The sequence below is a fragment of the Canis lupus genome, chromosome 11, assembly GCF_003254725.2.
Source record: "Canis lupus dingo isolate Sandy chromosome 11, ASM325472v2, whole genome shotgun sequence".
NCBI classification, from domain to species: domain Eukaryota; kingdom Metazoa; phylum Chordata; class Mammalia; order Carnivora; family Canidae; genus Canis; species Canis lupus.
The window spans coordinates 35,723,134-35,795,222 of record NC_064253.1 but is presented as its reverse complement, the minus strand read 5'-3'; the positions used below and the strand labels follow the sequence as shown (position 1 = coordinate 35,795,222).

Here is a 72,089-nt window from a genome sequence, read left to right as displayed (position 1 = left end):
TTATTCCATTTCATTCCCAAACTACAATAATTGTGATTGGGTCATGCAGCAATTAAAGAGAAAAGCTTAATTTTTGTGCTTTCAAAGATAGTGTTTTCATTTTCATAAGATAAGTCAAGCTCTTGGTCTGGAAAACCAGGTGAATACTGACAGAGGAAAATAAGTAGAACAAGAAACTTCTAATACTTCAGCTTCACACAATAGTCCAACGAGAGAGAAGTCCCATTTTATTTTCCAAGTGCTTAGAGAGAATCTGCTAGTTTCAGGGCTTCACCAAAGTAAATAATTCCTGGTCCTTGTTTCCCACAACGTCTCTACTTTTGAATACATTTCAAAATATGGTACCGGCTGGATCAGAAGAAAAGCCTTTCTGATGATTTGCACCAAGAAATAAAGCAGAAGCAATCAGACTTTGTTTAGGAATAGGGGATGTTCCCAGATGAACATTTTTCCCAACAAATGAAACCAGACAGCAGTACGGATGTTCAGGTGGAGCACTGTGTGGCCAGAAGTGGGACATGGCCTGCAAGAGGGCCTGCCCTGAGAGCCTTGCCCATCTTCACACACATCCTGTGATTTCAGGTAAGATATTTAGCTTCTCAGTCTCCTCTTCTGTAGAATAGGGTGAACAAGACCTCATGGAGCCATGGTAAGAATATGTAGGCTTCAAGTTTGGCTATTGGCAGGCACTCCACAGTGGCTTCTTTCCCCTTTTAATTGGAGAAATTGGAAAAAAAAAAAAAGGCAGTTAGATGATTAAACATTTAGTTTGCTTGTATTCTCCTCTTTTAAGAAGGGGGTAATACCAGCTTGACATTTTGGAATTGGTACCTTCGATCTGTCGCAGGCCTCCCTCCTAGGTGAGCACAGCTCTTATTTCATAGCATAATCCTCTGACTTCTCAGGTCCCATGGGCTTGAGGCAGAGCAGTCACAGGAAGATCTCAAGGACAGAACAGATACTGCCCCTGCTTGTACTGAAGGAAATACCCCCTTCTACGTCCCTCCAGACTCTGGTCTGGAGTTTGTAAGCTTCTAAGTTTGGCTATGACAATGTTCATGGAGTGTCTGCTGGGTGTCACCAAGGACACAGTGGTGAAACCCAGAGAGAATTGAGTAGCTGAGTCACCTGGTCACACAGATGCGTGTTTGTGATCCCTTGACTGCAACACCTTGCAACTGTGGCAAGTATTAAGAAGAGGTACAGTGGTGCTGCAGGAACCTGAAATAGAGAATCTGAAATTGGTTGGAGTTACCTTGAGAAAGTGATGCTCGGGCTGAATTGAAGGCCTGGACAGAGTGGCCAAGGTGCAGAGGGGAAGGCCAAGGTGCAGTCTGGGTGGAAGAAACAGAAGAGGCAAATGCCCCACACTGGAGTGAAAAGAGGGGCAAGCTTGTATCACGAAGGGCCTGGTGGCCATGGTGAGGTGTTTTGTGCTTAGCAGCACAGAGGTCTATGGAAGAGTTTCATGTAGGGAAGTCCTGTGATTCAATGAGTGTTTTGGAACAATCCCTGAAGTTGGAAACTGGAAGGAAAGTATGTTAAGTCTATCAGAGGGAATTGCAGGTATCTGGAAAAGAGTCGATGGTGGCCTGGACAGGGTGATAGTAGAAGTTGATGGGGGGGAGTTTTGTAGACTTTAGGTACATTCGTAAGGAAATAAAATCAATAGGAGCTTGAAGATGGCCTGTATGGCAGGGGTGGGTGGGGTGGGCAGAGCAAGAGGTAGGTTCAGAGGGAAGGACAGTTCTAGGGAGAGTCCTAGGATTCTACATTGTGAAGTGGTTGGGAGGGTGAAAGGGGTGAGATTCATTGAGTTGGGGAACACTGAAAGGCATCCAGGCTCGAGGACATGGGAAGACCATGAGATCTGGTTTGAGTATGTTGTTGACCTTGGGATGCCATTAAGACACTCAAGAGGAGTTAAGGAGATACTTAGATTTGTGGGTCTGGAGTTGAGTGAAGTCTGGCTGGAGATATATTACTGGAGGAGGTCCCTAGAAACAGACAGTGAGATGAGAGGTGGTGTGCAAGTTACTTGGTAAGTGCTCCTCAGGAATCTGCAAAGGGAAGGAGGGGGCAAGATACAAGCAGGGAAGGAGCAGCTGAGCAACAGTGTGATCTAGGGCCACACACTGCAGAGGACAGGATCAGCCTGACATCCAAGGGGAGCTCTGCGACAGTAAGTTATACCTCAACCCACAGAGAAAGAGCCTCACTGGTTGGGGGGGTACCCAAACCTCAGCTCTTTCCCCCTTTGACCTACAGGCAAAGCAGCTCTCATAGCCTGAGCGCTGCTCACTGAAGAACTGCAGGTGCACAGAGAGATAATACACATGAGCACAGGAAGCCTAAAATGGTACCCACGGCCCACTGAGCATAGTGCTGACATCATCAATGCTGGGGTGGATTAGCTTCCCTATGGGGGGGTGGGGGATGAAAGCAGAAGGTGGTCACAGCTCCTGTGCTTTGGAACTCTGACATTATTGACTCCTTAGAAGAGAAGCTTATGAATCCAGGAAGGATTATTGTTTCACAGTACCCTGCAAAGGAAGGAGCCAGTACAAGTACTATCCTCCCCACTTTAAAAATGAGAAAATCAAGGATTGGGAAGTTTTAAGTACCACCAATCAGGTTCATAGGAGAGTTAGGACTTGAACACGGGTCTCCAGACCCGAAGCTTAGGGTTCTTTCTTTTTTCTTTTTTTTAAAGATTTTATTTACTTATTTGAGAGAGAGTGGACAAGAGGGAGAGCATGAGGAGGGGGTGGGGATGGAGAGAAGCAGGGAGCCTGATGCATGGCTCAATCCCAAGACTCTATCCTCGGACTCTGGAACCATGACCTGAGCCAAAGGCAAATGCTTAACCGACTGAGTCACCCAGGTGCTCCACCTAATGGTCTTTCAAATGCATCAAGAGAAGTAAGGGCCCCAGGAGTTGAGGGAGCTGGTCTTTTTTTGAAGGTGTTTATAGAAGGTGCCCATGTTCACAGTTGAGCACATGCCTTTTTGGACTCAAAACCAGGGAGGTGAGAAGAGGAAGAGAAGCTACTTTTTCAGCAAAACTAAGAATCTCGTGTTTGGGGGATTATGTCTTCAGAGGCCCTAGGATTATGATTTTGCATGTGTGGTGGAGGGCTTTGAACACTCAGCCCAAGATCATGACTTTGAACAGCTAGCAGCCTGCTGGTGGTGGTGGTCGGCCAGTGGGGGGTGGTTGGGTTGTCTGGAGCCACCTCCATCCCCACCCCCACCCCAGGAGGGACAAGGTGGGTGTGAGGAGGAGGTAGTGGGGAAGTGTTAGCTGCCCGAGCACAGACCCAGCTGTGCTCAGTGTACCAAGGCCCTGACTTTATTTTCCGACCCTAGGGAGGCTCCTGTTGACTTTGTCCATTAAGCAGACTTGCCGGATGTCTGCTGACCCCAGGTTCTTTCTCCCATGAGGAAGCCCCACCGCCTCAGAGATCAGCGGGGGTGCACCAGTTCCCAGGGCTTCTCTCATCCGGAGGGAGGGCGTCTGGGGTGGAGTGGGCTCCGGGCTGGGACCCAGGGCCGTGCCTGCAGGACACAGAGCATGACCCTCTGTTTGCCGAAGTCTCTGGCATGAGGAGCAGTGAGGAAAATTGGAAGTAGTAACCTGCCCCCTGAATTGCCTGGGATTAATTAGGACACTGATAATACACAGTGTGTGCCTAGGATGAAAATGAGTTATAGTCTCCTTCTGAATGTAGCTGGAAGGATGATTAGTTTATACAAAGCAAGGCCACTTCTCCATTAGCAGGAGGTCTTTAGATGTCCTCACAGGGCGACTTAAGGGAGTGGCCTATGGGTGTATTTGCACGGGATTCCCACTCATTTACTGGCAGCGAGAGCCAGCAAATCAAAGCTGTTTTGCCCGGTTTGGTTAATAAAATGCAAAGATGGAGCATGATGCTCCTGTTTATGCTTTTCCTGGAGGAAAATATTTTCCATAGTGCTGGACCCTAACATTAAAAGTAAAAAGGGGGTGGGGAAGGAGAAACCTAAAACCGATATAAATTAGAAGCAAACTAGTGTTCATTTCCTGTGGAGGAATTTTATATTTTTTAATGGAGTTACTGTGGCTTTTTATTTCAGTATAAGGTGAAGAGTCAAAGCATGAGGATTTAAGGCTTCCAAGTGTGTGTTGTTATATGAACAGACCCTTAAATTTGCCAGCACGCCCCAGGCACTGCTCCTGCATAACTAATGTCTCCCTGCCAGGGCCAGGGCTGAGGGCCCTTTGACTCCCCTGGAAGTTATGCAGGGATAAGGGGAGTGTCAGGAATGCAGGATTAGGCCTCATAATTGAGGCTGTCATTAGCTGAAGAGGCAGGCGGGTTTGTGAGCCTTTCCAAGTTTGCATTTATTATGGCATGAAGATATGGCTCCTTCGGTATAAAGGGGGGGGGGGATTTCTGCAAGTCGGCAATATTTTCTTCTCTCTCTCTCTCTGTCTTTTTTTTTTTTTTTTAAGTTGGCTGGTTCTGTAACATTCATTATGCTCTTCTTAATAGATCCCAGAAATGCTGAAATAGTCCTTTAGAGGAAGCATTCACTTGAAACAACAAAAGATTAGAGAAACCTTAAAAATGTTGGATTTTCTTTACCTTTTGAGGAAGGCCAGCTGGAACCTTCCTAAGTGACTCCTATTCAATGTGCAGCCACAACCAGTACTGATGGTAAAGATAAACTATTATTTTTGTAAATCATATGTGGATACAGCGATGCCACTTAATCAGATTCTCCTTAGCGAGCAGTGGGAATGGAGGCTATGGCCAAGATCCTGCTCCGGCACAAACAGGCCAGGGATTAAGATTCAGAAGGGAAAAATTGGCCTGCGGTCACTCTTGCACATACACACAAGTGACATTCTAGGAACATCCTTTTTTAAAATTATTATTATTTTTTTTTACTGTAGTAAAATATAGGTAACATAAAATGTATCGTTTTAATCATTTTTAAGCGCACAATTCAGTGACATTCAGTACATTCACACTGTTGTGCACCATCACCACTGTCCACCTCCTGAACTTTTTTCCATCTTCTCCACCTGAAATTCCGGACTTACTAAACAGTAACTCCCCTCTTCCACCTCACCCAGGCCCTGGTAACCACCATTCTATTTTGTCTGCATGAATTTGACTGTTCCAGGTACCTCACAGAAATGGATCCACACAGTTTCGATCCTTTTGCTCCTGGCTTATTCCACTTAGCCTAATGTCTTCACGGCCTGTCCAGGTTATAGCTTGTATCAGAATGCCATTTCTTCTTGAGGCCGAATAATATTCCACTGTATGTATAAACATTTTGTTTATCTGGTCATTCATGGATACACATTTGGCTTGCCTCTACTTTTAGGCTATAATGCCGCTATGAACATGGGTTTACAAATATCTCTTTGAGACCCTAATTTCTATTTTGGGGGGTGCATATCCTGAAGTGTCATTTTTGGGTCATATGGCAATTCTATTTCTAATTTTTGGAGGAACTGATAGATCATTTTTGGATCCTATGGCAATTCTATTTCTAATTTTTGGAGGAACTGCCATGTGCTTTCAATAGTCACTTCTATTTTACATTCCCACCAACTGGGTACAAGGGTTGCAATTTCTCTACATCCTCACCAATGTGTGATTTTTCTCTTGTTGCTGTTGTTTTTAATAGTAGCTATCCTAACGGGTGTAAGGTGATGCTTTACTATGGTTTGACTTGCTTTTCCCTAATGATTAGGGAGGTTGAGCATCTTTTCCTGTGCTCGTGGACAAATATCTGTTGGGGTTCTTTCTTCCAGTTATTTGGGGATTTATACCAAAAAGTGAAAAATGCTACACTCAGACATTGAAGCAGGCCCCGTGGGGATTTGCTGGACGACACTGTGTCCTCTGGGCCATTTGCATTCCAGATCAAGTGGATTACTACAGATCCTCAAGAGTACAATAAAACTGCAATTAACCAAAATTCCTAGAGGTAGAGGATATTCTGATTAATGGAGGGTGGTTAGACTTCTCCATTTTGGTTCCGGTCACTGTTGCTGAAACTCTTCCCAAAATATTTTAGTCTTTTTTCAGATGAGTTACACGGCCTCTCCTAGAGGTTTTTTCTTTATTTTGGAGGAATACTACTAGATGACCACCTGGGAACTGGGTTCTTAGAGCAGTATCCTGGAGATTTACATTAGAAGGTATCAAATACGTCCGGCTATGTTATAAACCCAACTGTAACTGCTGCATAGGATAGTGAACTCTGGGTGAGTTAAGTGTTCAGAGACATGGTTTTGGAAAAGATGTTCTGTAGTTCTTTTTGGCAGTCACTGGAGAGCAGGGCCTGTTGTCTATTAAAGCCACTCCTAGTTCATGAAAATAAAACCATGTCAACTGCAAATAAAAGAATGTTTATCTTTCTATTCCCTATGGAGGGAGTTGGAGGGTCCAGGCTGGGAATGTGTCTTATCCAAATGTGATAGCATATCATAGATGTTTCAATGGAAAAGAGAAAAAAAATGTGTTTGAATTCATCTGTGTTTCACTTCATTGGAAATTGTGAGTTAGGCTAAATGCTGTGTTTATTCATTACAGTACCCCTGGCACTGGCCTGATGCCAGGCACCCAGTAAGTGATCAATAGCTATGTATTGAAGGGATCAGTGTGGCCTAATCCTTTAAAGGCCTGACCGACTACATCTCTCTGTCATGGAGTGTTAAGGTGACAGTTCTCTGACAGCACAGGGATAGAGCGTTTTGCTGGCCAAACTGGGTCCCAGCTGCTGCTGGTGCAGACAGGCCCACTCTTCACCCCCTACTCATGACCATTCCTCTAATTACATGGGGGAACTCTCTCTCTCTCTCTCTCTCTCTCTCTCTCTCTTTATTTCCTTTTTTTAGTAACAAATAGAGAAAGCAGACAGGAGGAAAGGGAACAGTTGGCTAGAATGGCAGGAACAACTATTTTTGAGTCTGGTCTGGTGGACAGGGTTTGAACCCATGACTAGAGGAATGAGAGCCAGAGCATGAGAGAATTGTTCTGCTGGGAAGGTCTGTGAGTCTCTGGGCACAGACCCACCGCTTGGAGCCTGGGTGGTGTTGTGGCTGGCGAGGTCTCTGTACCCCTGTTTTCTGGGTGGGTCTGCTATGCTGCATTAGAGCCAGCAGCTGGGTGGGAGGTGAGACCCTTGGAGATGCTCCTGGTCCCAGGAGTAGCAGGGCCCTTTGAGGCAGCCCTAGGGGAGCCAGGGCAGGAGAGGAGGGGAGTGTGGGCCCCTGGTGCCCATGGAAGTCAATTGACAGATTATAGGTTTAGGCAAATTTCTTGGACTCCCTGAAGAAAAAGGAGGCCCAATTTAAAGTTTCTTACCTGAATTTATGTGGGATTCACAATCAGAGCTCTGTGTGTGTGTGTGTGTGTGTGTGTGTGTGTGTGTAATCACCAGCTGGTGAGACATGGGCGATATTTATTTGTGCTCCAAATTTCTACTTTTGTATTTACAAGCCACTAAGCCTACAACAGATACCCATCTAGGTAGTATATGAATGAAGAAAGTCCAACAAAATCCATATGCAAAAACCATCTATTATTCAAACAGATTTACCACCTGATATACATAATGGTCTTTGGGTCAAAGAAGAAACTCAGGTTTGAATAATAATAATAATAATAATAATAATAATAATGAAAAAGAATAGCTATACCCCTCCAGAGTATTCCCTATGTATAAGGAATCATGCTGTATTTCAATTAATTTAGTCCTTCAAACAGTCCTAGGAGACAGGAGTCTTATTCTGTCCTTTACAGATGAGGAAACTGAGGCACAGGGAAGTTACCTAATTTGGCCAAAACCACACAAGCAGCCTGTGGCAGAGTTGGGATTCAAACCTAAGAAGTTGGGCATTGGAGTTGACATTTCATTGATCATCCTTCACGTAAAAGAAGAAGAAAAAGTGTAATCTTGAAACAAGTTTGGAATACATTTAGCTGCAAGTAACAGAACAATCTCACAGTGGCTTCAACGAAACAGGATTTAACAAGAAGTCTGCAATTTGCTTTGGTGGCCCAGTGATGTCAGGACTGATGTGTCTGTTTTTGTCTTGACCTTTTCTCTCGTGTTCCCAAGAAGATTGCCCAACCTGGGATATCACGTCTGTATTCAAAACAGAAATGGCAGTTTGGGTGGGGGCCGTGGCAGGAAAGCAGAAGCATTTCCAGAAACCCTTAAAGGACTTCATGCTTCTACCTCATCATCCAGAGGAACCAAATGACCACCCTTCCTCACAAGGCAGCTGGGAAAACTCAGAGTCAGCCTTTCCAGCTGCTACAGTGGAGCGATGTGAAAGAAAAAGAGTTGGAAATAGATGTTGAGTTATAAAAAAAAAAAAAAATTAGCCACACTCCTTGATGAGAGGAGGTGAGGAAATCTGGACAGACAGAAGGAAGAGGCAACAGCTCTGATAGCACGTCAGAGGCTGGCACGTCCCCAACCCTTCTCTAGTTGGCGTGTCCACTAGAGTTCTTCATTTGCCTTTTCTACACTCTGACTTGTGATTGTACTGGAACCACTCATCTCCCCACAGACACTGGTTTGGCTGCACAATGGTTGAACACATGTCGGGATGTTTTAGTGATGTGACCATAGTGCATTGTGACATGACGTGGTCTTGAGATGCTGTGACCAGAACCAGTCTGGCTGGCTGAGCTGTGTTGCAACCCCACAGAATTTGCCTGGGGTTCTGGCGCCAGCTTGGAGTGTCAGAAGGGTCCTGCAAAGAGCTTTCTGAATCTGTCCCTTTTCATCACAATTAAGATACTCAAGGACAGGGCATGGGTCTCACTGTTCTATTTGGTCTTCCTTTTTCTGCTCTTTTACCCTAGGTACTGGAACAGTCCTGAGCTTGTCGATGTGTCTCAGTAAATACTTGATGGGTAAACTCACATTCCTGGTGACTGGTCAAAGATGTGTCACTTGTTATGAAGTGTGCCAAGAAAGTCACTTACTCATTTGTCCAGTAAGCACTTTGGTGATTTAATCTGTGAACCAATTACTTCAATACAGCTCCCAGAAATAGAGTTCTCCATCCTTTGAAGCGAGTTAATTGTCAACTGTTATTTTATCTGTGTTCATTCATCTGACAGACAATTAGTGAGGGCTTCCAAAGTGTCAGGCACGGTGCTAGGCACAGAAGGACACAGAGAAAGATATAATGCTGCCCCTCCCCCCCTTCTCCCAGACTCAGAGGGGAGTGGGCTAGACAGGCCTGTCAGCAACTTGACCAGGGCTCTGAGAAGGGCTGCATCAAAGCATTGCGGGTTTGCAGGGGGAGGGTGACTCACGATGCAGAGGGGTTATGGGGTTGTGCAATTAGATTGGCTACTAGAGTCTCCCTCCTTAGACATTCCAAGCTGACTGCCAGCTTGATTCCACAAAGGGGGCTGGGGAGGGGGGCATGACCCTGTCTGGCTTCCTCCCTCATTGGGTTCACTAGTAAGCGCATGCTACTCCCTGGAGACCAGCTTCACACATGCTCTGCATTGGCTCTTTTAACAAACGGGACAAAGAAAAACATTAAGGAGAGTGAGGCTGAGGTCTGGGAAGCCAGAAGGCCAGGTGCCTTCTCTGAGTGAATGCTGTAGCTCAAACCTTTCTCATTCCTCAAAGACTAGAACATGCACTTTCTCGTTTTGGGGGGAGAAGACGAGATGAGGTATGGAGCATGTTTGGGAAGGGCTCTCTCTCTGTAAGATGGCTCACTGGATGAGGCAATCTGTGGGCAGGGCAAATGCTATACGATTTCCTTCACAAAAAGCTCAGTCGATGAACAAAACTACCAGTGTATTTTTAAAGGTCTCTTACTCCCCCTTTCAAAGGAGAAGAGCTGTATGGAATCTTCTGGGGAAACATGTGTATCCTTGCGACTTAGATGACCCACTTATTTGAATATTAGAATAGCAATGAAAAAAAGGCACTATTTTGTAGCCTCTAAAGGGTTGCTGTCGGGGTATATTTGAGACTTAGCAGCAAAAAGGCAGCTTTGTGATCTTTTATAATGAAATAGGATTAGAAGCCATAGCATGAACTGAGAGAGGAGGGGTGTGGTGTGGAAGTGGGTGACGCTAAGACTGCAGGCCCAGGGCATCTATCACACCCAGCAGTTCGTGCCAGAGTTCGAAAAGCAGGCTAGGGTGAAACCCAAAGCTCGGAGGGACTCTTCCAAACTGGCTATGTCTGAAGCACTCTTTGCAAAACAAAATTTGGATTTCTTGCTATCCTTCAATTTTTAGTGAACACTAACAGACCAGATCTGTTAAATCTGGAAGCGGGAAAGCAAGTATGTAATCCCTGGTAAATCTCTATCCAAGAATCTCACCGAATATTTCATATGCCACCTCATTAATGCCTGTTCCTGCCTATGAATCCCTGGCCATCCTAGATCCCAGTGACTCCTATTTAACAGATGCAGAAGTTGAGGGAGAGAAAACAAAGCGCCTTCATGGAGAATTAGTCATGCGACAGAACCAAGAGCTCCTAGTGTCCTGGCTTCCAGGTCTTGGCTGCAGCCAGCAGGACTGGGCTCTCTTTTCTTCTCGTGGGAATAATGGCTAACACTTGGGCTTTCCACTTTCACTTACAGGGCTGTTGAAAAAAATTACCATTTGCGGAGAAGGCAGCGAAATGCCGACTTCTCACCCTTTGGTCAAGGCAACTTCCTTGAAAGTGCTTTAAAGTAGATTGATGGAATCCAGATCCCCAGCCATTTTGTCTCCATTGCAATACTGGCTCATCCACAAATAACTCCTCATCCCAACCCCCCATAAGCAAAACCAATGGCTATACTGAATTCCCTGTTTCTTTGATTGAACTGATCCTTCTCTAAAAGGCTTATTGAATTTGTTGGCCAATTTCATTAAAAGAGTTAAAAGAGTTAAAAGAGTAAACTTCTCTGGTAGAAGAACTGTGCCCATGCCTTTCTTGTGATTGCTCTTAAGTGACATAAAAATGCATAGAGTTGGCTTGGGGGCCAGGGGAGTCCAAAAGAATTCTTTCCTGAAGCATGCATTTGTCCCCTAAGGCGACCCCTTAGGTACCTCAAAGTTCTCAGACAGTGGCTGCCAATAGAGAGTGAAGAGGTGAATTTGGAGACCTTTAGATGAAGCTGGGACACTGCCTGATTGATTTTAAACTATTCAGACCCAAAATGGGCATCATAAGCAACAACTAGAAATTGGCCTGGGAAACAAAGGGAATCAATTTGGGTCAATTAAATCTAGAAATAAGCAGAGATTAAAAAAAAAAAAAAAGGTCACAGAGTAAACTGTAAGAAGCTACCATCTTATTCCACGGAGTTTTTCCTTGTCTATCAAATACCACTTCATAATAGCTAATGTTGGGGCACGTGGGTAGCTCAGTGGTTGAGCGTCTGCCTTAGGCTCAGGTTGTGATCCTGGAAGGATCACAATCTTCCCCAGAAGATTCCATACAGCTCCTTCTCCTGGGATCAAGTCCCGCATCAGGCTCCTCAAAGGGAGCCTGTTTCTCCCTCTGCCTATGTCTCTGCCTCTCTCTCTGTGCCTCTCATGAATAAATAAATAAAATCTTAAAAAAAATAACAGCTAATGTTTTTGAACAGTATTTTATACCAGACTTGTGTCTTAACTTTCATACACATTATTCCCCTTGATCCTTACAACAAACACATGAGATAGGTGCTTTTGTTATACATTATCTTTTACAGAAGAAGAAATGAGGAGATTGTATGGAATCTAGGAAGGACTTGAACCCTCAACTGCTCAATTCCAGAAACCACACTCTGAACTGTATCTGCACTTCACCAATAGTTATTAAACACTTGCAATGACAAGGCATTTCTTGTGCGATTACTACAAGCCCTCGAAGACTGCTTCAAAGGGGACAGTCTTGGTTTTTGTCATGGGATGACGTCACAAAAAGGCAAGAATTTCATTAGCCAAAGTGTAAGAGACACAGATCCCGAATTACGACATTTCTGCTGAGGATGGAGGGGAAGAAGGAGTTTTTCGGGATCCTTTGGAAAAAAAGAAAAGAGAGTCTCCTTCAGAGAAACCATTAGAGTGCTAGGGGCTGGGAGAGTAGGAGTTGGGAATGAGAAAGGAAACACCCTTGGGCAAAGACAATGAAACTTGATTTTTAGTTCCAGGCGAGGTGGCAACTTGCCTTAAAAGAGAAAGGAGGGGCTGGGAGAGAGATGGTAGTGAATAGTTAGAGGGAAGAGAGGGAAGAGAGTGTGTTCAGGTGTTCTTTTTTTTTTTTTTTTTTTTTTATGACATTCCCTGGAGTCTGCTACAGTTAAAAGTGAAGGAATAGAGGAGGTCAGATAGAAACAAAGTGCAAAGGGAGAATTGAAGGGAGCTCAGAGAACAGAAGGTAAAAGATCACAGGAGAGGTAAGAAGAAAGCCAGAGGTAACACAAAGCCCCAGGGATGCAGCGTGGCAGTGGAGGAGGCGAGTTTAATCAGCTTCGCCTAAGGCAGCCACGGCTAAATAAAGAATGCCAGACGGGACACGGGAGACTGGCCATTCTGGAAAGGCAAGGGTCTACGGTGGTTTCAGTGACAGCTCCATGGCAGCACAGGGACAAAGCCCACAGGAGCCTGGCTTCTAAGAGGGAAGAAACCGAGACCCACCAGGAAAATGATGAGGGGACCGGGTGAGAGAAGTGCTGTGTCGCTAAGGGGTGCTCCTGGGCCAGAAGTAGCTGGCAGGAGGGGATGGTTAAGGCATAAATGACCATGAGCGGCAGAGGAAATCTGGGGGCAATCAAAAAGTGGATATTTAGATGCTTCTCTGAAAGCTTAAGTTCAACTGTGGCTATAAGTTGTGAACAGATCTGCCCCAGGCATGCACAGCTTTGCTCGGTCTGGGCCAGCTTAGTGCTGACCACAAAGAGATCCGGTTTGCTCTTTAAAGTGACTGCCACACCAGCCCAAATCTGCCACAAACTGTTTGTGAGTTGGCCCTCTGATGGAGGAGGCAGGGGCCTGGGAGGACATGTGTGGGTGAAAGAAAAAAATAAATACTGTAAGAGGTGGCCATCTTCAAAAAAAAGAAGAGTCCATTTTTCAAAGGTGGGAGCCCAGTGAACTTCACTTTGCAGCAGAGTGAAATCAGGTGGAGTGTGTGGGTTCTTGGTCAGGAGGGCCTGGGGCTGAAGCCTGGTCCTACCAGTTTGGAATTGAATGTGGGCACATTGTGCCCTTTCCTGGGCCTCATCTGCAGAAAGGCTACCCCTCCCAGGTTATTATGGATGGACACTGTGCAGAGAGAGTAAGCACCCAGAGACGGTCTGGCAAGTTGCTGGGGTCTTAGCTGCCGGAGTGATAGGGAGAAACGAGGGCAGAGCGTACAGTAGGACCCAGAGAGCGAGCTTCCTGGGGACAGAATTTATTATGTTGTTGAGTCATGAAAATTCTAATTCCAGAGCCTCCCTTCTTTGGATACAACCATGTCATGTTTCAAAATAACACATGCCAAATTTTAGGAAATCTGAGGGTAGGGGATTATGTGATAATAACATGTGGTCGACCTTAGAAAAAATAAGCTTATCATGGTATATTTATTAAATATTGCAATTATTCCTACCCACCCACCAACCTCCCTATCGATCTACCTACCTACCTGGTCATGCCTGGAGACACTCAGCAAACTGAGAAATCCCTATCGCTGCCTTTTAAATATGCAAGTTTGAGCTTATGCAGTGAGGAAAGTCAATTTTAGATCTGCCTTTAGTGCCACATTCAGACTGTGAAAGCGGCCGTTTAAAAAACCGTTAGGTAAATATTTGAAATATTCTAAAACTGACATTCTGAATGATATTCTGATGCCACTTCAATAATGTTTTATAAAATTCAGAGGAAAAATAGAATTAAGTAAATTTGAACTTTCCCTTTTCCGAGGCACTTAAAGGCCGTACTATTTGCATATTCTAATGAGGGATCACTGTAGCTCAAGGTACAAAGCTTCTAAAGAAACTGTCCCTAGCAGGCCAACGGTGCAGGAGCCATTAACCTTCGGCCTTCTATCTGCATAAGACAAAAATCAAAGTCTCTGCTTTTCAAAGTGGCTGCTGTGCAACCACTCCGCACAGCCCATGCTTTCCAGAACTGTCTTTGGAAGCACAATTAGAAGGTTTAAAAAGCAGAAACAAAAGCTCCATCCTATTTACACATTTAAAGTAAAGGTCATTCTCAGAAACTGGGCTTCCCAGATTTCTCCCCTTGAAATCCCTTAAGATATGTAATACCAACATAAAGGGAATCGCAAATCCAGTTTTCAGAAAATGGCATTAAATATAGATTTAAACTTTGACCTTTAGTCCCAAGTGAGAGGACAAAGAATTCTCTTTACAGTGAAGGGCATGTTGCTACTAAGCTTCAATGAGTAGGAGAGAACCTGCCTGGTAGTAGCCAGGATTAAGAAGCACCAATCGATTTACCTCCAATGCAGGTGTGCTGCAAATCCGCTGGGTCCCGATGTAGCGCGTGATTGGGCCAGGCTCATCTATATTCTAGAGTTTGTAGAAGTAGCTTCTGGGAAACGGGGGTCTTCTCGGCTTGGGGAATTGACGTTTCCACGGCAATATTTGAAATGCATTCAGAGTGAGCAGGAATAAGAGATGGAATACACAGGGTCTCCCACTCCACATTAGGGTCATGAGCAATAGTGGGAAATCCATGGGTAGCAGAGTGACGGATTGGGCAAACAGGGAAATCATGGAGACCCAGAGCATTCATATTTTTACATCCCTTATTACCCTGATTGCTCTGCAGGTGCTGACCAGGGCCCCAGGCTGATGACCCGCTCTGTAGCTCATCTCCCTGCTACATCATTGACAAGTTGATATTGGAGCCCAGGTGGGGGAGGGGGTAGATGACGAACAATGGGAAATGGAGCTTATTGGAGGTTCTGTGCACACCCAGAGGCAAAAGAAGATAATTTCCCCGACTGTGGAATTTGCTAGAACAGCTAAGGAAGTGACGAGAAAAACAGGGAAGAGTACTGAACTGGAGTCGGTTTGTTTTGCTCTTAACTAGCTAGGTGAGCTCATGATTACTACGTAGCATGGCTATTCATTTATTTGTCTCCATCACTAGACGGTAATCTTTAGTGCAAACCCCATCGTGCCAATTTTCTATCAGTGCCTTGCTCATACTGGGTGCTCAGCGAATGTTCGTTGATTGGAAAAGTGAGGGAAAGAAGAAAATTCTTTGTTGAGAGGGATCTAGTACTCATCCATTCTGACTCTTTCACTTTAAAGACAAAGCAATTGAAACCCAGAGAAGTGAAATTGAGGTTCCACTGCTTGTTGTTGGCAGAATTAACAAGGATGATGGCGATGATGATGATGACAGTTAACATAATTAAGTACCTGAATTGCGCTAACTGCTCGTGTTGGTGATTTCTTAGTTGGTTCTTAGCTCCATACTCACCCTGCTTTTCTCCTCTGTATCCAGGGTTCAGAAGCCTGAAGACTATATTTCCCAGACCTCCTTGTCAGCTTCGGGTAGGTTCTATTGCTGACAAGCACTCACAGAATCTTGGGACATGGGAACAAGGGAGAAGTCATTATGTTAATATTTTAACTAATTAATTGTCTGTGGCAGCAGGTGGCAGCAGCAGCAGGCGATGGAAGGTGACCATAGGCCGCTGTAACACGGTTAGTGAGTGGCAGCACCTGTGGGTTTGTTGGGTTCCTGCAGCAGCCCCCACAAGGGCACGGTCTTCTGGCTTCCTCAGCATGGCAGTGGTGGTGGCCCGAGCGGCCTCAGGAGACAGAGTTTGTGAGCTGTGGGTAACCCCCCCGTCCCATTCAGTGCCTCCTGTCCCAGAGGGTAGTGTCTTCCTGCAGTTTCTGATCTCTCTCTGGGTAACACTGCCTTCCTGGTTTGGCTCCAACAGCCCTTCCAAAATATTAGTACCAATTTCTGGTATTAAGTCTCCCCTGCTGAAACGCCCTTAGTGTTTTATGCAGATTCTCTTGTTGTATTCCCACAGAAATGTAGGAGACGTGAGCCAATGGAACTGTATCTCTATTTTACAGATGAGGAGACTGAGGCTAATGGACACAGAGTGACTTGTCCAAGATCACAAAGTGAGGTGGTGGTAAAGTAGGGACATGAACCACATTTTTCTGATGCCTCAATCCACACGTTTAACTCTACCCCTCAAGGACTATCCTGCTACCCCCATTGGATTATTTTATTGAGGTTATTTGGGTGCCTAGCAATGAGGTCTTCCTCCTCTGTGCTGTGTAAGACTAATTTCACCAGGCCCTCTTCCTTAGGACACTCTTTCTCCAGGACCCTTGTTTCCTTGCCTCTTGATCTGAGTCTCATGATGAAGTCATTTCCTTTATTAAAAAATTTATAGCAAGGTGTCTGGGTGGCTCAGTTGGTTAAGTGTCGGACTCTTGATTTTGGCTCAGGTCATAATCTCAGGGTCTTGGGATCCAGCCCGATGTGGGGTTCCATGCTCAATGAGGCATGTGCTTGAGATTCTCTCTCTCCATCTGCTCACACTCTCCCTGTTTCTCTTTCAAATAAATAAATAAGCCTTAAAAAAAAAAGCACTTTATAGGGAGGGACTGGTGTATCTTTTTTTTTTTAATTTTTTTTTAATTTTTATTTATTTATGATAGTCACAGAGAGAGAGAGAGAGAGAGAGAGGCAGAGACATAGGCCGAGGGAGAAGCAGGCTCCATGCACCGGGAGCCTGATGTGGGATTCGATCCCGGGTCTCCAGGATCGCGCCCTGGGCCAAAGGCAGGCGCCAAACCGCTGCGCCACCCAGGGATCCCTGGTGTATCTTTTAACAGCAGAAATAGCTAAGGGCATGACACTGTTGGTAGCAGAAGCCAGGAGGTTATCCAGAGTGAGGGTTTGAGGGAAGAAAAGAGGGTAGAGTGAATGGGCCCAGCATTATTACATAGCAGAATGGGGCCCTTATTCTGTTAGGACAACACTGGCCCCTCACTTGGGTGAAGACAAGGCCAGAAGACTGAGGATCGAAGGAACTGGTTCTTAGAGTGGTACCTGGCTTGTTGTGAGCACTCAACTAATGTTAGCTTTAAAGTAGGCCACTACCAGGGATTTATCCCGAAGATAAAAATGTGGTGATCCAAAGGGGCACATGCATCCAATGTTTATAGCAGCTATGCCCACAATAGCCAAAATAGGGAAAAAGTCCAGATGTCCATCGACAGATGAAAGATAAAGAAGATGTGGTGTATATATAAGCCATCAAAAAAAGAAATCTTGCCATTTGCAACCACGTGGGTGGAACTAGAGGATATTATCCTCAGTGAAATAAGTCAATCAGAGAAAAACTATTATCATATCATCATATGCGGAATTTAAGAAACAAAACAGGATCACGGGTGAAGAGAAGAAAAAATAAGACAAAATCAGAGAGGGAGACAAACCATAAGAGACTCTTAACCACAGGAAACACACTGAGGGTTGCTGGAGGGGGGTGAGGGATGGGATACCTGGGTGATGGACATTAAGAAGGGCATGTGATGTAATGAGCACTGAGTATTAAATAAGACTAATCACTGATCTCTACCTCTGAAATTAATAATACACTATATGTTATTTGAATTTAAATTTTAAAAATATGTAAAAAAAAATAGAAGAGGAGGGAATTCTTTTAAATTCATTTTATGAGGCCAGCATTACCTGAATACCAAAAGCAAACAAGGATGACATAAGAAAAGAAAATTGCAGATCAATATCTCTGATGAACATAGATGCAAAATCCCCAACAAAATATTAGCAAATTGAAGTCAGCAATATATTAAAAGGATCATACACTGTGATCAGGTGAGATTTATTCCAGGGATCCAAAGATGGTTTAACATAAAATGAAGGATAAAAGTCACATGATCATGTCAATAGACACATAAAAGACATCTGACAAAGTTCAACATCCACTTATGATAAAACTCAATGAAGTAGATATAGAGGGAACATACCTCAACATGATAAAGGACATATCTAACAAGCCTTCAACTAATATAGTCAACAGTGAAAAGCTGAAAACTTTTCCTCTAAAATCAGAAGGAAGACAAGGATGCCCACTCTTGCCACCTTTATTCAATATGGTATTGGAAGTCCTAGTCAGAGCAATTAGGCAAGAAAAAAAAAATGAAATGCATCCAAATTGTAAAGAAAGAGGGATGCCTGGGTAGTCCTGCCTCAGTTGGCTAAGTGTTAGACTCTTGATTTTAGCTCGGGTCACAATATCAGAATTGTGAAATCAAGCCCTACATTGGGCTTTATACAGAGCATAGAGCCTGCTTAAGATTTTCTCTTTCCCTCTTTCTCTGCCCCTCCAGTACTTACTCTCTTTTTGCCAAAAGAAAGAGAAAGAAAGAAAGAAAAAAGAAAGAAAGAAGAAAGAAAGAAAGAAAGAAAGAAAGAAAGAAAGAAAGAAAGGAGAAATAAAAGCCTTCACTGTTGCAGATGATCTAATAATATATACAGAAAACCTTTAAGATCCCATAAAAAATTGTTAAAGCTAATAAACAAATTCAGTAAAGTTGCAGGATACAAAATCAATACACAAAAATCTGTTGTGTTTCTATACACTAATAATGAACTATCAGAAAGAGAAATTAAGAAAACAATTCTATTTACAATTGCATCAAAAAGAATAAAATGCCTAGGAATAAAGTTACCCAAGGATGTAAAAGATCTGTATATTAAAAACCGTAAGACATTAATGAGAGAATTTGAATATGACATAAATAAATGGAAAGATATCTCAGGCTCATGGATTAGAAGAATTATTGTTGATAAAATGTCCATACCACCCGAAGCAATCTACAGATTCAATGCAGTTCCTATCAAAATGCCAATGGCATTTTTCACAGAAATAGAACTAACAACCCTAAATTTTGTATCAAGCCACAAAAGACCCTGAATAGCCAATGCAAACTTGAGAAAGGCAAAACTGTGCGATTATTTTAAAAGAAACTATTTATTATTTAAAATGAGTGTTTCTCAAGCATATTGTACTTTCATTGCTTTCCTCTGAAACCCAGCCATTCATCTTTTTAAAAAACAGTTTTATTGAGATATAATTTTCATACCATAAGATTTATGCATTTAAAGTATGCAATTCAGAAGACACAGAGATGGCCAACAGACACATGAAAAGATGTTCAACATCACTCACCATCAGGGAACTGCAAATCAAAACCACAGTGAGATCTCACCTCCCACTACCAGAATGGCTAGTATCAAAAACACAGGAAATAACAAGCACTGGCAAGGGTGCAGAGAAAAGGGAACCCTCGTGCACTGTTAGTGGGAGTGTAAATTGGTGTAAACATTGTGGAAAACAGTATGGAGGTTTCTCAAAAAATTAAAAATAGGAATACCATATGAGTCAATAGTTTCACTGTTGGGTATTTCCCCAAGGAAAACAAAAATGTTCATTGGAAAAGATATACGCAGCCCTATGTTTATTGCAGCCTTATTTACAACAGCCAAGATATGGAAGCAGTCCAAGTGTCCACTGACAGGTGAATGGAAAAAGAAGATATGAGATATATATAAACACACACACATACACACACGAATATTATTCAGCCCTAAAAAAGAACGAGATCTTACCATTTGCAACAACTTGGATGGACTTAGAAGGTATTATGCTAAGTGAAAATAAGTCAGATGGAGAGTGCCATATGATTTCATTCTCATGTGGAATCTAGAAAACAAAACAAATGAACAAAAAAACAAAAGTAGCAACAGCCTCACAAATACAGAGAACAAACTAATGGTTGCCACAGGGGAGAAGGGAGACGGGAGTGGGCAAAATGGGTTAAGGGGGAATGGGAAATACAGTTTTCCAGTTTGGAATGAATAAGTCACAGGGATGAAAAGCACAGCATAGGGAATATAGTCGATGGCACTGTAATAGCATTGTATGGTGACAGATGGTTGCTACGCTTGTGGTATACAATGTATACAGTTGTTGAATCACTATGTGGTCCACCTGACATTACTGCAACGTTATGCGTCAACTACACTACAATAAAAAGTGTATAATTCAATGTCCCCCCCGCCCCCCAAAAAAGTAGGCCATAGGACCTGAGGTCCTGCAGGAGATACCAAAGCAAATCAGAGCCAGATCAGTCCTGGGGGATAGTCAACCAGGAGGGGCTGAGGCTTGTGCCCATCTGAACTGGGAGGGAAGAGCTGGAAGCCAGCACAGCACGCTGAGAGGGTCCTGGGGAGCCGGAGGGGTGGATGCAGGCTCTGGGCTTTGAGTGGGCTCTTAAAGCAGGGTGAGATGTAAAGCAGAGGCCGTGGGGGAGGGAAGCACACTTTGCAGGCAAAGAAACTGTGAGCAGATGTATCTTTGAATTGAAGTCAAAACTTCCAGGTGATTTTTATAAAGCTCTCCCACCTTCCTTCTAAATGTCTGAGAGCAGTTTCTGTGAACCCCCCGGGCCTTCAGGTGCTGCTCAGAGTTGAAGCGTCCTCTACAAGAGACAAGTTCAAGGACGAATTTGGCCTTTTCCACATCCTTTCTAACTGTGCTCTATCGGTCCTCAAGCATTGCTCGCCTCTCGCAGCCCTGGGCCCCAGAACTCAGTCCCCAGAGGGACTCAGCTGGAGGCTTCATTGCACCCTCCCTACATCCAGACCCTTTGTCCCCTGGCCTGCCCTTGCTATTGGACCAGACAGCTATTTTGATGAACTCACTTGAAGTAAGATGTCAATGGCTTGTTGTAACTTAAAAATGTTCCCTTTCAGAGCATCTGTATTTTAACACTGGCCTTCAGCACTTCATTCAAAGGAGTAATGTGGAATTTCAAATGACATGACATAGAGCTTATATCAGTTAAAAATGTGTCTGGCTGTAACAGAAAGCCATCCTGCCATGGTTTAAACAAGTAAAGATGTTTATTTGTTCCAGGAGAACATACACACACACACACACACAAGCATGCACATGTGCATGTATACACACTTGCGGGTACACATACGTGCACATGCACACACAGATGCTACTGATTTGTCTGTCCGAGGAGACCAGAATATGCCACCCCAAAATATCCCACTGGGGCATAGGATTATTTTGAATTGAAGGCAATCAAGACCCAGCTGACTCAGAAGAAACTTCTGCCTCTCCCTTAAATGAAAAAAAAAAAAAAATTAGGTAGGGAGTCTGGCCCATCTAGAGAGCTATCACCAGAGAAATTTTTATCTGAAAGACCTATCTGTATGGTAGGACAGACATCTAATTACTAAACATCTGTTCTTTTTATCCTCCTGTGAATCACTCTCCTCCCCTTTGAAGGCCTAGGTTTCTAACCCATTCCTCAGCTAGGGATGGCATAGTAGCCTCAACTGCCCATGAGTCTCATATCTTTGTGGTTCCCGAATGGACAAAATTAAACTTGTTTTTCTCTGTTAATCTGTCTTACATCAATTTAATTATTAGACCAGCTAACAAAGCCTAGAAGGGTAGAAGGGACAATTTTCTGCCCCTGCAAGGGCTTGTACGACAGCTCTGTAATGTCACTGTTGGCCAAGCCTCCTCCTCTCTTCTGCCTTCCTCCCCAGGGTGGCACGAGGGCTCCTGAAGCATGGCAAACAGGAAGGAGCAAAGGAAGAAGGCAGAAGGGGAAGAGGCAAAGGGGCTACCTCCCCAGGATCATCAGTCAGAACAACGAAGTCACATGCTGCAAGGGAGGCAGGGGAGTGATCTTAGAGTTGTTGTTTTAAATAATTGGGCAGAGTGGACACTCAAAACCAAAATGCAGGTTCTGTTAGTTGGTAGGGAAGGAGACTAGATGGGGAGTTGGCAACAGCAGTGTCTTCTGGGGCTGGAATGGCTCCCAAAGGCATGTTGTCCCGCCCTCTTTGTCTCTGGAGGGCATGTAGAGTGCAATGCAGAGAAGTGCAGGTTGGAGCTGAGCAAAGCCATACCAACCCCCAGGTCTCTAACTCCCTGCCTGCTGTGCACTTTGGTGTTCCATTCCTCATCACCCAGAGTTAGGGTGTGTGCTCTAAAGCAAGGCTGAAGATGCCAGCCTTTCCAGCACTGCCAACCACTCATCCCGTTGCATAAAGGAGCTCCCCGCTTCCTCCTCCTACAGTTAGAAAGGCTTCATTTTTAGACTTAAAAAAAAATTTGAACCATTTTGAAGTGTACAGTTCAGTGCTATTAAGTGCCTTGACGATGTAGTACAACCATCACCATGATCCCATTGTTTACTTTTCATTGCTAATCCGATGCTGGTTTTCTCAGGTGTGGGGTTCAAAGGTGGGGATTTGCAATAAGGGTAATGAAATTTTAATTCATTCAAAAATATGAAATATTTTTACTTTTCAAAGTGCTAACAGCTTAAAAGCACATGTATTTTCTGGCCTGGAAACATGTGGTTTCTTATCTGGATTATTTATCCCCCTCCAATAAATGTTGCTCCATGTTACTGTCTTGCACAGAGAGCCGGCATTAGGGCTATGAGCTGCTCCATCTTTTATTCAAAGGGCATCAGTATCAATCCCTTTGGTTTGTCAGATTCTACAAATAAATTATTTCCTTTGAATATTCCCGGGGCCATTTTGTGATTTGGGACAGATGAACATTCCTCTGGATTTCTAATCCCTATGGATTGGGCCAAAACCAGAAATCCGGAGGAGCCATTTGGGGGAGGCAAGGCAGCCCCCAACCCACAAACAGCCTTCCACTCCTGGAAAAAACCCCACATTCACAAGTAGAATATGGAGTCCCGTAACTTCAGTAGACCACGGAATTCTGGAGGGAGACAACTGGTGCAATTTTCATCTCTTGAAACATTTAAAATGTATCTGATCAAAGGAGGAGAAAATTAACCACAGTGTAGGAAGCTGGCAGGGGGACGGACAAGATGACCTAATTTGCCTTTCCCATTACTAATTTCAGTAGGAGTCTTCTCTGGGACTTCCACACTGAGATTCCAAGGCAAAGAGCACCTCAATGGGATTCTCGTGGCTGCGAGAATGACAGTTAGGACTTGTGATTTCTGAAGCGTCTGCTGTTGTATCCTTGGGGGTTTAGCATGGAACTAAATTCTCCTCAGATAGATACATTGGGCCCCATTCTTATCTACATAATAACTATGGAGAAATTTTCCCTTTGGGTTTCAAAGGATGTGAGTTTGGTCTATCAAAGTTGGGGCTATGCAATGAATTCATTACTTGCTGAAATAAAAATCAACACAAATATATCTTTGCCTTAAGAAAAAAAGAAAAAACCACACCACTTAGTTACTTTACCAACCTCTGGATTCAATTAATTTTTAACATGGAAGTAAAGTTCCCTTTTATTTTTTTCTTCCTTTCAAGCCAGACATTTATTTTTAACAAGGGATGAAATCATCTGAGAACAAAACGGGACATCTGTTACTTTATATCTGTTTATTTTAAGTACTTAAATCTGAGTTTGATTTCACACAATTTTGACATTGTTGCTTCATTAATAATCCTTACGTAATTGCGACCTCAGAGGGCGCCCTGTGATTGCAGCATTCACTTCTCATTAGTGTGGAGTCTGATAGGAAAGCCAGAGTCGCCCTGGGATGGGAGAGGCTTCCATGTTCAAAGCTGGTCTCAGTGCTGACCTCGGCAACAGCAGGAAACCACCTCAGAAAGCACAGGGAGAAGGCCTCGCATGGGGCCCAACTTCAATAAGGAGTGGTCTGTAGTCCGTTGTTAACATTTGCACGGTCCCATTTCTCGGGAGTTGTCGGATGGGCAACCTAGGGGCAGCAGTTGTTGCAAGAGAAATACAAGATTGCATATTGCATACACTTGCACGCAATTGACACATACACATGTGTACTCAAGTGTGTTGGAGCAAAGAGAACTTTTCATCCACCTTTGAAGAGCAGCACAGTCCTAGGAGGCAGATACAGAGGAACCTACTGAGATAGGAAGTGTGAGGCTCTGCAGAGAGGGGCCTCTGTGGCCACAGTGGGCCTGGCCAAAGGGGTGGCCTGATACCTGTGGCTGAGGATCAAGGTGTGGGATGCAGAGCTGAGGGATTTGAAATGAGAGTAGTGGATTTTTTTTTGGGGGGGGGGTAGTGGAATTTTTAATTGTTTCATTCATTTATAGACCAAATATTCAATGAGCTCTACGTGAGGCATTGGGTATATTTTGGTAAATAGATTACCCTTCTTCTTCCGAAGGAGCACACTATCAGATCAGTGTGCTATGAGAAAGAATGGCCGAGGGTCCTAACTGGGATTAAGAGGGTCACAGAAGGATACTCAGAGGTAAAATGTAGGTTGAGACCTGAAGGATGAGAAGGAGCTGGATATGGGAAGAAGGAGGGAGAGAGAACTCAAGCTTACAGAAGGAAAGGAGATTGGCTTGTTGCAGGAATGAAGAGGAGGCCAGTGTGGCTGGAGTGCAGTGAGAAAGAGAGGAGTGAAAGGGAGGAGAAGGGAGAAGGTGGAAAAGAAAATGGGAATCATGCCTGGTGTCCCAGGCCGAGGGGAGGTGCTTGGATTTCACCGTATGCATAAGGGAAGTTATGCATGCATAGTTTTAAGCAGGTGAGTGACAAAGCTTCTGTGAGCTGAAGGGGAGAGATTAATTTCATAGGCTGTTGTCATGGTCCAGAAAGGTGGCAGTGGAGAGGGTGGGAAGCGGGTGGATTAGGGAACACTGATGGACTGGATGTGAGGGATGAAAAAGGAAGAGGGGTCAGAACTATCCTGAGGATTCCTGGCCCAAGTATCTGGGTGAATGGTGGTGCTATTTACTGAGATGGGAAAGGTTGGCTGGGGCTAGGGCAGGGAACCAGCTAGTTGGGATAGGGTTGGGATGGGAATCAACCATTCCATTTGGGACATCTAGCTTTGAGATGTCAAGTTGGCAGTTAAGTATTTGAATCGGAAGTTCTCCTAGGAGAGGTCTGGCTTGGAGGTATAAATATAGAGTTGTTGACAAGTAGAAAGTTTTTAAACCAAGACAATGACTGATGTTAACAAGATTTTGAATAAAAGTGGGTAAGTGTTGTGCTGGCTAGAAGTTCTCCATGGTGGAGGGAAAGATGCTTATATTTACTTATATTTAATATTTAATATTTTAATATTTAGTATTTGGGGGAATATTTTAAAGTAAGTTATAGACATGATATTTTACCCCTAAGTTCTTTAGTCTTCAAAAAAATCGAGACATCATTCTACTTAAGCACAATCTCAGGAAATGACATTTGGTCATCATCTCAGTGCCAGGCTCTTACCTTATGCCCAGCACTATCCACTTAATATTTTTCTTTTAATCCTCACAACAAATTTTTGAATAAGATATGCTTGGTGCATCCTACCAACGAAGACATTGCAGCTTAGCAAGGCTTACTAAATCCCCCCAAACCAGGTATCTAGAAACTTGTGAAGCCAGGACCCAAACCCAAGTATGACCAACTCTAAGACTTTCCCCCATTCTTTCTTAGTTGCATACAGATACCTAGAAACTCATCTTTATGGAAGGCATATGATTCTCGTACCCTTTGCTTAGCATCTGTTTCTTAGAGTGCTGTCCTGTCTTTGAAAATTTGGCCCCATGATCCCCATTCTTTGCTGAGGTCAGAGGACTATGTTCTCCTTTGGCCAGGCTGCAGTGGACCATTCCCTGAAGATGCATTAGGATGGAGAAGGAATCTGGCTGCAGCCTATCAGCTCAATTATCATAGATTTGAAAAGCCAGCATTCATTCTGTCCTTGGCTTCCCACAGCATGCATTGGATGGGGGTTATGCGTATCTCCTGGGATTTAGTAAACCAGTGGTGGTAGCGTGAAGGGCTATGGTAGTGATCTTTTTGCTTTCTGTGGTCACATCAGTGCCTTATGCTCCCAGGGCGCTCTTCAGAGGCCTGGGGGTCCTGCCCCATCTTCCAAGCCATGACCAGGAAGGCTATGAGGTGGGGACAGTTGACTCAGATACATGCCATTTCTACTTTCCCCAGGATGGGTGTGTCCTTAGCCCATTCCTACCATCATCCTTATTGTAGATGATGTAGAATTTAGAGGTAGAGAGGCCTCTATCATTCAAACAAGGTATATGTATACCAGAGCACTCATGGTGGCATCCAGTTACTCTTTAATCCCTAACCCTGCTTTATTTTTATTTATACCATTTATGATCATCTGCTCTAAATGCATTTGCTTATTCTCTCTCTCTCTCTCTCTCTACTAAATTTTAAGCTTCATGAAAGAAGAACCATTACCAGTTGGGCTCATAATTCATCCCCAAGCACTACGAGAATGCCTGGCACACAGTAGGCACCTGATACACATTTGTTGAATTAATGATTGAATCAATCAATCATATAGAGTCCCAGACATCTAAATATTAACCCAGTGCATTCTAACTAGTCCATAACAGACTTCTGTGCACTCTCCTCAACAAAACTGTGAAACACTTTCTTGTCCCACAAATCTCAACAAACAAAAAGAAGAGAATGATGAAGGAAAAAACAAGAAGGAAGAAAGAAGAGAAAGGAAGGAGGGAGGAGAGAGGGAGTACAGAGAACATGGAAGCACACTAGAGGGAGCCATGCTCAGAGCACAATGGAGGCCCCAGGCTGGTTTCTAAGACCTCCAGGTGGGGCACAGGAAGGTTGCATTCCTCTGAAGCCAGAAACCTCAAGGAACCATAGCTTTCCATCATCAAGTTATTCCAGGCTGGCTTAGAGGTCTGGGGAGGACATTCAGGCGCTCTGAAATACAGCGATAATCAAGAGAAAGAGGGAGTCTTAAATTGAGGATGGAGAGCAATATACTCAGGTTAATGGAAGCACTAGCAATATTAAATGAAATTGCTCTACCACTTCTTCATAAGACGACACTGGGGAGCCTGCTCTTTGCATAAGCAGGGAGGGTCCTGGGATTTAGTGGGAGGGCGGAGGAGTTGGGGAGTCAGTCATGCAGCAACCATTACAGTTCATGGGAGCCCGGCTCACAACCCCTCGGCGCACCTGCTGCATATTTACTCAGGCCCACGTAGGAGCCAGGCAAATTTGGGCAGGATTTCAAGGGAGCCTGGAGCCAGGGGAGCCTGCTTTAGTCCAATTAAATGAAGCAGTATCAGGTGGAAAGTAATTCTGAGTATTCACCATTATAGGGAGTTTTGTGTTTAAGCCCCTCTGTGGACCTTCTTTTAATGAAGAACTAAACTGCGGGGTCTGGGGGTGGGCAGAAAGAACTGCTCCAACTCGCAGAGCTGAATCTGGCTCCCAAGAAGACAGACAAGGGCCTGCAGAATCTCCTAAGGGTGGCGTCTTGCAACCCCCCTGGCCCTTCCACCCGGGCCCTGGGACGCCTCTGTGGGTATGGCATTTCTGCTCTGTAAAGATGATGGGAGACCTCACGAGGCCCTGGGGGTACAAAGAACCTGTATCGGAATGATCACAGGTGGATCCAGTGCACTGAAATCTTTGGGGGATCTTCTCTCTGCTTCCTGCCTGCTTGCCTTCCTTCCTTCCCCTGTGTTGGTCTTCTGAGGTAGCAGAAGCTGAAAGAGTGAAGATGAGATACTAGGGTTGCAGGGAATCAAGAGTCTTATGTAACAGTGTTAGAGAAAAGCAAGTCCACTGGGGTAGGTAATGAACAGAAGAGGAGGGTATGATTCATGAGTTCAAACAGCACAGAGAGGATGTCGATTGGAGAAATCCCTCTATCAGTAGATGTTTACGGAAGACTCGAAGTGAACCAAACACTGTGCTGTATGAAGAGGGCCAGGCCGAGGACTGGGACCATTCAGAGAAGCACAAAATGGGGTGGGAGGCCTTCAAGCGACTCTTGATGGCAGTGCCCTGAAGATACTAGTCAGGTCAAGGAGACAAAGCATACGTACGTGAAATGAAACAACCAGGCATAATCTGACACCGCCAACAACACAGACCCTTATCTTAGACCCCAATTCCTCCTTGCCCAAGCAGCCCTCTGGCCATATTTGAGCGAGCTGCCCTGCTTGCCACCCTCGTGACTGTCCAGCAGTGGTAGTGAGAGCGTAGCAAGAGCTGAACCCTCTAGGGACAGGTGTGGTATTGGCCAGCCTTTTCTCTTCAACATGCACCAGTGAGTCTAAGAAATACCAGTGATAAAAATGGTCTTCCCCTCTACCCCTCGCAAAATCTTTTGCTGGTCTAAGGCAAAGAATTGCTGCAGTCACCGTTGAGTTTTGATTATATGTTTATATTCTGTGTATGATACATAAACACACACATACATTAGCACATTTTCATTGCTTATCATTGAATAAATACTGTATTTTATGTGGGAGCTAATTCAGAAATCCTCAGCCATCCAAGTAGACACACATTCATGCTCCTTTTGGGAGTGAATTCTTGCAAGTAGTGAATCCTTTGAGTTCACACTGTGTACAGGTGACGTCTTCAGCTCCTGTGATAAAACATATGCCTGCACTTCAACACTAGATGAAAAACATCAGTCTCGGTACGAGATTGTAAGGATAGAACAATGAAGGGTGGGTCCAATCGATTGTTATTTTCTATGACCTCTTAGAATTTCTGTTTTAAAAATCCAAGACAGTGAAGCAGGGGTGCAGACTGTGAGGTAGTGTATTTTTGTTTAATATGTTGTAAATTCTAGTGCATGCCTGAAATATTTTGCTGACTTTGAGTATCTTTAAAACTGAGATTTCTTCCTTTGAAATTGCTAATTTCTAGTCTTAAAACTAAATAGCAAAGAGAGATAACTGTTATTGAATACGACAACTGATACCTAAAAATAAATGTCGAGGCACAGAGGAGGGGTTCCTAACTAATGCCCCTGCTCCTCATGCCCAATACACCAGGGATGCCACTGCTTTCCAGAGATTCCAGAACTTGTCCTGAAAGGATTAGGGCCTCGACTCGTTACCTAGATGTTGCTTGGGTTGGTAGCGTTACCTTGTTCTCATACCAAGGCAATTCGGGTCCTTCCCTGATCCTATTCTATCTCTACCTTTCTTCTTCCTGTTCCCAGACATGCTCCACTCTGAACACCTTTCTGGTTCCCTTCTCCCACATTCTCACAAAAAGAATTTGGGAAAACAGTTGACTATCCCCGACCCCCACCTTTAAACCTGCTACTTGTTTTACCCTATTTCTGTTTACAGATTTCTTTCTGGCTCTGCCTTCGTTCTGTGATATCTACAAAGGAAGCCAACCCAGGGAAAAGTGCCCTTGGAAAGAATACGGATCAGTAGATTTGAAGGAGTAGCCCTCCCCATGCCCCAATTAGAAAACTGATCAGAACAATTGCTTAAGAAGTCCACTTATTAAAGGACTGAAAAATATGAATCATGATCAGGGGATTTATCAGAAATATTAAAAGAAGACATATGGGACCGATTTCCAAAATAGGAAAGCATTATTTCCCTGGAAATAATCCAGGGAAAACATACAACTGGGAATTTCAACATTTTGCAAGAAAATGGAGCAAATCTTACGAGAGAAAGGCTCGGTGAGCAATACAACAGGACTTTGAGAAGCTAATGTAGCATGTTTGTGAAAAACTGAACTTGCCAAATAAATTGGGTATCTTCTAACATTTTAGCTTCGGGATTAGCAAAGGAGGTAGCTTCAGGGCAGTTGACTTTTATCTTTGTTTTTGTGATGGATTTGATTTGAAAACTAGACATTGATTTTCAATAATGGGAATGGGAAAGTGACCAAAAGACCCATAAGTGGGTGACACTGCGTCTGACCTGGATAGGAAGTTTCTAGCAAAGTGTCAAAAGGATCTCTCTCTGGCCCAGCTTGTCTCACTGATGCTCTGGAAAGGCAATCAAGTATTCTATCACGGGATGGAGGGGGCCAGGTTTCAGAGCAGCCCATGTGATAGAGACCAGGGAAGATTAGCAGGATCTGCCATCAACAGAACCCATGCTCTGCACGCCTAGGCAGCCCAGAGTGCGAACTCGATCAGCACTCACATGGGGAAGTAGGTGCAGGCTGAAGAAGCAACAGCTCGGAGCCCAGCTGGCAGGGTGCCACCCTTTCAGGCACCGACAAAGAGTGTGTTCAGAAGAGACTCCCAGGACAGAAGAGGCTGGCAAAAAGCTGGAGATTGTTAAAGCAGGCAAAGGGAAACCTCCGGATAACACAAGTGCCTTCATATATCTACAGGGCTCATCTGCGGAAGAGGGGCTGTTATGAACCCATAACAGCCATTCATATACCGAAATCCAAGTTCCCTATTACCTGGGAATATGACCTTATCTGGAAATGGTGCTGTTGAGATGTTATTAGCTATGATGAGCTGAAGAAGGGTGGACCTTCTTATCTCCAATACGACCCACCAAAGTCCTTATAACACAAATTTTGGAGACAGGCATGCACACAGGTAGAGAACACCAGGTGACTGTGAAGGCAAAGATTTATAAGCCAAGGGACGCCAGTGATTGCCAGTGAATCACTAAAAGCTTAGAGGAAGGGATGGAACTGATTCTCTCTCCCAGCTTCAAAAGGAATCCATGCTGCTGACACTTGGATTTCAGACTTCTTGTCTCCAGAACAGTGAGATATAAATTTCTGGGGCGCCTGAGTGGTTCAGTGGTTGAGCGTCTGTCTTCGGCTCAGAGCATGATCCCAGGATCCAGGATCAAGTCCCACATCGGGCTCCTTGCAGGAAGCCTGCTTCTCCCTCTGCCTAGGTCTCTGCCTCTCTCTCTGTGTGGCTTTCATGAATAAATAAATAAAACTCTAAAAAAAAAAAAAAAAAAAAAGAGATATAAATTTCTGTTATTTACACCACTCCATTTGTGGCAACCCCAGGAAACTAACACAGGGGCTGAAGTCATTCAGGGACAGACGTGACTCTTGCTGGCAAGCGGCTCAGCATATCAGGTGGGCAGACTCAACAAAAGGCCCTGGAAGGCAGACCTTTGTGACAATTGAGATTGCCCAAGAGTGGCTGAGGTGCCTTTTGGGGGAGTGAGCTTTCTGGCACTGAGGATGTTTTAAGTGGAGATTGGATGACCACTTGCTTGGGCTATTGTAGGGCCAATTCCTGCCTTGGAAGCAAGGTGGGGATAGGCCATCTCCAAGGTCTTCTCCAATTATAAACCTCTAACTCTAACTCTAGAAGTATTCAATAACAACAGAAAATTAACTTATGAGTTAAAAGTGGGAATTATTCTGTCCTGAAAAAGGACAGATTCTAAAGAATCATAAAATAAGAATAGAACCAATAAAGGGGCACTTGGGTAGCACAGTCAGTTAAGCATCTGACTATCGGTTTTAGCTCAGGTGGTGATCTTGGGGACGTGATATCGAGCCTCAGGTGCTCTGTGCTCAGGGTAGAGTCTGCTTGAGATTCTCTCTCTCCCTCTGCCTCTGCCCCTCCTGCTTCTAACCTCTTTCTCTCTCTCTCTAAAATAAATAAATCTTAAAAAAATAGAGCCAGTAAAATATAAATGCAGAAACTAACAAGGGAGATATTTCAAGATATTTTCAGTGGGCAGGAAGTACATGAATAATGATGATGCAGAAAATAAAGGGACATCGAGTCATATTAAAGACATGCTTATATGATGTGGCTGCAGACCAAGGTGGTTTAATATGAGCATTACCTTTACGGGGTAGAAGCATGGAGTTTCAAGTCATTTAGGTTCCTGCCCCGTCACTCAAGAGCTTTGTGGCCTTGGTCTGTTGCTTAGCTTCTCTGAGCAAGAGCTTCCTCATCTGCAGAGTGGGAGAGTATCACCTGCTTCCAGTGTCAGAAGGATGACATGAGATAATGAACGAAAAGTGTGGGGTGCACAGTAAGAACGCAATAAAGGATGGCTTTCTTATTATGAAATTATTGCCCCCTGTGCCAAAAGAGAAGGCTGATTACACACACACACACACACACACACACACACAGAACGATGACAGAAATAAAAGTTTTTGTGTATTTTTTTAAAGATTTATTTATTTTGAGGGATCCCTGGGTGGCGCAGCGGTTTGGCACCTGCCTTTGGCCCAGGGCGCGATCCTGGAGACCCGGGATCGAATCCCACATCGGGCTCCCGGTGCATGGAGCCTGCTTCTCCCTCTGCCTGTGTCTCTGCCTCTCTCTCTCTCTGTGACTATCATAAATAAATAAAAATTAAAAAAAATTTAAAAAAAGATTTATTTATTTTGAGAGAGAGAGAGGGAGAAAGCATGAGTGGGGGGAGGGGCAGAGAGAGAGAATCACAAGCAGACTCCCCACTGAGCGTGGAGCCCAATGTGGGGCTTGATCCCAGGACCCTGATATCATGGGTCGAAATCAAAAGTTGGATGCTTAACCACCTGAGCCACCCAGGCACCCCCAGAAACCAAAGTTTGAAAGGAAGAACTTTTTGTTAGATTTCATGACCTAACTATTGATCTTCTCTATGAAATGTGAAAATTACCCTTACTAACATTAAATCTAAACTCAATCACTGGGAATCGTGGTATGCTACCTCATTCCATGTACTCTTGAGTGGAATGGTAGGCATGTTGTTGTGGGTGACCGGCTCGTCTGAAAGCACAGAGGACTGGCCAGGGTTGGAGACACTGGTCTGTTGTGTGGCCTTGGGTGTGTCAAATGGAGCTAGCCTCACCTACCTTGTCGGTTCAGTGGGATGACCAGACGAGGCCAGGCTTGGGAAAAGCGTCAGGTAGAGGGCAGGATCAATGGGTCGCATGTCAGCATCACTCCCACCGGGCCTTGGGAGGATGACAATAGGCGCTTACTCTGCCTCCAGCTCTAAGTGGCTGAATGCCAGGGGAAGTGAGTGTCTCTTGGTCCTGATAGGGCCAGCCAAAATGAGGAGCAATGTGTGAAATCAAGGGAGGTGAGGCTCTCGGGACAGGAAAAGCTTCTGTTCGGCAGGATCTCTTAGATAATGAGGCGGTCTCTAGGAAGAGGAGGAAGCGGCCCTCCTCGGGTACTGATGCTGAAACAGGCCGCCGCCCTGCCTGCCGGAGGGGGAGCGAGTCCGAGCTGCAACCCCTCCCGCTCTCCACGGCTTCTCCTTCCTATTTCAACTTCAGGCTTTTCCCAAGGACGTTTCTGGATCTGAATTGCTCCTTCACTCGGGCTCGATCCATTGCTGGTATTAGGATCCGCTGAGGTGTGTCGGATCTGGGGACAGGCAAATCGTAAAAAGCACCCCCTGGCTGTCTCCTTGGCCCAGCCGCCCGCCTCCCTGTCACCCACCGGGTGCAGCAGGCCCTGGCAGCCCACTGACTCCTGCGCCCAGTGCCAGCCTCCTCATTAGGCATGCTCTGGAGCTGTCTGGTGTCAGAGCTGGCCGATGCATCAGAATGCAGGGCATGCCTCAGGCTCCTGGGAAGCTGCACATTCCGCATGAAATATGAAGGCAACAGCCCGCCCAGGGGAGACCCAGGGTGAATTCAGTGGAAGAGCGGCAAAGGTGGCTGGCGGGGGAGGGGAGGTTCTGCGGGATCAGGGAGAAGACGTGGGCACCCATTACGTATTTTAAAGGCACCCTTTGGGGAGGGGGAGGTGCAGGAAGGGAAGTACATGGTTTATGTATCCTCTCGGCTGTTCCTGACGTACACTGCCCACCCCCCCTACATCCTTTCTGCATATGCTCACGGTATATCTGTGATTATGGTGATGTGCCCTTTTGAGATAGGCAGGCGGCTCCCTCTCCTGCTCTGCTCATCACCGATTCTTGAGTTTCTCTTTGGGGACAACCTGAAATCATAAGAGCAGTCCATGTGGATTTCAGAGTACCTGACAGTAAAGAAGCATAATAAAAGTAATGATTGTCCAGCAGGCCCTGGGGATGCTTGTCGCACACCACCTTGGGCCTGCAGAGGTTAAGCGTGCTTAGCAAGTTGTGGCCTCAGCTGGCTGAAAGGCCCCCTATAAAAGCCTGTGCTCACCTTTCTCCCAAACCCCTCAGCTTCCAGCCAAGGCTCCCGCTGGAGTTCTAGGCAACCAGTCTGAGATGAGGTGAAACCAGTTCTTCCCCACGTTCAGTACAAACAGCTTGCCACGCGTCTTGGACGCCTTATAATGCAATGCACTTGGATATCTCCCTTAGAACACTTACCCGGTGTAGCATGCTCAGTTTGCACGCAGGTCCCTGCCCTGGATAGTCTATCCATGAAGCAGAGATGCTGCACTACTTGTTATTGTATATCTGGGGATAGGCCTGGGTAGGTATTCGATAAGTACTATACTAGATAAGCTATATTTGGTGAGATTTCCCTCCTATCCCATCACACATCTGAGTTATCAAGGAACACAAATCTACTGCTCTCTCCAAATACAGAAAATTTGAGTAGGTGTTTATTCTCCTGTAACTTAAAACCACAGTGCCCATTATAGTGCAGAGAGGGTACAGAATTGATTCCATATCATACCATTGATTATAGGATTATAGAACATCCCACCTTCTTTCGATCAAGAAGAAATATATATATATATTTCTATATATATATAGATTTCTATATATATACACATACATATGGATTTACCTGTGCCTATATATACATATATGTGAGTGTGTTTTCCCCTTAAAAATAATTTCTTGGGTTTGTAAGGTCTCCATGGGTTTCTCAGGAGTAACTGACAATTCAGTAGGAGCTCCAGAGTTCTTATCTCTAGAAACTTCCCAAAACCAGGAGGAGAAGGGCAGATGCCAAGAGCTGCAGGGTTAGTCCCACTCTCTGCTGCATCCCTGGGAGCTAGAACAGTACCTACCCAGAGTGAATCCTTCACAAACATTTCGGTCAACCACCACAAAGGGAGGATGGCACCTTCTTCTCTAGCCAGTGGCAGGTTCGGGGCTGAGTCTTCCCTGGCTTTGACTTACAGATGCTGAGAGAGTTTCTCTCTGCTGGGTTGCTAAACCAGGAGCAGGAAGTTAGTCACAAAGAGGAGAGAATTCGGCTATCTGACAAAATGAGGAGATGGAGAGAAAGAGAGAGAGAGAGAGAGAGAGAAGGAAGGAGAGAGAGAGAAAGAACAAGCTAGCTCTCAGGCCCAGCTGAGAACCTAACCCAGAATGCCTTAGTTATATGACCCAGTGAATTCCTTGTTAATTTATTTGCTTCAGGTAATATTAGAAGAGGGTTTCTGGCACCTAAAACCAAAAGCAATCTGACTGACACACTTGTTCATATCATCTCTATCTTCTTTCAAAGCTATTCATGTACGCCAGGTTAGCAGCCGACTCTACATTTTTCACATGTGGATCTTTGAAATGTCTATTTTCATAATAGCACTCCTCTCGTCTATCACTTTTGCTCATTTTAAGCCACACACTCAGGGCAGCTGTATCTTTCCCATACGAAGAATCTAGACAGAGGGAATTCTTCAAATTTGCTGGACTGAACAGTTCCTACTGGTGACAGATCCTTGGGTCCCTAGAACACACAGGGCCCTGTTGACTTCTCACCCTAACTCCACAGCGGGACTCGTGGCTCAGCTCTGCTGGGACAGCACTCAACAGTTTGTATCTGGTCTCCCAGGGATTTGTCTCCCGAGGTAGATAAGAAATGGGCAGCTTTTTTTCTTTCTTTCTTTCTTTCTTTCTTTCTTTCTTTCTTTCTTTCTTTCTTTCTTCTTCTTTCTTTCAAGATTTTATTTATTTATTCACGAGAGATACAGAGAGGCAGAGACACAGGCAGAGGGAGAAGCAGGCTCGATCCTGCTATGTGGGACTCGATCCCAGGACCCCAGGACCACAGAGATGGGCAATTTTCAGAGAACAGAGAAGGGAAGAAAGATGCTCCGTGGACATCCGCAGTGTGGCGAACATCGTCCGTGGCACCGGCCATCCCCGTGGGACACATAACTTCCCCGTCGGCAGCCGCAGACACAGAATCAGCTTGCCCACGGGCTGAGCTGTCAGGTGACGGAGCAGGTCCATCTGATCCGGGCGTCTACATTTTTCTTCCTTCCATGATGTTGCCTCTGGGGCCACGTTTTGATTCCCTTGGTACAGTCCTGACCACTCAGCACCACGCCGGCCACGCTGTAAGTCCAACGATGACAGTGCAGCATTTACTACCATTTCCTACTAACCTAATGAGAAGGGAATGTTAGACCACCCCCTCCATGGTGTGAGAGAAGGGCTTGACATGGGGGTGCATGGAAACAAGAGAAGCTCGGAGTCTAATTTCCTCCCTCCGCGGCCCACCCAGCCTCTGGGATTCAGAGCGCGGCCCGGGGAAGGCATCCCGTTCCCGAGCAGGCAGCAGTGCCTCTGGCTGGGTGTCAGCCACTGACCCACCTCGTTTCTGTTCTGCAGGTGCTGGAAGGGGGTGCAGCCATCCCCAGCCCCCAGCAGGGAAGGGTGGGAAGCCTTGCACTGTGCATGGACGAGTGTGCGTGCGTGTGTATGTGTGGTCCTTGGAGTGAGGGCCGGGCGGGGGCCAATCTGCAAAACAACATTAAGAAACCGAAACATTTTCCACTGAGAAACAGAATTACTGCCCGTGGAATTCTTACCCAGCCCGAGAAGTGAGGGCAGCCCCTCCTTTTCATTAGTTAAACAAAGAAGGTTATTTTTCAAATGAAAACTTTCAGTGTGGAAAACAATCTAATTCCCGGAGCTTTTCAAGAAGTGAGATTCTCAGTGCTCGAATAAACACGTCCATGTGGACAGGCAGCTGCAAAGGGTGGTGCAGGTACCTGATGAAATGAAGCGGCAGGCCTGGCCAGTGGGGAACCCAGGACTCAGCTTCAGGCTTCTTGAAACAATCCCAGGTAGGAAGGGCAACAGAGGAAAGGACCCATGGCCTCAGATTCGACCGTTGCACTAGGGGGGGTAGAAAAAGCTGAAAATAAAAACATTTTCTGTATGTTCACTAAACGATCCTCTTTCCGCCTCCAAGTCAATGAGCTCCCTCTGGTTGGAAAATCATCTGCAAACTCAAGCCTTGCCTGGTTCAATGGGGTGTGTTCAGCTTTATTGAACTCCTAGCCTTCAGTTTTCTTTCAAGCACAAACTGGCTTCCACTCATAGACCGTTGGTGTAACATCATGACTTTCTCTTGAGGTGCTCTCTTTGTGGAAGCTCCTGAGTACTTGCATTTGTTTTAGGGCAGGTGAGAATACAGAAGCAGGCTGCCAGGGTTCAAACTCTAGCTGCATCGCTCAACAGCAGAGTGTGTGAGTTCTCTGGGCCTCAGCTTGCCATCTGCAAAGGGGGACGGTTGATGGTGCCTATGCCGTGGAGTTAGCAGGAAGATTAGGTGGGAACATGCTTACTGGGTGCCTCAGCACAGTTTCTGGAAAAAGAATTGCTCACTAAAATTCTGGCCATTCTTAGGAAGTTAAAGGGACATGGCATATGATCACAGGTCTCAGCTTTTTAAATTAACAAATATCGTTCTTTGAGGTTTCTACTTTTCCCATCTCACTTGAGGAGAGCGTGTTGTTTAAAAAAATATAAGCAGGCACAAAATAGCCGCTCTTCAGATCGGAGCTTCCTTCTCAAATCAGCCCGTGAACGTTTTGGGGAGCGTTCTATTTAACTTGGCTGGCCCCTGGTTTTGCCGTGAGTAATATGTTGGGCTTCATTTCAAACTCCACACAGCCAAGATCACTGGATACTTGAGCTTCCCTAAGCTGAGTTGATACAGCTGCTCTGCCCCTGGTCACTGGTGAGTTATCCCTGTGGATTCCAAGAGGTCTTAACACGGACAGTTCAAGGTGCAGGGGTCAACCGAGATGCTCAGGGACCAGGGTTCCCACGGAGAAGGTGCCTAAGTGAGACAAGACCCAAGACACCTGGGGAGACTACCGGGGACTGAGAGAAAGGCTGGAACAGGAGGATGACCAGAAATGGCTCATTGAGGGTGGATGAGAGTAGAGCTGCATGGAGCATCCTTGCTTGTATGAAGGGGTCACCAGAGGTGAGAAGAAACCAATTGGATATGAAGTTGCCCCCATGATAAAAGAAGGGAGCAAACACTCCCTACACCGGAGTTCTGAGACCAGTTAGAGCAAATAATGGATACTTGCTTTAAATGTATTGAGTGGGGCTTTCTTTTAAACGCACTCTTCATATCAAATGGAACTGAATACACTAAATTTTAAAATTTAGACTTTTTTTTTCTCCAGGAACATAGCTTTGGCATGAGACAAGGTTTGCCCATGGCCACTTGAGAACACGCTCTGTGAGACAACAATGCTGATGGACAAATAGGGCAGAGTGTTAATTTTGAGGCCAGTCTAACCTCAGCAACAGGAGGGCTGGTAAACAGATTGAAGGAGCTAATGACTATTTAGTGCTTTCTTCCCAGGCTCACAAATGTCTCTTTGGCTTCTGGAGTAGCAACACCCTTACCTTAAAAGGTCTGGATTGATGATCTGGGCCTAATAAAAGCCCCTTTCCAAGTCTGTAGGGAAACCCAAGCATTTCAAAAGTGAAAGATAATGACAATATTCTAGAAGCAATATGATTATGAGTCCCCATTATAAATGTTAAAATGATAATTACAATTAATCAGACTAGCCTTCATAGTCTCTCAACCTGATAACTTAACACTGGTAGATTCATCTTCCCCATGTGCTTTTGAAGAAAAATGCGTCAAACTACAAATTTCCCCCTTCAACTTCTATCTCCTGAAGATAGGCATGTTATGGGAACCAGGTTTGGGCAATATATGAAGATGGGGAGTTGTGATGCACTGCAAATTCTAGAACTTCGGAGTCTATGGGACCCCTGAATGAGGCACTCACGCTGCTCGCTTGATTACTTCCATATTGACTGTCACAATCCATTTATGGTCGGGCATGCAACCTATGGTGAGGCATTCCCTGGCTCCTCCCTGCCATCTCAGTCAGGCTCTTTCTTTTATTCTGTCTCCTAAACTCTTCTTCTTTTGCCCCAAGCAATACTCATGGTTCTAAATTATTTTTTATATTTATTTGATGTTTAGCTTTATTGCTAGGAAGCCTAATAGGAGAAGGATCATGCATCTTTTGTTCGCTGCCATAAGATGGTCCTTGGCAAATGGAGCCATTAAATAACCATCGAATGAGATGAGAGTTGCCTGGAAAATCATACCCATTAGAATGACACTCTCTCTTCTCCCCTCATTGACACTAAATATTCATGGTCTCCTTAAATACCACAAAGGTCCACAGTGATTTTACACATGCCATGTATAGGGGCTTTCTCAGTCCTTGCCACTCACCTGGTCTGTGTAAGCTCATACCATCAACTTTCCCAGACTGGTAACCCTGCTTCTTGCCCTCCATGGCTCCACGCTCCACTCTCTCCTGTGCTATTGGCTCCTTTCTCTCTTACTTCTTAAAGGGAGTTGCTAGTCAATAGTCCTGGACTCAGCTTGGTCATCTCCTTGAGCTCCCTCCCTTGACTTCAGTCTCTAACTTTATGCTGATACCTCTGAAGTCTAATTCCTAATCCCTGAAATGCTCTTTCTCTTGCCTTTTTTTTTTTTCTGGACACACCACCATCCTCCCAATCACCATGCTGGAAAACTTGGAGTCTTTTCTCAGCATTGTTCCTTGTGTCTACCAAATATTCAGGATAGCAAAATATCACAAATTTCCACTGTCTTCTCATTGTCTATGACTCAAGTCTCCTGTTAGTCTCAACCCTCTCATCTTTCAGGCTTCCCACTTCCCCTGATTCTCTGCTGTACTTTATCCAAATGACTATTTCCAAGAATCCCTATTGCCAACAGTGTCTTTTCTTCTCTTTACACTTGCCCAAATTCTCCTTCTTCCTTCAAGGCTTAGCTCAAAGACTTCAAAGTCTTCAAAGTCAAGAGACTTTGGTCTCTTTTGGGCTTTTCAACCATAATTTCTCTTCCTTTAAAACATTTACTATATACCTTTAAGCTGACATTACTTTAATTCTTCATTGTTTAATGAGTTTCTATGTATTTGTCTATCTCCTTTATTTTTTTTTTAATTTTTATTTATTCATGATAGGCACACAGTGAGAGAGAGAGAGGCAGAGACACAGGCAGAGGGAGAAGCAGGCTCCATGCACCAGGAGCCTGACGTGGGATTTGATCCCGGATCTCCAGGATCGCGCCCTGGGCCAAAGGCAGGCGCCAAACCGCTGCGCCACCCAGGGATCCCTGTCTATCTCCTTTAGAGAAAGACTAGTAAATAAATCCCTGAACTAGATAAAGTAGATAAAAAGAGAGTTTTCATAGGTTACCAATACATACCATATAGACATTAAAAATATTAAGAAAATATCATGAATAATTTTATATTAATGAGTTTTAAAATGTAGGTGAAATGAACAAATTCCTAGAAAATGCTAAAAGACTGATATGAGAAGAAATGGATAATTCTAATATTCATCTACTTATTAAAGAAATTAAATTCATAATTTAAAATTCCCCACAAGGAAATGTTAAGGCCCAGATGGTTTGAGTGGAAAATTCTTTCAAACATCTGAGGAAAATATGAGTGTTACACAAACCCTTCCAGGGGATAGAAAAAAGAGGAAACACTTTTCTACTCATTTTATGAGGCCAGCATAACCTTGATACTGAAACTTGTCAAGGACTTTATAGGAGAAGAATATAGATATGAAATTCCTAAGCGAAATATTAGCAAAGAGATGTATTAAAACAATCAAATATCATGAGAAAACAGAGTTTATTCCAGAAATGCAAGGTTGGTTTAACACTTAAAAAATAAGCAAATAAAAAAAAATTAAGCAATATAATTCACCACAGTTACAGAATAAAGAAAAAAATACTATGACCATCTTAATAGGTGAATAAAAAAACATTTGATACAACTTAGTACTTGTTTATGATTAAAAAGATAATTCTCATCAAATTAGAACTAGAAGAGAACTTCTTAATGTGTATAGATATGTCTAATAAACCTATACTTAATTGACTTCTCCCTGAGATCAGGAACAAGAAAGGATATTCATTCTCACCTTTTCTATCCATCGTTGTAATGAGGTTCTAGCTAGAGTAATTAGATAAGAAAAAGACATTTTTATTTTATTTTTTTAGATTTTTATTTTTATTTATTTATTCATGAAAGACACATACAGAGAGAGAGGGAGAGAGAGAGGCAGAGACACAGGCAGAGGGAGAAGCAGGCTCCTCGTGGGGAGCCGGATCTGGGACTCGATCTTGGGACTCCAGGACCACACCCTGAGCCGAAGGCAGATGCTCAACCCCTGAGCCAACCAGGCGTCCCAGAAAAAGAAATTTAAAAACTTAAGTATTGGAAAATACATAAGCCTGGACATGATTATGTATATAGGATCAATAGGTGAATTATTATAGTGAGTAATTAGATTTAACTAGACTAATGAATATAAGGTTGATACAGAAACAAACCAATTACATTTTTGTATACTTACAATAGATATTAGAAAAAATATTTTAAAGTTGACACCATTTACAATAGCATTTAAAAAATCAAGTCCCTTTATGGGAATAAATTTAGCAAAATATGCACCTGACTTATGGGTAAAAAATGCAGAACATTACAGACAATAGTTTTGGAAGATTTAAATAAATGAACGGATATATCATGTATATTGGATTTGAACATTCAGTCTTGTAAAATCATTAGTACTCTCTAAATTGGTCTATTGCCTCAGTGCAAAATCAGTCAAAATCCCAGCAGATTTTTTTTCTGCCCTCCCTTTCTTCCTTTCTTCCTTCTTTCTTTCCTTTCTTCTTCCTTTTTTTTTTGTGAAAGGTAATAAGCTAATTCTAAAATTTACATGGAAATTCAAAGATTAAAAATTTTCAAGACAGGGGCATCTGGGTGGCTCAGTCACTTAAGTGTCCAACTCTTGATTCTGGCACAGATCATGGTCTCAGGGTTGTGGGATTGAGCCCCACTTTGGACTCCACACTGAATGTGGGTCCTGCTTAGGATTCTCTCTCTCTATCCTTCTCCCTCTGCCCTTCCCTGATGCTCTCTCTCTCTCTTTAAAAAAACTCCACCTACCCACCCCCCAACACACACACACACACAAAGCAGTCAAGATAAAGTTAAAGAAGAAGAAGAAGTTGGAAGGACTTGCACTACGGGATATCAAAACTTATTATAAAGCAACAGTAATCAAGACTGTGTGAAATTGGTGTAAATAGAGATAAATAGGCCGATGGAACAGAGTTGAGAACCTAAAAACAGAGTTGCAGTAAGTCACATGCTTTATAGCAAAGATGTTATTATAATGCGATGTGTGAAGAATCATCTCTTAAATAAATGGTTTAGTTAATTGGATTTCCAGAAGACAAAAAAAAAAACTACTTTTACCCCTGTCTCATACCATACACAAAAGTCAATTACAGATGAATCATAGACTTAAGTGTAGAGTTTAAACAATAAAGCTTCTGTAATGTAACACACGAGAATATCTTCATCACCTTGGTGTAGATAAATTTAAATGACCTAAGATTCATTAGCCATAAGACAAAAGATTGACAAATTGATCTTATTAAAATTAAGAACTTTTTTTATGGAAAAAGAAAAGAAAAGAAAATATACCCACACCATTAAGAGAACTGAAAGGCAAGTCATAGAATGGGAGAAGATATTTCCAAAAATATATCAAAGGACTCGTATCCAGAATATGTAAAAATTTCTTGTACTAAAACAACAAAAACAAGACATATGGTTCATTAAAAATGGAAGCAATAGTTGAAAAGCCATTTCACACCAAAGACACCTAAACTGGTAACAAATTTACGAAAAGGTGCAAAATTAGACATACAAAATTAAAATCACAATTCAATTTTAACCACTTCTCCACTAAATGTGTAAAATTTAAGGTAAATTGACAATGCTGAGTATTGGTGCAAAAGTGAAGCGATAGGAACTGTCACATACTGTTAGCAGGACTACAACCAGACCCAACTGCTTGGAAAGGCTCTCTTTTACCGCCTTGCTACAGCTAAATATATGCATACCCTGTGACCCAACCATTCTCCTAGATCTATCCCCACAGAAATGTACATATAAGGGTCTTAAAAGACATGCACAAGAATGTTTGGAGCAGCACTGTCTTCTACCAGCCAAAGGCTGGACACAACACACATGTCTATCAACAGTTGAATGGTATAAATTATGGTTTATTCATACAACGGAATACCATATATCAGTGAGAATGAACGGACATGAACAGAAATCATAATGTTGGATGAAAGAAGAAATAAAAAAAGGCTTCTTTAAAATACGGTGTGACTCTTTGTGACCTTCAAACATGAGCACAGTTCATCTGTGCCAATGGATATCCGAAAGGAGGTCACTAACAGAGAGTGAGAGTAAAGATGGTAGCTTTGGGAGTAACGGAAACATTCGACGGCCACAGCTGAATGGTGGTCACGTGGGTGTGTTCACTCTGAGAAATTCATCAAGCTGCACACTGATGACAGGTAAAGTTATACTTCAAGTTTACAAAACTTATGAAAGCAACGATAGCAAAATGCTGGGCCCAAAGGCCTGTGTAGATTCATTTGATTCCTCGCATTTACCTTCTGCGGGTTGCTTTACGTTTCTGTACTTCTAGCACCATCTCCACTCCTAGTTACCATTGCTTCTGCCTGTCGACATGGTTTTATCACTTCCTCTATTCCGCCCTTTGCTTTCAATCTCAATTTGATATATCAATCTTGATCCTTCCTTTAGGTGGTTTGCCCCTAGAGCTGATCTCTCATCCTCGACTTCTGTTGGTATTTCACGAATATGCCCCATGTCGACTTAGTTCTATCTCCTATGAATTTTGTTAATGGCCTTGGTCTCAATTTTTTGTTGAAACTTTCACTGCTTCCCCATTTCATTTTTTCCAGTTTTTGCCTGATGATTTTTGTGCTCTTCTTTATTTATGATTTCAAAATTACTATAACATCATTTGCTTGGTCTCTATTTTCCTCCCCAAACCCACACCTTTATAAGAAGCCTTCTTCTCTACCTTTCTGTCCAGTGGAGTTGGGGTGGGGAGGAGGAGTAGGAGAGGGCAGGGAAAGTTCTTTCTCATCCTGTCCCTTCCAGCTCTGACAGTAAAGGGCCAGGTGATCTGACATGCAAGTGGAGAGGGCAGAAAAGAAGATTTGAACATGATAACGAAAACAAGTGTTTCCCAGGTGCCCAGAGTGGTTTAACAGATTACTTTGCTCACAGATTTAGCAAAGAAACCATCTGACCCGAGTCCACTTATGGAACTATTGGCTTTGCCTTTATTTTGTTCTTTTTCAGAATAAATCCCCTCATTTGGAGCCACTGAAGAAACGAGGGAGTGTTTGTGGGTTTTTTTTTTTTTTTTAATCCAGATGAAGGTTTTGGCCAGGAACTTTTCAAACACTGGAATAAATTTTTAATTTGGACTTTGATATCCAGACAAACCCAGCTCATGTTCTCTTGGGTCTCCTTCCCAAAGACCAGACTTCAAACACACCCGGCTCACTATCTTAGCAGAGGCAGCAGAGAAGCACCACGCCGGCTTGGCAGCCGCAGTCGACAGAAACCCAGCACATCCAGCCCGTCTGGGCCAGACCGCCGTTTGCTACCTCACCCTGGAAACCAATGCATCCTCTTCTCTGGAACCTGGAACAAAGTTCCTCGGAGGAGAATGAGCGAGCAGGTCGTCTACCAGGGTGGGAAATGCTGGGACGTTGGCCCTTCCACCAGGAGGGCTGCACCTGGAGCACTCTCAATAATGTAGAGCTCACATCTTGAAGGGAAACCCACAAATAAATGTTATTTCATTTGGCTTTATTATTTGCTTCTTATTCTTTTGGTTTGCCAGTTAGAGTGTGGACTGGGGGAGAAATAGATGTGTTTCTTACAGATGAGACCCCAGAGAATCTTTGCTTTAACTCTTAGTTTAACTTTCTGAAAATTGACAAAACAGAAAACGGTAAGAAGAAGAAGAAGAAGAAGAAGAAGAAGAAGAAGAAGAAGAAGAAGAAGAAGAAGAAGAAGAAGAAAAACCCTGATATTCTCTGACAACTATAAAAGAAGCTCATTTCCTTTTGGAGACCTAGATCAACGACTATAAGTCATTGGAACTTAATACCCAGAGTCCCTTGGAAAAGTGACCACCCTGGGGCCCTTACCATCATTTCCTGTTAATTGTCACCTGAAATAACCAGTTGTGCAAATGGCATGGGGGCCTGGAGCAAAGGAATGTAGTTTGGGGGAACAGCTAGCTCACTCATGTCCCATAACAAAATACAAATGATTTAACAGCAATGCTGACAGGGTTCTCAGAATAAATCATTTCCATTCCCACCACCGCAAATCACTTGCTGTGATTGCCTTGAGACAGATTTGAGGAGCTGGCTATTGGTCACCCAGGCTCTGGGACAATTTCCCCTAGTTACCTGTGAGGATAAATTACAGTTCTGACCTAATTTACTGCTCTTTCCATTTGGCCAAGGGGCAAGTACTCTCTGTACATTGGGAAGTCTAGAAGCTAGAGGTGATCAGAATAATTATGAAGTTTTTCCTGGAACTCCCTTCTCCCCATTCAGCAGCATCAGCTCCTGAAATGCAAGGGGTGTGGTGGGGTGGGGAGGCTCACTTGTGGAGCTCTTGCTAGGTCAGCCCGATTTTTCTACCAAACCAAGTGCCTGGCCAGACCCAACCATACCCTTCAGTATATTCGCCCCACCTTCTTCCGATCTCCCTGTCATCCCATTGCAATGAACAAAGTTTGGAACCTCTCTTACTTTTTGGAGAGGCCAACTTCCTATTTGCACTTTGACCAGTTCAGAGGTACCACATTGTACCAGAGCCACATTGTCCTCTGGGCTTCAGCACTTTGGCCATGTCTGTGTATTAGTTTGTCTGTCTGCTGTGGGCTGAGAACACCAGAGAAGAGGGACCTGTTGCATTGCTTCTTTGTATCCCCATGACGTGCCAGAGCGTGCATGGGATGAATAGCTGAGGAAGAAGAGAGGAATGGACTATGAGAAGATGTCTTGGCTAAGTGGTCCAGTTTTCTGGATTTGGCTGTAAAACAATAAAATGCACAGAAACAGAAGTTCTAGGGAAGTTTCCTGGGAAGTCTTTATTCTGAGCTTGAAAATCTGATCCGAATGCCACCACAGTGTTTGGAGGATCGGTATGGCTGGGAAGCCTTCCCTGAGACCTGCCAATAGTATGTCTTTTCTTTATCTTGATATCCAGAGTTTTAGCCCTGACTCTTGTTATTCTATGCTGGAGTGACCTCCCTGGACAGACCGTGTGTCCTGACTCGCCATGGCCCCTTCACGATCATTCCATTATGGCCACATAATCATTCCCCATGGGAGAGCTGCCATTCTTGCATTCAAGACTCCGGCACTCACTTCCAGGCCCCATCTGGCATTCGAAGCCCCACGCAAATCTCCAGAATTCCTGAGGATCCACAGGCTAATCTGTTGTCACATTTCAGTTGGTCATACCTTGAGTCTTCCAATGCTTCTCTACCAACCAGAATTCAGCTGTTATTTCATAACCCAGTTAAAGTATTGTTCCAGGAAAGCTTCCTAAGGGAACATAGCTCAGTTTATCTTTCTGGACTTTGCATCCCCTCCTTGCTTGAGTGCCCCATCTGTACCACATCTTTATACTCCCCCGCTTCCTCATTCATCCCTTCTGCCAATGTATACTTAGTGAGACCTCCTGGGTGCTAAGCTCACACATTCCAAGTAGCACAGCAGATTCAAATCTAGGTCTAAACCACCGGAGAGTACAGTTCTCCATCATCACACCGCCCCTTGCTCTCACATTCACTCCCTATCTTAGTGAAGAGAGATGTGGCATTGGCCATCAGAGCAAGAGTCATGCCAGTTGGGCAACAGCCACTGGGGCCCCTCTCTTCAGTAGTTTCCAAGCAGTACTTTCTAAATCAAATAGCTATGCTGGCCCAGGAGATGCCCTTTTTGGAGCATAAGACAGCCGCCTGGCTTCAGAAAGGGACCCAAATGGGGATAGAAAAAGTATATTGTTCCTCCTACCCCAGCCAGCACTGTCTCACACACCGAAGTAGAGAAACTCAAACTGGTGTGTGTTTGTCTGTTGCTGGGTGAGGGAAGGAAGGGAAGGGGGATGGAGACAGTGGTGACAGGAGAAGGCCATGGGCCAAGGCATGGTGGCCAGATCAAGAGAAGGATCTGGATTTGGACACAGGGGCCATGCCCTCTTTCCCTTCTATAGAGGTGTCGGCCTGATTCGGAGCTGGCAGGGCCTGCAGGGAAGGAATCTTTGGACGCTGGCCCGAGGTTTTGAGTTCACTCATAGTGGGCGACAAAAACGAGATGGTTATTTGTTTTATGGTAATGATCTCCATGAGGCCCCAAACGGCAGGGCTGCAGTCGGCACGCCACACGGCAGGCCTTCCTCTGGGTGCGAGAGGATTTCCTTGGTTTGGTGGGATTCATTTGTTTTTTAAACGAGGCTGTTTATTTTCTCTTCTTTTTAATGCTATGATTTTTTTTTCAGACTCACAAGGAGGATACATAATGTACAGCCGAATCTGCAAGCTCCTATTTTGTCAGCTGCTTGTGTTGATTAAAACTTCAATAAAGATCCTGTGATAAAACAGAGCTATGTTCAAAGGATCTTGTTATGTTTTTAAAAGGCTGAGCTTGGCAAAAAAGATGTAGAGTGTAGGTCTGCTACCTTGGTTTTCTCTCCCTTTCCCAGGTTAGAAGGGGAGCAGGCTCGGGGAGAAATGCACAGTAGTTTCTGGTATCTGTGGGATAGTGAGCGTATATTTAACCAAATCCCAAATCATAAGCAAGGTCCACTTTAAATGACATGGAAACTGTTTATCAAACTGGTGTTAAACGTGTGACCCAACCGCCCTCTCCCCCGCTAGGTCTGACTGACAGCCTCTTTCTGCCAGAGGCCTCAGCCTAACGCAGTGGGAGAGGAGGAGAGTCACGGGCAGAGTGAGGTCACGGGATCGAGGAACTCCACACCCAGTGATTCACCCCATTCGCCCAGGGTGATCAATTCCAGCAAGATTCCGCAGAACTGCCAGGAACACATTGCTTTCAAGACCGGGGAATCACTCAAAGATCCCGAGGGACTGTGTCCTCGGTGCCCACCTGCTCCCCACCGCCCCCACCCCCAGACGGGCCCATTCCTGGCAGCCACTGAAGCCTCTCAACTCTCATTCGGAAAGGGCCCGAGAAATGGCTGTGTGCGAACATCAGGCTAGCCAAAGTCGCTGACTTTATGCAAAGCAGGCAAGTGCAGTCAAAACACTTACAGCAATCAATTCGAGTTGTTGGGTAAAGTTTTTTCCATGTCCCATACATTATTGAACAGTTAATTTCGTCTTTGTGCCTGCAAGACATTCCAGCTCTCAGATGACAGCTTTATCCATTAAGGAGCGCGCGGTGACAGCCGTACAGTGAGAGCTTTGCCAGCCCTGCCTGCCGGGAGGCGAGCCTGCATCACCACCGAGAAATCCTGGGACACATCAACATCTTAATCAATATGCGAGAGTCAATTACCGGGGAAGCGAGGGCTTAAGCAGGAGCTGATGATGAGGTTCACGTGCAAATGGGCTTGATCAATACGCAGCTGAATCTCACACGTGGATTCACATCAGTCCTCCCCCAGCACCCAGACACCCCCCTCCCGCCCCCGTAGGCCAGCCAGGCCCTCTCCCTACATTGTTCCCAGCCCGCCAATCACCTGCTTTACTGGAGCATCTTTGACTCCCTTCCCTGATGGATATGTTGGGAACCGGGGAAGAGGGGTTGAGGAGAACAACCAAAGCCAAATTCTGCTGATGGACATACAAACCCTTACTGTTGACTACTCCAAGAGTTGCAAGTTCTTCTATAGGCACATTCCAAGGCGCATTTGAACCCAGCTGGTCTAGAAGAAAAGGGAGCCCTGCTAGGACCCATCCTTTAGGCCTTCATCCTCTCTCACCTGGACAACTGTAGTCATTTCGCAGCTGGTCTCAGAGGTCCTCATGCATACTCCTCCGCTCTCTCCTTCACGGTTGTCAGGGTGGCTGGATCATGTCACACTGGCCCTCAAAAACCTTCAGTGGCTGTCTGGGTAATAAAACCCCGACTCCATTGAGTGTTTCCAAGACTCCCCCGATATGAGCCCCATTCTTGAGTCACATGATATTACTCAACCTTGCTTCCTTAAACACTAACATGTTCTTTTATACTTTCATGCATGGCCTTACCCTTTTCCGTCTACGTCATCTCTTAAAACTTTTGAAACCTTCTCTGATTTCCCTAATCAGAAGCTAATGACCCCACCACGATTGGTTTGAGGTCCTTGTGCTAAGATTCTAGTTGGGTGTTTGCATATTTGTTTTTTGCATGAGATCATCTGCTCCATGAGAACAGTAACCATGATGTTTCACATGAAAGCCAGGTAAAGGCAGTCCTCTTGTCCTCCAGCTTCTGCCTCTTTTCAAGCACTTCTTACTGTTGGTCCACACCAGCCTGGCTGCAGAATTCAGCCCCTACTGGAGTTCCCCCCCAAAAGAATCCATCTGCATAAGTACCTTGGTGAGCAGCATAGATCTTAGCAGCATAAATCTGGGAGGAGTATACAGGACCTCTATGGCAGACAACTTAAATCCCCATGGATATTTCTGATCTCTGCAGTCCCTCCTCAGCAGCCACTGGCTTCCCTCTCATCCCTCCTCCAGGCAGCAGCCGCACCTCCCCGCCCGCCACCCCCAACTGGAGCAGATTCTTCAGCTTCTAGTTCCTATCTCAAGTTACCACCATACTTACTGTACCATGCCACTCTCTCTTACAAATTTCTAAGAGAATCAAATGTTGTGACATTGCAACTAGTTATCTGTGCCTTCTTCCATCCCTTCCCAACTTTTTTCCTCAGGACCTGGAGAGTCTGATGGAAACCAGATATGAAAAGGCTGGGGGCCTGCAAGTGGGTCCCCTGACTTGGCGGGGAGGACAGAGAGATGAAATTCTAGGTTCAGAAGACCTACAAAAGAGGCACCCATGGGGGTGTTTCCATTTGGGTGGGGACTTTCCGGATCTTAGGAGAGGGGTACTGTTGCCTCTGAGAGCCAGGAAGAAATCTAGTGGGGTACAGAAGAAAACAGGCCATGCCAGGGGGCCAGGTCTTATGTGGAGGCTTAACAGGGAAGAAAGGAAGGACAAGGGGAAGAAGGATGTCTGCATTTGGCCCCCATACTGAGGATCCAGAAAGCTGAGAGAATTCTCCTAAGAAGAATCCTGATATTTCCTTCAGAATCCAGAAACTTACAAGGATCTTCTGGACACTGTATGTCCATCCTTTTTCCCCCTCAATTAAGTAAGTTCTATGCCCCACATGGGAATTGAGCTTTGACCCCAAGATCAAGAGTCACATGGTCTACAACTGAACCAGCTGGGCGCCCCTGTGCATCCTTCTTGTGTGGGGACCAGGGTGAAATTCCATCCCCAGGAGGGCAGGGCCTCTCTTCCTGAGGATTACTTCCTGCAGATCAGGGAAGCAGTGGGGAGGCATGTGGGCAGGGTGTGGGAGCAGGGAAAGTGGGTTAAGAATTGGAGGCAACCGACAGTTATTATACACCTACCCTACAAAAGGCCTTTTCACAAATGCTCTTATTTAATTTAATCTCCACTGTAGCCCAATGAAATATGCATCATTAGGACCATTTCAGAAGTATGAAAACAGAAACCAGAAAGGAGAATAGGTAAAGGAGCTTGACTAAGATCACATGGCTTGCCAATTGGGGAGTTAGAGTTCCACCTGGGGTCTAAAAGCACATGCCAAATGGAGTAAGGTCAGCTCCTTTTCTGTGGGGCCCAGCGAACATGACCCTAGAAGGATCCACATTCAGGTTGCCGCGTTGGTTACACTTGAGCATGAGATGGATGTGGGCCCATTTGATGACCAGTGTGCTAAGGCACTCTGTGTCTCCCGACTAGACTGCAAGTTCGTCGAGGCTGGAAACACCTCAGTCGACAACTGCAACCATATCAACACACTAACCTTTGCTAAATAACTATATACCAGGTGCTGTGTCAAAGATTTTACATGCATTCTTATTAACTCTGCCCAGTCACCCCGAAAGCTTAGGATTCTAATTCTCATTTTATAGATGAGGAAACTAGCACAGAGAAGTTAACTATCTTTCCCAAATTCACACAGCTAAAAAGTGGAGAAGATTCAAATCCAGGTCTACCTGACTTTAGTCCTTGATCTCTTTGAACTCTTGTCTAGAGTAAAAGTCTGAGGACTAAAGAAATAAGGTCTTTAAAAAAAAAGATTTTATTTATTTATTCATGAGAGACAGAGAGAGAGAGAGAGAGACAGAGACAGAGACACAGGTAGAGGGAGAAGCAGGCTCCATGCAGGGGGCCCGATGTGGGACTCGATCCCGGGACTCTAGGATCACTCCCTGGGCCGAAGGCAGGCAGGCACTAAACCACCAAGCCACCCAGGGATCCCCAAGAAATAAGGTCTTAATGGAGTTTAGCCTTTAGGAGGTGTATAAGGTCACTGTGTAGGCACAGTGACATTTAAATAAATATTATACATAGAATAACCCTCACCTTCATTTCATCCAAGATCAGTCTGTTGTTTGTCCCCCTCTGCTTTGGGCAAACACTTAAAGAGGATCTACTCTGTGCCAGGCACTGGGACACAGGTGCATTAATGGTGAGGGATGTGCAGGAAGGTGGGATGGGGTACTTTTCGAGGTCAGTGAATAATTATGTTTGGAACACCAAAGCCAGGATGAAGAATTTGAACTTGATTTTCTAGGGCAGCCTTTTCTCCATTAACATGCTATGGCTCTCTCACTTTGTAAGGTACTTTATAAAACAGAGGGCATTGTGACCAAAAGAATCTGGGAGATGCTGCATTCCACCAAGTCACCCCCTTGGAAGTTCACACTACATTTTAGCACGTTGTCAAGCTTTAAGAAGACTTGGAATAAAGAAACATATTTAGTTTCCTTCTACCCAATGTTACGCCTATAAACACTTTATGGATCTTCCTAAAAGAAACTTCCCTGACCGGCTGGCTTGATGAGATTAGATCAGGGGCCCCCATAACCATTTTGCATGTTTTCTCAAACCATTCATCACCTCAATGCTTACTTTTTCATTAGGATGAAAGCTCCATTAGTCTGGCTTGTCCCCTACCTGGCACAGAGAAAATTCTTGCCCCACCAATGAGGGGGATGCGTGTGGAATATTTCAGGACACACTTTGGGTAAGGTTGCTGTCATGAAGAACCACTGGAGGTTGGTTCTGGCTCAACTTAGTAAACATTATATCTTAAAAGATGAGCTCTTGATAATATTTCTGATGGGAAAAGTCTCAATCCAGGGAAATCATAGTGCTAGCGAAATCAGTTTCAGGAGAAAGATGGTGAGCAGTGAGGTGGCCTGGGAATAGACCAGGACTTCAAGAGACATTTCCTTGGAAGAATTGGGCTGATTGCCATATAGTGTAGAGAAGTGAGGTGTGGGCTCTGGAGAAGGACAGACCAAGGTCTGAACTGCACCCATTACTTGGTGTTCCACACTCAGTAGTGTGACCTTGGGCTAACCACTTCCCATCTCTGAGTTTGTTTCTCTCCTACAAAATGGGAATAATAATAATAATAATAATAATAATAATAATAATATCTATTTCATAGAATCATGATGAGAGCTCAAGGAGACTCTGAAGCCAAATGAGGCAAAGCACATGGCACATAGGAAGAATCCAATTAAAACCAGCTGTTATCATTAATTAATGGCAACTACTGTCAACACGAGATTCGAGAACCAGAAGGGTGCTGGTATCTCAGATGTGGGTAATTGGCAGAGAGGATGTTGAGTAAAATAGGGAATTCTGGGAGAGAAAGAGTTTGTTTGTAGGCACAGTGAGTTTGAGGCGAGGCCACTGGGTTCAGATGTCCCATAGGCAGCTGGGAACACAGTACCAAAGCCCCGAGGAGAGGTCAGCAGGAGGCATAGAGATCAGCATGGACATCATGACCGAAAGGGAGAGACTAGATGAATAATTCTTAGAAGGAGAATAGAAAGGGAGGGTACAGAGCAGGGGCTGCCTTGAGCAGTTGCCTTATTCTGGGAACAGCAGAACAAAACAAGGCGACCTTGCTGCCATTGTGACTTGGCGCTGTGGTTCTCAGTTGATTTCGTGGGTTGAGTAGCATCTCATCAGCCCGGGCCAAGGAAAGGCTGCTGTGTGGGTTGAAGCTTAAGAGGTACTCACAGGAGATGTGGGAAGTTCCTGTGGCAACTTCTTGTTGAAAATCCTCACCCCAGTTATTTTCCATTTCTGCCGAGACAGCCCCGTGTCCCTCAGGTTATGATATAAATATTTTACGAAGTACAGAGGGTTGAGATATCTTAACGCTTTGACTGAAAACTCGTTTTTCTGAAAGTTAAAGGATATATTTTCCACTCACAAAAATATGAAGCTCTAGATTGGACAAAGAAATGGAAGTGGCATATTGCAATATTTTATGCCATGCTTCTCAGGGTTTGAAAGTACTTAAAATATTAATACTGTTCCTTTTTTCACAAGGTCTGGAAGACTTTTCATCCAACTTTAAAACTGGACAAGGACTAAGCATAATGCCCCAAATGAAGTACGTGTTCAATAAATGTGTGCCCTCTTCTCTTCTTACATGGCGAAGGTTGTAATATGGTCTGTAGAATCGGGAAAAGTAAGTTGTTTGAATTCGTTCCAGGTATTTCTAGAGTAAACTCTCCCTAGCAGAGGTTAGAGGAGAGGAGAGAGAACAAACTTGAGTAGAAGCAGTGGAATAGAAAAATATTCTGGAAGGTAACTAGAGGATTCTGGGGTAGGGTAAAATTTCAGATGCCCAGGATAGAAAAAATGGCCCACACTTTATCAATGGAGTATAGACATGGATATGACCAAGGGACCCTGTGCAGAAAGAGTTAAGAGTTAAATAAACATCTTTTGGCAAGCCAAGGTTCTGGCAACAACGTCTGAGGGACCACAGATGCTCCCAGTGGATCATCGTCCCACTAGAAAGAACAAAGAAATGTGAAGTGACTGGATAGTGACTGTCACCAGGCCGTGTCAATCCTGCTTCCACTCACTGGTAGCACAGGGAGCTATGGGTCAAGTGTCCTGTTCCATTTCTTCATTATACTATGGCTTAGGAAATTAGGCACCTCGGGGAAAACATGGTTTCTGATACCAAAAGAGCACTAACTCAAAGTCTGTGTCCTGGCCTTGGTCTGCCTTCACTTTTATCAGAAAAGGGTGGGTAACATGTGAGAGGAAAAAAAAAATTGGCCCTGTAAAGGGATCCCGAAAGAATGACATATTTGTCTGTTAAGTATAAATACGAACAGCCATGGAGATATGGTCCTGTGGTGCTAGGTTTTCACTCCAGCAACATTCATCTATTGCCAGGAAACACTAGATTTAGTACCTGAGGGACTGGAGTTTCAAATACCTTATACTTTTTTTTTTTTTTAATACTCTGCCAAGAATTTAAATTGGTAAAAGCTGGGGACTGACAAAACTTGATCCCCAAGAGCTTTTCTGGCACTGGTTTATCAGAGAATATGGTGCCATTATTTTTATTATAATTATTATTTTTTTTCTTTGGTGGGGTGAGAGCTCATTTATAACCCAGTGACTTCTACTCCCAGATGTATTTTTCTTTAAAAAAAAAAAATCCCAATGCTTAAATAAACAGAGGTTTGCCTTTTGTGGTAGTGTTAGAAGCTGTCACTGGACGTACATGCAAGGGGAGTTGCAAGCCTTTTCATGTTTTTAGGTTGGATCAGAAAGAGTCGAAAAGAGAAAAGCTAATTTTAGGATCCGCATGGCCACCAGCTTCCCAGCTCTGGTACCCAACTCCGGCACCCGGATGGCGATCACCCGCAGGGCTCGGCCAGAGGATGTGTCACCCCATGACAGGGACACCCAGGGAGGAGCAGCAAAGGGCAGAAGCGAGTCAGGAGGCCCCGGGGGGAGCCCTGGCACCATCACTTTTTTGCAATGTTAACTTGGGACAACTTTGCCCCCTTGGGTTTTTCATCTGTGCCATGATAATTGGATTTTCCACCATGGGCCGGCGGGTGGATTAAATTAGGCAAGATCGATGCCGTGAGAGGGCTCAGCACCGGGGTTTTCTGAAACGATGGTGTTCAGAAGCGGAGAGCCGGGAGGGGACCACGTAGGGAGAGAGCATCCCGGAGCCGCCCGCCGACTCCCTTCCAAGGTTAGGCTCTTGACATCCACGTCGAGCCGAGAAAACAACCGCCACCACGGAGACACATAAAACCAGAAGATCCTGTTTACGGCCCCACATCTTTATGGCCTCTCACTGCTCCCTGCAGCCGCGCTCCCCACTCCCTTCAGTCCCCCCTTCTGATTTTCCCCACAAGCAATTTCCAGGGTCAGCTCACCGCTCTCCCGCCCAGCCCAGCCCGGGGCAGCAGTGGCCGCAGGAGCTTCTCCGGCACCCGGCAGGTCCGATCCTGCCTGGAATGATGCGAGTTTTATTATACAATTAGATCAAGTCTCTTAGGTGTAGTAGCCCTCCTTGTACTTAGAAGAATAGATTAGCCATTAGGACTTTGTATGTTTTTCCCAGTAATTGACACCACATCCCATTTTCCTCACCAAAGGGAGAAAGAACCGCATAAAACAATCATGATTTGGGGGGCAGGAGGCGGAGGCGGGGTTGGGGGCCACTGGTAATGCAACAATGTCTGGTCTTTGCCTCGATTCACTTTCCTCCCCCAGCTTCGCTTGAACACCTCCAGAAGGCAAGAACCAGAGCAAGGCTGGTTCTTTCCTCCTTGGTGGTGACAGCTCTCCGGTTCCAGAGCCCCTCGGGCCCAGGCTCCCCAAGCACCCCACCAAGGATAAGCCCGGCATCATTCTGCCCCGAGCACCCGGGCATTCTTACAAAGCCCAAGGGGACATGCTCGGGACCTAACCCTTCTTCTCTTCTTTCTCTTCTCTTCTCTTCTTCTCTTCTCTTCTCTTCTCTTCTTTCTCTTCTCTTCTCTTCTCCTCTCCTCTCTTTTCTTTCTTTCTTTCTTTCTTTCTTTCTTTCTTTCTTTCTTTCTTTCTTTCTTTCTTTCTTCTTTTTCTTCCTTCTTTCCTTCCTTTCTTTCTTTCTTTTTCTCTTTTTCTTTCTTTCTTTCTTTCTTTCTTTCTTTCTTTCTTTCTTTCTTTCTTTCTTTCTTTCTTTCTTTTTTTTCTGTCTTCTCCCAGGATAGCTCTATCATACACCCTTTCCCTCAGCCTCACCTTTATCATCCTGGTTGTGGGGTGGTCCAAGCAGTGGTGATTTGAGGCCCCTTAAGTATCCCAAACTATGAAGGAGAGAAGGACTCAAAGCCCAGAGGACAAGTGGTACCCGAGATACCCCAGGTCTGTGTTCGTCCCCTCCCTTCAAATACTGAAGAATGTTTAGGTTTGGACTAGAATAGGAAGAAACTCATCTCACCAAGGGACTTAAATAAGGAAAAAACACAATCACCTAAGTTGGCTTTGCCCATATTTGGCGTTGCCCACGTTTGCAGCGGGCCTCCACTTTGCATCTCAGCCAAGAGCAGACACCTCAGGCAAGGCGGGCTGCATCCACACAAGCAAAACAAAACAGATGTTCTCAGATGTCTGGTCAAACATTTGTTTCCCTTGGTCAGATCCTAGCAGCCCAAGCTCAGACTCCAACTGCAAGGCCCGGTGGCACCAGCAGTGTTTCATATGTTCCACTCTCGCTGCAAAACATCTGCAAGCTAAACGACCTTCCCAACTGCAACAATCTTTGTGCCAAGGCTCAGTGGGTCCCGGACGGCTGCCGTAAGTGCCCACAGGCCTGTATGTGATGCGCCTGGGGACAGAGCCGGGCTGGAGCACTCTGCAGGGAGAGGTCATCCCGTTCTTCCTCCCTCCTGTCTTCCTGAGTGGACCGTTAGGCAGAACAGCCAGTAGTCCTGATTCCACGGTCAGAATCAGTGGACATGAAATGTCATGAGTACACTTTTTCACCCTGGGTCGATGTGTCCAAAGGGGCTCTTTGCTGACACGTCCAGGCTGACTCCTTGGAGAGAAGCTAAAATGCCCATTTTCCAATAAGATCAATAAACCTACTCATCCCTGAATACAGAACTTTCCTCAGGTCCCCTCTGAGCAAGCCAGGCCATGCTGGGTCCTTATGATGGTAAGGTGACCCAGGTCACCCAAGAGTTTGCTTTCCTGAGGAAAAAAGTCCTAAAGCTTACTTTCAATCTGGTCCCCAAGGATTCTGGAAAATCACAAGATGGAAAGTGACTTTTTTTGGCCACAACTGGTGGTGACTTGTGAACATGTCTCTTTTGCCCGACTTGGCTTTAGCTAAAACCTACTGTTCTGAATAAAACTCGGACTGCTCTCCACCCCACTAACCCCCTACCCCCAAGTCCTGAAAGGCTTCCTTTTCGGGACGAGGAATCCAAATGAAACTGTAGCCCTTACCTCTCTTGCTGGTTCGCAAAACATACAGACTTTTTTTTTTTCCCCTTTTTACCTTCTCAACATAGGCTTGTCCCTTCATTATTTTAAAAAATTTCTCTCCCTGCTCCCTCACCCCTGCCTTGGCTGTGATTAGCCAAGGCCCGGTGGAGCTGAGTGTTCCCGGGCTGCACCCAGCAAGCACCTGAGGGCAACATGCCCCAGTGCCGCCCTCCCTCCCCGTCCTTTGCCCGGTTGCCAGAAGAAACCCAGCTGGGTCCCTCAGCCGACACAGGCCCCTAATTTAAGTTTAATAGTACAGCATTTTTACTGCTTTTGGCCAGTGTGCTTTGAGAAAGGTTGAAATATGTGAAAAATACACGCTACAAAAAAAAAATCTGTTTAGAAAACAATTCCAGTCTAAGTGCTCCATGCTCTCAGCTTCTGGCCCCCTTTCCAGGAAAGCAGCTACAGCAACCACACAATTTAGCTCCATTTGGGGGGCGGGGGCTTTCCATTTCCTTCCTATGGGATTTTTTTATTAGTTTTTTTTTTTAAACTGTTTTTCTTTCCCTATGCTGGTTTACTGCCTTGTATCTCTCTACCCCCAAGGAGTTTAAAAACCTCAAGTAAGTATTATTGGATTTTTCTTAGTGTATTTTCTGATTTTTCTGGTGTGAGAGCATGCGGTCAGGACCAGTGCGTTTGTGTGTCGGTGAGGTTGGAGGTTTGTGTGCCCAAGATGATGTCCATAAAGGCCTCGGGAAGTGTCAGCTGAGCCTTCTAAGTGTGAGCTGAGAAACGAATTGCCTGTTGTTTTCACTGTCGTGCAAACCCTACTGGTGAATGGTTCATGCCCATAGTAGGCATAGAATAAGCATCCCCTGTATGGAGAGGGAGCAACAGAGTAGTAGGTGCCATTTACTGAACATTGTTTAGTCTATATATCAATCAGAATTGGGGTCTCTGTTGTTTATTTCATCCAACCTGTCAGCACTAGAACCATGAGCTCTCCTGTGGAGGAGGAATCTTCAAAGGTCATGTCCTCCGATCACACACGGAATAGGTCAGGATTCTAATCCAGTTCTACCAGTCTGATAGAAATAACTTAACCTGGATGAAATGCTGCATATGTCATGATCCCTCCTCCTCAAAGGACAAAAAAATGTATTGATGGGGAACCATGAGCAAATGTTTAGATCTGTTGGAAAAAAGGCTACTCATGATAGAATTATTGACTCAAAACATTTGAACAGTTCAGTTAATTTTTCTGAGCTTCTTCCTCCTCTGGGAAAGGAACATATTGGGTTTGATCAAAGAGGCCTCGCAAGTCACTACTGGTTCCCCCCAAGCATGCATGGTGCCCCAAGGCAGACATCACTAATAGGTAACACGTGGGGCTTCAGAATCCTTCTCAACACAAAATTCAAGGCAGCTACTCACAATATTCCAATTTTCCTTCTCTTCGAGGGAGTCAACTATAGGGTTCCCTGATCTCTAGTAATTCGTTTGCCTCTCTTGTGAGTTTTACCATATTGGCACTCTCCACATCTCTATGTATTTTACTTAATTGATTCACATTGGTTCTCTTTCTTTTTAACTCCAAGGTAGCTTTTTCCTAAGAATACCCATGAGATACGGGGTACAATGTGGTACAATTTTTAATGTTCATTGAAAAGAAACTTGCAATTATGTAATTTTTTGTGAGTTTGCCCAAGACCAACTCAAGGTCACCTTGGCACCTTTTCCACACTTTGTATGACACTGGCATGGCGGAAGTGCACGGACTTTGGGGTCAAAGAGACTCAATCATATACCAGCTCTATGAATTTGGACACATCACTTAAGCTTTCTGAGTCTCCATGTCCTTTTCCATAAATGGAAATAATATGACTTTCTTTGCTGTCCTGTCCAGAGGATTAGAAGTAGCGTAATACAAGAATGTACACAAAGCTCCTAGCACAGTCTGCAGTATAGAGCAGATGTTCAATAAATGACAGCCATTGTGTCTCTCCAGATGCTAACATGCAGTGTCGCCAGAGCCATAACACCCAGTGCTATTTGACTACCTCCTCCCTTCCCTGAAATACAAGCTAGATCACGTCTGCCCAGGTGGTTGGAAGTCCTGGAATATAAAAGCACCGAGAATCCTGCAGGATGATGCTTTTCAATGGCCCATATTTACCCAAAGAAGGGAGATCTTTAAAGAATCCTGTTCCGCAGTTCTCTCAGAGTGGTATGGCAACCTTGCCATGGAAACATGGCTTCGGTGGGAAGACTGCCCCATAATTAGGGAACCATTTATTTAAAGATTTTATTTATTTATTTGCATGTGTGTGTGTGTGAGAAAGAGAGGGTGAGAGAGAGAGAGAGAGAGAGAGAGCAAGGACAAGCAGGGGAAGCAGCAGGCAGAGGAAGAAGCAGGCTTCCTGCCAAGCAAGAAGCCCAGTGGAGGACTCGATCCCAGGATCCCGAGACCATGACCTGAGCCGAAGGCAGACCTTTAGCCCACTGAGCCACCCAGGTGTCCCAGGAAACCATTTTATATTTGTGATAACCGTCATCCCTCGGGCTCAGCACACCTGATTACACAAGCGGTTTTCCTTTCCTGCCTTGTCTCTGTTATTACTTCTAATGCAATCACTTCTAACTTTTTCTTTTTCTGAGGGAAGAACAGGAAAAAGGCAGCATATCATGAACAAGGCTTCTGATGTTTGGGACCAGAGTTGAAATGGATTAAACCGGGTGCTGTGGGGTTTCACCTTTATTCCTCCAAACCCAGCTAAACACACCTATTTTCTCAGTTGACTTTATGTCAATTCACAGCAGCAAGTGGCATTGAGAAAGCCATATTTAGAGACCCCTGTCATCCCAAATTGCCTATGGAAAGTAGATGACAGTGCGCTATGACAGTGAATCTCCCTCACCTCCACCAGCCCACGTTTTAGTCTGAAAGAAAGATATCTTTGTTTATTTGCTTAGAGAAAGAAGGGAGGGGAAGCGAAAGGAGGGGTGAACTGCGTGTTGTGAAAGATTTCAGGAGCTGCAGCCAGTGATCCTTCTGTGAACTGCAAAGGTTGGGCTGATCCTCAGGAGACACGAGAGGGGAAGGTGTGCTGCCCGAGGAAGTGGCGAAATCCGTTTTCAGGTTGCGTGTGCCCTCTCATCTCCTTCCCACTCGCCCACTTTGTTCTTTCTGGGGTCCGGGCCAGCCGTCCCCAGGACAGGGGAGGTAGAAGCCTGAGCTCTCACCGATGGCAGGGGGACGAGATGCAGGTCCCAGGGAGAGCATCTCTGCCAGGCAGAGGGCAGGGAAATTCCTGACAGAAGCAATCCGACTCCAAGAGAAAGGCAAGAACCCAAATCATGTCCGGAATGTAGGGAATTCACAGGGATGGGGAAGAAGATGAGGACGGTGTAGGCACAGGACCCCGGAGGACAGACCAGCAGCAAGTCTGACTCTGAAAAGCAGAAGGAGCCTCCTCCGTACAGACAATGGTAAACACGTGGACGGTTCGCTGCCACTTCATTTCTGACCGTGAACTTATGTGCTCACTTCGTGTGCATGTGTGTGCGTGTGTCTGCGGAGCAATTAAAAAGGAAGACCGAAGACCAAGCAAATCAATGTTTACGGATTCGTAATAAGTTCCTTTCTATATATTTATTTATTTTCTCTTTAGCCACTAAAGAAGCAGCAGCAAACTTGCAGGGAGCAGCTGTTGCCAGAGGGTGAATCATGGCTATATTGATTTGATTATGTAAAAGCTCAGAGGAACCTAAAGCCAGATACAGAAATATCTCATAGCCCTGAGCCCTATGGGACACACACTAGTAAAAAAGCAATCTTTATATTGTTCCTGATAAAAGCATCATTAGTTTCCTCATAGTGAAACCATTTCTCTGCTGATACAGTATATGGTTTTCTTTTTCTCTAGAATCCACTCAGACATAATTAACACTCAGTTACTAGACTGGAGGTTCCCTGGGGTGAGCCGCTCAAGTTGGGGAGGGGGTGGGGGCCAGAGATGGGCAGAAAGAAAGACTGAGAAAGGAGAGGGAAGGGAGGGACGTAGGAGGGGCAGGAAGGAGAGAAGAGAGGAGCTGGAGGGAGACGGAGGAGGGGGTACGTATTGCATCGATCCGTCTTCGGCCTTCCCGAGCATCCCCCACTGGCCTGCACCGCTCAGGCAGGCGAGAGTCAGCGCGGTGGCGCCCTCTGCTGGTCCCGCTTGTCATCCCGGCCGCCGAACAATTCTGGTCGCCCTCTACCCAGGCTCTCTGGGTTCTGGCTTCTTCGAGAATATTCCGCCCAGCCCTGGCCTTCCGGTGCAAGAAGCCTGGGCTGCCACTTCTGCAGACAGGCACATGCCTGCACTCGTGCTCACAGTTTGTGTTGAAACTGCAGCAGCGGCAACGCTCTGTTTCCTTTCCCCCCCTCTCCTTGTAGGCAGCGGCTCCTTGAAAAACCCTTGTATAAACAGTATTTCTGGGGACAGCCGGGCTGGCCTTGAAAAGGGTCTTAAAATTTTAAGGATTTGGGGAAGTGGAACATGGGAAGGCCCTCCCAGGTTCCTAGTTCAAGGCCAGATGGTTAATGCCTGTGAGCCCCAGAACTAGGTCCTGGCTGCCCAGGGGATGGTCTCTGGGTGTGGGGAGCCAACATACCAGGGGACTCTGTGGTCCTCTCCAGCTGGGCCTCAGCTTCATTAAAAGGAAGGAAAATTGCCAAGTATATTGCTCGTCCTATGGCCTTCTGAGCAAATAACAGCCTTTTCCGGCAGAGGGTGAGGAGTGTTCCTTTTATAATTCTCTTTTTTTTTTTTTTCTTAGCTTTATTTTTCTTTGGCTCAAGGAGAAAGTGATCGGAATCACTCAGTGGACAGGGGAGACTGGGTACTCCTGAAGCAAAATAACCCAGATGTGGATAGGACCCCACTATATAGGCAGAAACTAAGTCACTATAGAAGGAATTTATCCTACACCCTCCATGTACATTACCAAGCCCACGGGTGTGCACACACACACACATGCACACAGTGGGTATCAAAACATGGATACACAAACACTTTCACACACAACCAGAACCACATGTGTGCAGACTTCCAAACACGTATACACATATGTCTTAACGTAATCTCATATGGACTGCATCTTACATCCTCAGCCTCACCCTCACCCACCTTCCTCCCTCTGTTCTCTACAAAGCTGATGCTGATATTTTTGTAGAAAATCTCTTCTGGGTGCCTTCGTGTTGCTCTGTTGTTTCTTCCTGAGGGACCGTCCAGGGACCCCGCCCAGCCAGCAGAGTCTACATTCTCACCAGCACCAGATCTTCGCGTATTCATCAGCTTAGGCAGATCACAGAGGACTGCAGTAAACTTCTGGAAACAGTTAAGGGGCAGAGCTCTGAGGTCAGGCAGGCTTAGTGGTTAACAGCACAGACTCTGCACCAAACTGTGTAGGTGCATCCCACCCTTGTCATGTGCTGGCTGTATGTCTCAGTTTCCCCAACTCTAAAATGGAGATAACAACAATACCTGCCTCCTGGGATTGTGATGATCGTGAAATGGGTTCATATTCAGAATATGCCTGGAACAATGCCTGACACATAATAACCACTATATAAATGTCTGTCAAAGAAAGGTACATAATCCAGACTGATTGTGTTATATTCACAAGTAATGCTGGGTAATCACAAGTAATCATGAGTAGTTCCTCTTCCCCTATCTTTCCTTAGGTAAAAGCAAGAAAAGAACACAAAGAAATGATGACCAGGTAGAAACATCCTTCTGATGTTATACTGGGGATCCTTTTCGTCCATCTAGTGGGTTACCTCCTAATTCTACATTGAATTTGCATTGTCACCTGCAACAAGTCACTTTGGACAGCAGTCTCCTCATCTGCAAAGCCTCTTACATCTTGGCTAAAATCCCTTTTATTATAACTTACTTTAACATTGTATATAGGTCATTTTGTAACCCCCTGTACACTCTTTTAAATGCCAGTTTCAGCCTCTTGCACTGATTTCCTCCCTCTTTTAAAAATTAGACCTTGTCATAAAGCAGAACATGTGATGGCTCTAGATCTCCTTTCTTCTTTTTTTATTGTTTCTAATTTCTGATTGGAAGTATAATCAACTTTCTGACACAGAAAGTGGGGAAAGGGGGGTCATGAGAGAAGTTGACCTGTGAGCTTTAAGCAATCAGTGCATTTAGGCACAAAGTCAGACAGAGACAAGGTGACCATAGTGGGAAGCCTAATAATTTAGCATTCCTCCAAAATGATTTTTTAAAAAATAGCTGTTAACCATCAATGTAAAAGAATAGAAATGGGAGGGAGAGTACAGTGCCCATTTTCCACCCAGCTCTCTCAACAATTCTGCTCAGTCCCAGACTTGCATGCCCTACTCCGACAAACTGAAGCCCAGCAACTGACCAGACCTGCCCTTCTTTGAAGATAAAATGACATGCAACTACTGTGAAATCTCACCCCATGGCAAACAATATTTCTTATAAGAATTCTAATCACACATATATTTATAATGAATACAACTTCTTCCATGTTGTATTTCCGGTAAGGCCTAGCACCCCAGTGATGCTTTAGTGCTCTTATGAAGCACTGCCCCCCTAGAACTACACTCTGACCTTCCTCTGAGGGTGGTTTTGATTATCAGAGAAGTTTTCAATAGATGCCTTTCCAGCCAGGGGTTGGGGGAGCCTCAATACAGTATTTGTGGTGGCATCCGTCCTCTGACATGGCTCTGAGTCCCTCTTTGAAGGTCTGCTTATTCCAGGAACAACTTGGAAAATGCATGACTTCCTAAGCTGATCTCTACACTCAGCCCCCAGAGCAAGCTTGGTAGTTTCCATAGGAAAACATTCTTTGACCTTTTAATTTTTCTTTCTCAACCTCATATATCTAACCTTACCATCATGGTGTGGACTTTAAGAATCCCTAACATCTGCAGTGCCATTAAATTTTCATCAGAATATCAAATCTCACACAGCACTATGTTAGACCAAAGTGGTGCCTTCTTGGATTCTAAGTCTTTGAAAATTAGTAATGTATGTATGATTTCTGTAGTAACCCCTAGCTAATCAAAATCTTCAACTAACCACCACAACTTGCTTACCTAGTCAGGCTAAATAGGAGTTTGCTGTGGCAATGATATGCTTCATTTATAGCATTCTTCTATAGAAGGATGGTTCCTGTCACTAAAACATGTGCTTTAAGGCCTCCCATCCATACTATGTATGCAGGTGGAGTTTATCCAGCTAGACTGTGATCAGCCAGACACACCGATCAACACCTGGCCAGGTCAGACCACAAACAAACAAACAAACAAACAAGGGATCCCTGGGTGGCGCAGTGGTTTAGCGCCTACCTTTGGCCCAGGGCGTGATCCTGGAGACCCGGGATCGAATCCCACGTTGGGCTCCCGGTGCATGGAGCCTGCTTCTCCCTCTGCCTGTGTCTCTGCCTCTCTCTCTCTCTCACTGTGTGCCTATCATAAATAAATAAAAATTTAAAAAAACTTTATAAAAACAAACAAACAAAAAAACAACAAACCAGACCACATAGGAAATGATGTTAAGGGGGCAGCTTCATTCCCAGTCTGCTCTGAGCCATGTGGGTGGCTGTGGACAGAGGCAAACCATGGACAGGTTCCTCTTCCTTAAAGGTCTCTCTGATGCAGGAATTTCCATTCAGGGATGGACCAAAATCGGACTGTGGGGAAGAACTACATAAAATGCAGATGTGAATACTACAAAAAGCTTGTTCACATTCAGCAGAACATGTGTGAGGACTGTGGGGAAATTCTAGTAGCTCTCTACACCCTAGTTTCAGTGCCCACAATTCCTTACCCAGACTGTGTGCTTACATAGTTTCCACCTTTCTGCTTAACAAACTCCTACTCATGCTTCACAGCCCAACTCCAATATGTTCTCATTCACGATGACCTTTACAACTCTGACCACCACCAAGACTGGAGGAGAGACCTCCTCTCTGAGCTCCCTCAGCACCGCATTCATGGCCCTTTGATTCCAGCTCTACCAATCACCAACTGTCCTCATACCTGAGTAGAGATATTATCAGTACCTACTTCATGGGGTTGTTACGGGGGCTATGTTACTTAAAACAGGTAGAGTCCCTCTGACTACTATGAGCATATGGCAAGTGCTCAAAAAAATCTTTGTCATGGTTGTTACTGGGTGCAACATATTGTAATTATCTGTCTGCTGTATTCATGATTCTGTGCTTCTTAGAAGAACGACCACATCTTTTTCAGAACTCCAACAGAACAATCTTGTGGACCACCTGTGACTGGGTGCATGCCTCAGATGCACCTTCATCCTTCTGGTCCCATTACCTGAAAGTCATTGGAATCATAAATTTCTCAAAGGCCATAGAGATTCCTCAGTGCTCCAGAGGGTCTGTGGGGTAACTATAAAATATGACCATGAATACTTTGATAATCCTTCTTGCAAGGACTTGACTCTAATTCCCTGTCTCAAATGTAAGTGGTACTTAGTGACTTGCTTCTAATGGATGGAGTGTGGCAGAAATGATGGTGTGTGACTTCCAAGATTAGAACATAGAAGGCATCAAGGCTTCCCCCTTGCTCTTTCTCTTGGATCACTCACTCTGGAGGAAGCCAGCTTCCATGTTGTGAGGACGGCCAAGCAGTGCTATGGAGAAGACCACACGCTGAGGAAGTGAGGCCTCCAGTGTGTCACACCTTCCACTGGCTGCAGCCTCTGACAGAGCCTGAGCCAGAACCACCAAGCTAAGTCTCTCCTAAATTTCAGACCCACAGAAACAAAGATAACTAATGATTCTATTTTTAAACTGCTAAATTTTGAGTTCGTTTGTTAATCACCAATAGATAACCAATGCAGTTGGTGACTAAATCCACAACACACTATGAGCATCACACTTTGAATAGAAAATGAGAAGGCAAAGATGAGGTGTACTAATTTCCTGATGAACTTTCTGTCTTGATGACAGAGAAAGCTCACATCATCTCTTGTAGGACTGGCCACCTTGCCATTCACCCAGGGTGGGATGGAAGTAGGGGTCTGACCTTCTGGAGGCTACCCTCAGAGAGAGGACTTGGCCAGCTCCTGGGGACAGGACCCATTGGCTACTGTTGCCCTGAATCCTCCTGGATGCTGGTCATCAGCTAAAAAGCTGACCCGGAACAGTTTGTGAGTATCTTTAGTTTCCTGGAGAGTCCACCTAGAATAGAAGGAAGCACTCCCACCAAGGAGCTGAGTCACCAGGGACCTCTGCTTTTTACATACAGACCTTGGGAAAGTCACAACATCTCTCAAAGCCTCAATGTTCTCATCTGAAAGATGGAAATAATAAAAACATCTATGTTATCTATCTTTTGAATTGTCATGGGGATGAAATAACTTGTGAAGCATTTCACAAACCACAGACTTATGGTGCTACAGAAATATTAGAGTTGGGCTTTTTGCTTTTGTTTTGTTTTTTTGTTGTTGTTGTTAGTTTTTTTTTTTTAACCTCATGGCTCACAGAAATACAGCATTATCAAATTCACCAGTAATCCTAGTAATCCTGTACTACCCTGGAGAAAAAGTTATTTGCTAAGTTTATATAAAGATCAAAAGAGCATGCTTGGAGACGTGTAGCCCAACCAATCAAATTTTAGAAAGCAATGGAAAAGAGATTCAGAAGGTCAATTACCTTCAAATAGATTTCACGTAATCAACTCTGGCTAAAGTGGCTCTTGGCGAAATGATACTGATAGGGAGGAGGGAGTAGTCAAAATATATGTAATACTCTCTTTGCCAATTTTAATAGGAGGCACATCCACCCTGGATTTAGGGCAGCCCTGCCTGCACATAGGGGATGCAGCATCTGAACCCCTGAAATTCTCTCTAGGTTTCATGATTTTGTCTTCACCACATCCTCTCCTGCCTCCCTTCCCCACTTCCATCTCTGAGCGCTTCTACTTTGTCAGACAAAACCCAGAAATATTGAAATGTGGTTTGAGTATCACAGCAGCCAGGAAGTTGAGAGAACAAGTTAAAACTATTTTCTTAACTCACGGCTTCTTTCCAGGAAATATAGCACTTACAATATATAGATAAATAGCTCGAGCCATTTAGATAATTTCACTTGTCCTTTCCTACTTGTCAAAGCATTTAGCTACCAGCATGACGGGCCCTATTTAAGTGAACAGATACCTCCCTCAGCTATAAACAGTGGCTGGTCTCAGGGGTTTTGTTCATAGAATTAAGTCAGAGGCAATTCAGAAGATTCCCAACCAAGAAAGCTGTGAGTTTCTCCTTAAAGATCTGAAAACTCAAAGACTCTACTTTTCTGAATTAGACTCCTCATTTAAGGGGGTACATGTGCCCCTTCTCAGGATAGTAATAACATTTTTCAGACCACAGTCAAAGTCATGCCCAGTGGGGTCACCTTCAATTTGCAGACTTCTGAGGCACATTGCAGAGAGAGCCTTTCAAGGTCTCTGCCTCTGAAAATACTCTCATAGGATGAAATGTTTAGCACCAAGGGTATATGGCAGCTTCTAGCGAGAGTGGACCTTGGAGCCTTAGCTCATAGAGGAAAGGACACAGAAACATCTGGTGTGTGGGTTTGCCTGGACTCATCATCAAGATGTATCTACACTTGCCAAGGTCTCCCCTTTGTCAGTCTGTTGTATGATTCATACCATTTGGATTGCATTAAAAATGATGGTTTATTGTGCAAATATACAGAGCCATGTATGGAAATTAGAAGACTACCGGCATGAGATAGTTTTAGGGACTAGTCCCCATCCCACTCTCTCATTCTATTTCTCCCTGTGCATCTTTTTTTTCTGACCTTTAATGACCTGTGTTCACCCTGTACACCATATCTTTTCTCTACCTTGGAGCTCCTGCCTCCTTTATCTGCTTCTTTATCCATCTCAGAAATTGGTCCCCTAAGATCTTGTCCAGCTCTACTCTACTGTATCATAGTCTCTCTACTTCATCTTCATTGATGACAATTCATTCTCTCCTGTCATCTCAAATAAAGATCTTAGTTGACTCAGCTCATCGTTTGGGGGCCAGGCCACACCTGTGTGTTTGACAAGCTTTGGCTTGGCTTCCTTGGGTAAGTGTTCACCCCTGGCCCAGTCAGCTGTGCTGGGGGAAAGTCATGTGATATAAAATATAGCTGCCTAGAGTTGTCTTTTAGCAGAACCTGTAGGCAGAGAAGCATCTCTAGGAAAAGGAATGGGACCATGTCAGGTGACCTCAGTTCTGTAACGAGGTAATCATAGTGAGACAGGTGACTAAGGCAGGGTGACTGGTCTCCAGCCAGTCATTCAAGTTTCCCTCCTTATCTCCATGTTAAAAAATAAAGACCCTTAAGCTATCCCAAACTGGGCTTTTCATCAGGTACCACCTACAGGTTTATAGTGTTCTAATTAAATGTGTATTAGTACTGAATACAGGAGAATAGGATTCTGCACTGGTTAACTCCTGACCTCAGGAGTGCTCAGTCTATTTACCATCTTGGCACTCAAAGAATATTCAAGAGCTCCCTGAGAATGAAGCTGCAGATCTGAATATTGGTGAAGCCTAATTTACTGATTTGCTGAACCTGATTATCATATACCGGGATCAGGCTCCCTGTGTGTCTTATAATAAGCCCATGGTTTAATTTGGAAACTCCTTGAAGCATAAGCGTATACCAGTGATGTCCCAAAGAAAAACAATTTTGTAACTGTCAGACACATGATGGAATGGTCAAAAGGACATGAAATCAGCTATGCAAATTGTGAGACGTAAGTCACACTTCTATTTGTACTGTGACAGTGTGAAAATTGGAATTATTTTTTGTCAATATAGAAAAAAGTCAGAGACTATGTGCATTGTCTTATGAACAAAACTACTGAGCATGTTCAAATCAGCTGTAACATGCCTCACAGCAACCTGATTTTTTCCTCACTTTACCTGTGCTCAAGGACCATCAGTGTTGTGTTTAATTTGATATTTTAAGAATCTAATACAATGAAAGTATGCCTGTGACTATTTAATAAATATCCCACTGGTTAATAACAAAGAAATCAGTCCTGCCATATTCTCTTGATAATCCATTGGCTTAATTTTGCCAAGTCACTTTCAAAGATGTAGAAAATAATTTTTTAAAAAGTAGATCTGAAGTCAAATATGTGCCCATCAAACACTTAGGTTGGTCAAAAGATCCAGATCACTATGTCACTATGTTAAAATATAAGTTTGGTGGACTACAAGTGGCATGACACTTCTTTTTGGAAGAGGGCAGAGTGTTGTATTAAGAATATGGGCTCAGCAGATAAAAACCTCCTCTTCCAATTACATAACATTTCTAAGTCTTGGTTTCTCTATAAGTGAAACCATGATTGCATGGTGTGCTCTACAATTCTTGCAAGGGCTTAATGATCTGATGCCTAGGAAGTGCTTAGCACAGTGGCTGGCACATGTTAAGTAACAATACACAGCATTTTATTATTATTTTACTCAATTTTCCTTTCAGAAAGAAAAATTACTTAAAGAGCAGCTAAAAGCAAAATTCAAAAAATAATCAATAACACAAACTCCTAACTGTTTTTAATTACAACTTCATTTAATTTTAATTCCACTGAATACATTCATAGTTCTCCCCGGATCTTTATGGTAAAATCCGATCTTTCCTAGGCTGGCACATCTGATACTGAGTTGTCAGAAATGGGTTCAGTCACTGATAGAAAAATAATGATGCCAAAAACAACAGCAGCAGCAACCATTTGTTTGATGTATAGACTATCGGTCCTTATTGAAGGGAGAACATTGGTTTGTCCATCTAGTCTCTTTATGAAACGTTTTCCTCCAAATTCCTAAGAGCAGAAGAGACTGATCAGCCATATCCATGACCCAAAAAAGTCCACTGCAAGCAGAAATTTACTTTGATGCTTCTTGTTTTATTTTAAAAATTCACATGAATTGAATTTTACTTTATAATATATTGGTATGTATTTTTTCTAAATAAAATAATGTTTATTTTCTGCCTTTGCATAACCCCAGCACACCAAACCGAACATCAGTGCATCAGTTAAAAATGTTTTCAACTACAAATAACAAAATACTCAAAAACAGTGGATTAAACCCTAAGTACTCATATGATTACTAAACATATTTAGTGATTACCTATGTAATCAGAGATCTGATTCTTTCTATTCTAGGTTAATCTACTTTCCATGATTGTCCTGTTTTTTTTCATGATCACAAAATGACTGCCATAGTTCCAGGCATCACTTCTCACACCATCATCCTGAGATGAATGAAAGGGAGGAAAAGAAGCCCTCAAAAACATATATCTTTAAGTGTCTTTGGCCAGAATTTGTCCCTAGCTACAAGGAAAGCTGGAAAGCAAGTCCTAGAAAAGAAAGGTGAATGAGATTTCGATGATAGGCTCAGACTAATGATGATTCCTTTCCTGGACTATAGCTAACTGGGAATGAGTAGCTATTTTGTCCACTGAATAGGCAAATTGTGTCTGCCACAATCAGTGCGAAAACAGAAAACATGGTGGTAGGAAGTTTTGCTTTTCCTATCTCTTCCTCTTCAGGTATCAAAGAGAAACAAAATTCATAACTTTCTTTCATGAAATCCTTACCTCTCAATCTTTCTCTCTTTCTCTGAATCAGAAAGATATAATGTTCTAATTTTTCCTTAAAAAAAAAAGAAACAAGTGTTTTTTTCCCAACAGGATTTTCTAGCATCAAATATTATCTTAATGATATTAAGTGGATATATCCACAGATTGAGAGAGATCTGTTACTGGGCCTGGAGAAAACCCACATACAATCAAGACTTCAGGGTCCTTAAGTGTCCATGGATAGATGCATGGGGCATGGGTAAAGAAGATGTGGTATGTGTGGAATATTATTTAGCCATAAAAAGAATGAAATCTTGCCATTTGCAACAATGTGGATGGAGCTAGAGAATAAGTACAATGCTAAGTGAAATAAGACAAAGAAAGACAAAGACCATATGATTTCCCTCATATGTAGAATTTCAGAAACAAAACAAATGAGAAAAGGGGGGAAAAAGAGAGAAACCAAGAAACGGACACTTGACTATAGAGAACAAACCGATGGCTACCAGAAGAGAGGTGGGTGAGAGGAATAGGTAAAAAAGGTAATGGGGATTAAGGAGTGAACTTGCTGTGAGGCGCACCGGGTATTGTATGGAAATGTTGAATCATTATATTGTACATCTGAAACCAATATAACACTATATGTTAACTATACTGGAATTTTTTTTTAAAGAGCTAAGAAAAAAAAAAAGACTTTGGATTCTTGGGAAGAGGTGCAGACGAGGGGCTGATGATGAATGATAGCTTTCCTGAGCCATATTTTCATGACCAGGAGTTGGTGGGGCAGGCACTGAAGATATGATCTGCCTTTTTGAAAAAATGCTTTTATTTAAATTCAAGTTAGGAAACATACATTTTATTATTAGTTTCTGGGGTAGAACTCAGTGATTCACCCATTGCATGTAATACCCAGTGCTCATTACATCAAGTGCTCTCCTTATTAACCATCACCTAGTTACCCCATCCCTCCACCCACCTCCCTCTCCAGCAACCCTGTTTGTTTCCTACAGTTAAATGACTTGCCTTTGAAGGGC

General features: G+C 44.3%; 3 long non-coding RNA genes across 4 annotated transcripts; 2 read left to right on the top strand and 1 right to left on the bottom strand.

Annotated features, from left to right (window-relative positions):
- Nucleotides 1-14,929: 14,929 nt before the first annotated feature.
- LOC112650384 (uncharacterized) lies at nucleotides 14,930-44,734 on the top strand. 2 transcript variants are annotated; one of them, XR_003130127.3, is made up of 4 exons: nucleotides 14,930-15,078; nucleotides 15,495-15,544; nucleotides 15,648-15,697; nucleotides 16,082-16,377. It is a non-coding gene; the product is annotated as an uncharacterized LOC112650384 (long non-coding RNA). The 2 variants fall into 2 exon arrangements; XR_007414004.1 differs by lacking the exons at nucleotides 15,648-15,697; nucleotides 16,082-16,377 and adding an exon at nucleotides 44,216-44,734.
- On the bottom strand, nucleotides 31,626-51,757 carry LOC112650383 (uncharacterized). The gene is made up of 5 exons (XR_003130126.3): nucleotides 51,520-51,757; nucleotides 48,896-49,023; nucleotides 33,629-33,730; nucleotides 32,632-33,151; nucleotides 31,626-31,759 (listed from the first exon to the last, which is right to left on the bottom strand). It is a non-coding gene; the product is annotated as an uncharacterized LOC112650383 (long non-coding RNA).
- Nucleotides 51,758-51,844: 87 nt separating this feature from the next.
- LOC112650585 (uncharacterized) lies at nucleotides 51,845-53,610 on the top strand. The gene is made up of 2 exons (XR_003130298.2): nucleotides 51,845-52,183; nucleotides 53,509-53,610. It is a non-coding gene; the product is annotated as an uncharacterized LOC112650585 (long non-coding RNA).
- Nucleotides 53,611-72,089: the final 18,479 nt, after the last annotated feature.